We start from the raw sequence: 72,089 nt of genomic DNA on the forward strand, positions 1-72,089 counted from the left end.
TCATGTCTCACGTGTGACGTGACTTGATGCGCTCGTTCGCCTCCACTGCACGCTCGAAGCACACTGACGCAGTGCCTCTGGAATACCATTCGCCAATTTCCTTGCACAGAACATCAAATAAATGTTTTGTTCACTCTCTCCACACGCAACACTATCGTCTTTCGACAACATTTGCAGATTACATGCAGAGATGGGGCAATTTTCTTCTTTAGGCTTTTACAATATTCTCACGGGCTGAGTAGATACATGAGATTGACGACGACGAAGCACTGAGGGGAACGTGCACAGACTGCAGCGGTGTTGTACGCTTTTCTCAGCAATATATTTATCGCGTATACTTTATTCCCCGTATCATCATTGGTGGAAGATGCGCGGTACAACTCGCTATACAGCACCAGGAGTTGGACCTTCGCCGAGGAAGGATCATTGCAGCTACCATGACCAGGCTACTCAATGTCAACAAGATCCGTCAGCACCGCAGCCAATCATTTTGGTGTGACCTCGTGACCCAGGCCCATTCAACGGCACAAGTGGCATAGACGTCGATGACTGGCTGGCTCTGTACGAGCGTGTCAGCAGCAGCAACTATTGGGATCCGACGCTTATGTTGGCAAACATCATAATCTACTTGCATGGCACGACAATACTCTGGTATAGGACGCATCAAGAAGACTTGACCAGCTGGGGCGTCTGTAAGCAGACATTACGCTATCTATTTCGGAAACCAATCGGACGGAAAGTGGCCGCAAAGAAATAGCTTGTGACTCGTGCCCAGACATTCAAAGAGCCGTACATCACGTACATCCAGAACGTGTTGGCTTTGTTGCAAAGTCGAAAAGGACATGCTTGAGGAGGACAAAGTCGGACACTTCCTGAAAGGAATTGCGGATGATGACTTCAATTTCCTGCTGGGCAAGGACTGCTCGGAATCGGTCATTGAAGCATGTCATCGTTTCAAACAGGCGAAAAGTAGGCGCATCGTTCACCGGTTTGACCACCTTCCCACATGGCGGCTACGTCCTCCTGCGAAGATTTGCCCACAATACTTCAACCACCAGCGCCAGAAAGCGTCACCAGCATAGTCCGCCGGGAACTAGAGGCTTTAGCAACCACTATGTCTAGCGTCAGTGCTCCAGGACACAACCTCGCTGCTGTTTCAGTGATACAGGCCGTGGTTCACCAAGGGATCGCGAATATGGGCATTTCGCCACCTCACCAAAATTCCCCTGCTACTTCGATCTCGCCTCCTCCAGACGTTGCGGCTGCTACTCCGAAACGCACCTTCGCGCCACGATGAAACCCAGCCGAATGGTGCACTCATGATGGTCGGCCAATATGTTTAACGTGTCATCGGATAGGACACATCGCTCGCCATTGCCGCAGCCATTGGACCTTATCACCTCGACCAAGCTTCTATGATTGGGGACCTCGCTCCAAACGCGTGCCCTATGCCCCGTCCTATCGTGCTGAGACAAGTGTCGAGCATATTCCAGAACGTCGGACCAGCCTCTCACCATCGTCCGTGCGTCGTCAGTCCCGCTTGCTCCAACCTCGCCGCTCTTGGTCTCTCTACGACCATCGCTCGGAAAACTAGCCGGCGCAGCCCCCAGAGGTGTCGCTGCATACACGGCTCGGACTGAAAATCCTCTGATCACTCCCGACCAGTGGTGCAACCTTCTTACGATTCTAGTTCATGATTTACCTGTAAGTGCACTTATTGATACCAGTGCAGAAATATTTGTGATGAGCTCAGACCTCCACCGCCGCCTTCAAAAAGTTCTGACGCCTGCGATTGCGCCTATCGTTCCTACAGTGGATGGGAGTACTCCTGCTGTGCTTGGAATGTGCACTGCGCCATTAACGATTTCTGAGCATCAAACTTCCGTTCTCTTTGCTGTACTGAAAAATTGCCCTCACGACCTCCTCTTTGCACTCTACTTTCTCACTTCGCAGGCTGCGCCCATTGACTGTTTTGAAGATCTTCTTCGGCTCGAACACCCATCCTTCTTAGAGACCATCTCTACCAGCCCACCTCGTCTACGCTCGGCCGATTTATTTCGGCTTCCACAGCAAGCCGCAGTCCAACTCTCGCCATTCCCTCCAGTACCCGATGGTGATTATGTTGCTGTCCGAGTTTCCGACATGGCCATGACACGTAATTTCGCGCTTCCAAACGCGGTGGTTACCGTTAAGGACAACCTAACTGAATTTTCCATCATCGATTTCGGCTTCTCGGCGCGAGTTGTTCCTCAGGCCATGCCACTTGCGCATTTGACACTACTGGTCGACCACACAGTTTCCGCCCTAACGACTAATTCGCCACCCAATTTTTCGTGTACGTCGCTCTCGTTACATTCCTGTTCCAACCTTTTCACGCCAATGATATCCGACAAGCTCACCTGTGCACGAGTCTACTTTCTGCCGCATCCTCGCTTCTTATTGGGACATCTTTGATTTCTGTGACCATAATTTGAGCCAGACATCCGTGGTAACCCATCACATCGATACCGGGGACGCTCGACACATTCACCGACAGCCTGTGTGTTTAGAAAAAGTTGTCAATGGTTTAGAGTACGAGGCACTTTACTATGGGAGAGCATAAGCCGTCCCGTGGGCAGTTAGGAGGTCGCAGGCACAGAAAGACAAATGTTTACATATTTTGGTTGCGCGAGCCAGTTCACTAAAATTCTGACTGAAATAAAACACCGACGGCCTTACCGTGTTTTAGCCCCGGAGCCTGCTATTATACAGCGAGAAGTGGATAAATGCTTCATAAGGGCGTAATCAAACCCTCATCTAGTATGGTATAACGGTCAGTTCAAGCGCACGAATAAACACAAAAGGAAGAGAGGACAAGCGCTGCGTTGAAAACACGCATGCGTTGTTTTTTAATTGCCTGTATATATATTCTGCCCTTTCTAATAAACCGTTTAGTTGCGAGAAAGCGCTTGTCCTCTCTTCCATTCGGTTTATTCGTGCGCTTGAACTGAGAGTTATACTATGCATATCCAACTAGCCCAACTTGGATTCTGTTGCAATTAGTACCCAGGGCACTAATTCTTTTCCACACCTCAATGTATCGGACCCGGCCAAGCTGGCTTCAATGATTGCCGTATGCGTTTGCAAGGCAAGAGTGGCATCTTAGCCCATTCGCTATGGAACCTGTCCTCCCGATTTTCAAGCCATGTTTGGATGGTTTCGACCCTCCGTCAGGCATTCAAGAAGAATGTGCCGAATTGTGCGGTTCGAATTGCTCTGGCAAGTAAGGCGCTACAAGGACTGGTTGAAGGTGTCCGCAAGCTTGATTCATGGTACTAGCTGGCAGCCGTTCTACAGGGACCGGTGCCGCACTGGCAACGACACGGTCGAGTACCTCTGGTGAGAAGTTCTTCCACTACTTCAAAAGAGAAAGAAGTCGCATGCGCAAGCTGGAAAAGTGTTGAACCTTAGCGCCACAACACTTCCTGACAAGCACCTTGATGTTCTTGGTCTTGGTCCCAAGTTTTGTTTCGAGCCACCACTCAAGCGGGTGGACAAGTTGATGTTAGCACGGTCCATTTCCAGGCAAGTGGTGGAAGAGCAGCGACCGAGGTGAATTTCGGAGTGTGTGGATACGATTGTTAAGACTGAGACGAACGCACAGGGTAGGGACAGTGTTCGCGCAATTAGTAAGTTTTTGGCAGATAACCAACTACAACTTCTTGTAGCTGACAAGGAAGGTTTCTTTGTTGTTATGGATGAGCGAACCTTTTCGGAGAGGGCCGTGAAAGCACTCGACAAGAACTTTGTACCTGCGAATTGCAAGAGTTCAAAAGTAAAGAAAAAGGCTTGTTCTTTGCTTTCTGACATGAATTTTTAGCGGTTAGTTTCTGCGGTCAAATCTGCTAAGCGATCTGAACTTGATATATTTTTTCAGTCAAAACACGCAAGCCAGAAATGCCTTTCAGAGTGATTGTGTCCGAAAGATACACGTGGCAAAATGTTGTTTTGAGATACCTGCCAAGCTGTTTAGAAACTCTTGCTATCCCGGATCCTTTTCGTGTCAGTGATTCCGAAGAGGTTGTACAGTTTCTTAGCACTGATAGTTCTAGCAAATTTAGCGCTTTCAGTAAAGACATTGGGGACTTGTACTATTCTATACCTCAAGATGAGCTGATGGCAAGCCTTCAAAGCTATCGCGCAGGATAGTGATGAATTGTCTTTCAGCCTGAAGTGTGGAACTTCTGTATCCAGTTTTCAAGAATTACTTAGCTTCTACCTGAAGTCAACTTTTGTGGCTTTGAGCAGCAATCTTTTTGTCCAGAGATCAGGGATATGCATAGGCTCTTCAGTAGCTCCGATTTTAAGCGAAAATTGTCTCGTAAATATTGATGTAGCACTTCAAAATCATTGTCTGGACTCCCGGTTCACGTATTCAGATACGTCGACGATTTCTTGTGTTCACTACGTCCTCAGACTTTACGCGAGATGTTGTGAATATTTTCAAGAATTTTAAAGAAACTGGCAAGAAACTAAACTTTTCTTTTGAATTACCGCGTCTAAAGCAACTGAAATTTCTAGATCTTAACTTGGTCTTCGAACCCCAGCATGTTTGCTGGTATTATTGTCCTAGATCCGTAAAGCCTATACTCAATAAGAGGTCGAGCCACTCTAAGCTGGTGAAGAGAGGTATCGTTACTACGAGTTTGAGTTTTTCTCTAAAAAAGTCCTGTCAACACAGAATGAAAATGAGCTTTCATAGTCAAGTAAAGAAACTAGTACAAGCAGGGTATCCCAATGATGTCATCATGTCTGTTTGTAACAACATGACTAAGAAACTGAAATTTGAAGGGACCCACTTGGGGCGTCGTGATGAGAGTAGAAAAGGTAGGAGGATAGCAGTGACTCCTTACCTTCATAAGACATCGCATGAACTTAAGCAACTCGCTAGTAGATATAAAGTCGATGTGCTTTTCTCAGCCAAAAGCAAACAGGAGTCTCTTTGTTCACGCATGCGCAGAGAGGTTCCGCAATGTCGCATGAAACACAGTAAAAAGTTCGTGGACTGCGCAATGGGCGTTGTTTACATGACTCCTTTTAGCTATGGTAAAGTGTACATCGGTCAGTCGGGAAGGTGCGTCAATGTTCGTCTCACAGAGCACGATTCTTTGAAATCTTTGGGTGCATCGCACCTCGCGGCTCATTGCAGAGAGTGCGCTTGTTATCCTTTTTTTCAGGATACTGAAGTGGTTTTTTAATCTAAAAATAAGTTAACTCTTGAGTTGACAGAAGATTTTCACATAATAAAAAGGTGGGAACAATGCGTCAGCCAGCCTTCGGTTTTGCTGCACGATAAAGAGTTTGCTTTTCTAGATTATGTTCCGAGATAATCTTTCTTCTTTTACCCTGTGTTCTCGATGTGCCACGGGTGTACTTTTTTGCCTGCAAACGCATGCGTTGTTTTTTACTTGCCTGTATATATATTCTGCCCTTTCTAATAAACAGTTTAGTTGCGAGAAAGCGCTTGTCCTCTCTTGCTTCATGTATATTCGTGCGCTTAAACTGAGAGTTATACCATGCATATCCAACTAGCCCAACTTTCAATCCTGTTCCTCATCTAGTCTCTGGTGCTCACTTGTTGTACTTGTTAAAAAAGACAATAGCTGAAGATTCTGTGTTGACTACCACCATCTCAACCATATTACCAGGAAAGACGTCTATCTTCTACCACGCACAGATGATGCACTCGATTGCTTACACGGTGCCAAATATTTCTCTTCAATACACCAATGCTCAGGCTCCTGGCAGATCACTGTGGACGACAAAGACAGAGAGAAGGCGGCCTTCGTGACACCTAATGGACTTCATCAGTACAAAATGATGCCTCTTGGATTATGTAACGCCCCCGCGACTTTTGAGTGCATGATGAACTCCCTCCTTCGAGGCATCTAGTGGAATATCTTCTTCTGCTTTTTGGCGATATTATTTTTTCGACTACTTTCGCAAACCTACTTACCCGTCTGCCCACAGTGTTTGAAGTTTTTTGACGTGCCAACCTGCAACTTAGCTCGTCCAAATTTAACTAAGGATCACGCCAAATCTGCGTACTCGGCCATTTTGTTGACGCTGCGGGTGTACAACCAGTCCCTGCAAAAGTCCGAGCAGTTTGGGACTTCCCCATACCCCGTTACACTAAGTAAGTCTGAAGTTTTCGGGGACTGTGCTCCTACTTTCGTTGTTTTGTCGAGAATTTCACTGAAGTAGCCCGTCCTCTAACCTGACTCCTCAAAACGAATGTTGCATTCACCTGGGGCCAACAGCAAGCAAATGCCCTCTTGTCGCCCGTTCACATTCTCAACAATCCACCAGTCCTAGCACATTTCGACCCATCTCCCACCACGGAGCTTCGTACAGATGCCATTGGGCGCGGAAGGCGCAGTGCTGGCGCAGCGGCAACAAGGAATGCACCGCATCGTCGTGTACGCAAGCCGACTGTTGTCATGCTCGGAACAAAATCATTCGATCACAAAACGCGATTGCTTAGCTCTCATCTGGGTCATTGCGAAATTGCGGCCATACCTGTATGGCAGACAATTCTCAGTTACTACGGACCACCATGAGCTTTGCTGGCTGTCCTCGCTCAAGGACCCTGCGGGGCGCCTCGGTCGCTGTACATTGCGCTTACAAGAACACGCTTTTTTCATGTCCTATATATCCTGACAACTTCACGAGGATGCTGACTGCTTTCCCGTTACCCAGTCTATCCCCCTGAAATGATGGAAGGTGGACAAGAAGCCCTCGCTCTCTCAATTAGGTGGTGGTGGTAGTGGTTAGATGATGAGAAAAGGCACCTAATTTCTGCAACCTGGCGGGGAGTATGGCGCAGGGCCTCTCAATTACAGCATTCACCAGCATAGCTGCTGAACAACGCCGCAACCCCTTCTTGCGTCCTGTTATCAATGGTCTGCAATTTCCTCACCCTGACAATTCCTTACAAATGTTCGTTTTTTACAACGACATCTTGCACCGCTACAATGCCCGTCCAGATGGTGCTGAGTTTTTGCTCGTTGTTCCTGCGCATCTTCGCTCAGTCGTTTTCACCAAGCTTCATGATACACCTACCACTGGGCACCTATGTGTGTCACGCACATATGACCACGTTCGCCGACGATTCTTTTGGCCTGGCCTCTACCATTCGGTTCGACAGTACGTTGCGCCGTGCGACCTGTGCCAGCGCCGCAAGACACCTGCGCTGTGGCCTGCTGGTACCCTCCAGCCCATTGAAATACCAGAAGAGAAGAAGGAAATGCCATTTCCTGCAGGACCTTTTCCAGCATTGATCACCCGTAATAAGTGTATTCCATCACTACCGACTACGCAACTTGGTATGCCGTTACACGATCCCTCCCCACCAGCTGTGGTACTGATGCAGCCGATGTCATTCTTCATGACATCATTCTGCGTCATGGTGATCTTCGTCAGTTAATTATTGATCGCGGCCGCTCTTTTCTATCTAAAGTAGTCGACGAGCTTCTGCAATCCTGCTCTACCCACCACAAGCTAACTACAGCGTACCATCCACAAACTAACGGCCTCACCAAATGCCTCAGCAATGCTTGTAACTATACGCAGTTTCCATTATCTATCTTTGTCTTGTATGTGCTTGAATTCTTATACATTTTTTAGTTGACTTATGTTGCCTTCCTGATTTGCGCATCTGATACTTGTTTCTTTATTTTGTCTTTTTTTCTTGTGTGTTATATATGTTGTACCCACCCCCTCTGTAATGCCCTACGGGCCCTGAGGGTATTCTAATAAATAAATAATTAAATAAATAAATCGTACATTCACAAATATGTTACCAATGTAGGTCTCCAAGGAGCACAAAGATTGGGACATCAACTTGCCTTTCGTTACTTTCGCATACAACTCTTCACGTCATGATACAGCTGTATTTTTACCTTTTTTACCTACTGTTTGGTTATGACCCGTCTTTACCAATGGACACTCTGCTCCACTATGAGGCCACCTCATCGACTGTCTATGCGCGTGACGCCCTGGTCCGCGCTGACATCGCCCGCCAAGTCACCCGGGATCATTTATGTGCCTCGCAGCTTAACCAAAAAAGTTCTTACGATCGCCGGCATCGCGACGTACAGTACTCCCCTGGGTTGCTAGTCTTGATGCGGTTACCATCACGACGTGTCGGTCTCTGCGAAAAACTCATGTCCCGTTACGTTGGCCCCTACCGCGTCATACGCAAGGTCACCAGCGGGATTCATGAGATTGCTCCACTCCACACCACGTCAGCAACAGCTTCAGTCTTAACCGATACAGTGGACGTCTCGCGATTTAAACCATGCTACTTTCACCCCGAGAATCGATCGCATGGGGCGGTGTTTCTGCCGCCGGCGGGTAATGTCATATCTGAGTAGATATCTGAGAATGACGACGACGAAGTGCTGAGGGGAACGTGCATAGAATGCAGCAGCGTTGTATGCATTTGCTCACCAGTATATTCATCGCGTATACTTTATTCCCTGTGACATCATAGCATTACAGTTTGCAGTTCTTGCCTGGCAAGGATCTGGTCGATGGACATGCTGTCACGTGCACCCGTGCCGTAACAGTCATCGAGTACCCTGAAAGACATCGAAAATATGCGGCCGAGGTGATCAGCACCTTCGTAAGCATGACCATGAAAGCACGGCTGCAAAAAAAACCGTATTTAAGTGAGGTGAAGGAACGAATCTCGCGGGGTGACCCAGTCAAAAGTGAACTGAAGCCCTTTGCCGGAGAACTGTCTGAGAACTGGTCACATTTATGACTTGGTGATACGTGTCCGTATTGTCCCACTCCAGTGATGCAAGCAGATACATACCACCTTTTATGAACGTGTGAGGGGCTGCAGCCAGAACGCTCCCGTCACCTTGCTCAAGCCAGCCTTCACTACAGCGACACAGACAGTTACAACCACTGGATACATGAAAACAAATTCCACAAGACGCCATTTCATACACAACACCGGCCTATCAGCACATATTCAACAAAAATACTATGCCTTAAAGGCAAATCTTTGTCGCAATAAAAAAAAGTAGTACTACTCAAGGGCTGCAAAGTGGTCATACCGAAAGCATTGAGAGAATGAATTCTTCGATGATTTCACGACGGACACTTTGGGCTAAATAACTGCACGGCGAGAGCACGCACATTAGTATTTTGGCCTGGACTCCTCAGCAATTTTAATTCCTTCATTTGGGAGTGCAGAACTTACCAGGGGCATGCATACAAGCAGCAGAGTGAGCCCGTGCTCATGCAGCCAGTTCCAGACACGCCATGGCACCGAGTGGGAATCGACCTTTTTTAGTTCGGTGGAGCCTCCTATTTCATCGTATACGATGCCCACTCCGATTCCCCTGACGTTGAAAAGCTATGTTGCACAACATCCAAAGAAGTTGCCGATAAAATATCTGCCATTTTCTCACGGTATGGCATCCCGATTCAAGTATGTATTGACAATGGGCCCCAGTTCGGATCACAAGAGTTCCGGCTGTCTGCCATAAAATATGAACTTCAGTATATCACATCGGGTCCAGAGTTCCCGCGGTCAACGGGACTGGCAGAAGAGGCGGTCCAGATTGAAAGCGCATCCTAGAGAATAATAATGACTCTTTCGGTGACTTTTGGATGGGTCTTTTAGCCTATAGGTCATCCTCTCTTGAAGATGGTCGCTCTCCGGGCAAGATATTGCAAGGTCGACGCTTTTGCACGACTCTGCCCAAATACCAAGGCGATCCCGAAATTCCAGCAAAACAAAACATCGCCAGTCTTCGAGGGGCAAGGCACTACCACCGCTCGAGAGGACAACGTCGGTGTGCATTCATAATGAAGAATGGTCACGCACAGCCACAGTAACTGGGCAAGGCGCACCAAGATCGTGTATGAAAACCGAGAACCAGCTGACGCTGAGGCGAAACAGGTCACACCTGCTGCGCATACCAGGAAACAGTGCGAGCGAGGATCAACATGATGCCGTAACCACGGATAACAAGCTCAATCCGCATGAAAGGCCGGACTGCAATAAAACAGGAGAACAAATGCACAGTGGCCAACAAAGCATGGCAAGCTCCACAACTACAATGCAACCGACTGATCACGGATGTGTTAACTCTACAAGTGATCAAAGGTCAACCAGGCAACGCACGGAGCCCTGACGAATGCATTACGGCGCTAACTTCCGCCAAGTTTTATAAACTCGTTTCTTTAATATTGGATCAGGAAGAACAGATGCATCAGATTGCCGATTATTCCGTCACACTGATTTTCTCCTTCATGTGTTCATTTTCTCTCCTTTCATATCGCGCACTTTCAAAAGGCTGGAATTAAACCACCGGCAGCTGATTTTGTTCGAGTTGGTGCAGCTCTAGCCAACATGACTGTCTGCTTTTTTAAAAGACACGATACAGTAGGTATGATCCGCCGGACTCTTGGCCAATCGCCCCAGAGTAAGTTGGTGGTAATATTCCAAAGATCCCCATCAACTTCAACTTCTCCTTGTCATTTTATTCACTAACCTTGGGCTGACCTTCACCACTGACGGAACTCTCGCCTTATATGCATCGGTTCTACGATAAGAAGAACGTGTTTAATGAGAAGAAAGAGGAAAGGACGGCCTTGAGAGCAGGTTTCTGGCCTGCTATTCCTCACGGGGGTAAGAGGAAAAGGGAAAAAAGGGGAGGGTATGATGAGGGGTGATTATGGCATAGCACAATGAGTCGCTGCATACAATGTCTTATAATTGAAAATTTTTTTGAAGTGCACTAAAAACGGATGGACGGAAAAGGCTCACAAAGACAGCGCTCGCTGTCCTTGTCAGCTTTTTTGTTCGTCTGACAAAATGACATTGTAAAAAACCCGTGTCAACATAGAGTCATTGCTGGAGCTGCTGTCGTTTTATTTAGGGTCTACTTTTGTTTCATGGTAAAATAAGTCTTTCATTCAGCGATCTGGAATATCTATAGGCTTATCAGTAGCACTTATATTTAGATAAATATGTTTGAGTAAATTTGACGGAGGAATCAAGCAGCACTTTTCTGGTATTGTTAAACATGTCTTCAGGTATGTGGATGACTTCCTGATATTCACACGTGGCATTGATTTTTCCCGAAAGGTAGTGAACGCGTTAAATGTGTTCAAGAAAAGTAGCATGGGCCTTGATTTCACTACCGAGCAGCCTAAAACTAACGAGGTTCCATTCTTGGATTTAAAATTGGAACTTGGTAGGGAACACATTTGCTGGTGTCACCAACCAAGAAGCGCCATGCCAGTGCTAGATTACGCGTCTGGGCACTTCAAGTTGGTAAAGAGGAGGATAGGGAAGTCTTGTATTGTGTCAGCTTTGCAGAAATCGTAAGGGCATCTAAGCAATGAAAGTTTCAGGAGTCAGGTGGAAAAATTCCAGAAGGTGGGTTACCTGAAACAGTTAATTTTCTCAGTGTGCACGTTCCTAGCTGGAGAAATAAAGCGTAAAAAACAGATCTGGTTCAGAGACAGAGAAGCGAGAAAAAAAGCTGTCATTCCATACGTGCACAAGTTGGCACGCAACTTAAAGCACGTTGGAAATAGATTCAGCGTAAACGTGAAGCTTTCAGCAAAAACCAAACTAGCAAGCTTGTGTCCACGCGTCATTAAGCCCATAGTTTCGAAAGCTTGCTCCGTAAAACACAGAAACATGTTCGTGAAGTGCGTAAAAGGAGTAGCCTACATGACGCCCTTTTCTTGTGGAAAAGTCTGCATAAGCCAGTCAGGAAGATGCGTGGACAACCACGTTAGAGAACATCGCGCATCTGTTAAGGCATCGGGCGAAAGTCATCTTGCAGATCACTGTGGAAACTGCAGATGTTATCCTGTGTTGGAGAAAACAGAAATAATATTTCGACACAAGAATCAGCTAAAACGTGAGATAGTGGAATCTCACCAGATCCGAAAGAGGGGACATGACTGTGTTAGCCAAGCTACGATTGTGCTGCATGATAGAGTACGCAAACCTCTACACCTAGAACTTATAAAATATAACAAATGACACTTAATATGTACAATTTTTGTAATCCTGACAAGAGTGGTTTCTGTTGCAGCCTGTTCCGATGCACGTGCGCGAACGACCATGTTACTTTTTCTGATTAACAAACCTTCAGTGGTGAGAGCAAGTGCTGTCCTTCTCAGCCTCTTCTGTCTGTCCGTTTCTCGTGCGCCTCAACTAAATTTTCAATTATGAACTAAGAAGACCTTTACATCTATGCGGGGGCGTCACTCCATGTGCGCATCTTTGGCTCAACCAATGAAATTTGGACAGCGTCGGCTCTGTGAGCCCAAGATGGCGACGGCCCCGTGTTCTGTCGACGTGTTCGAGCAGCTGAATGACGCCGCCCGGGTGGAAGCCAACCGGTCAGTTGTGTCCGAAGCCGATGTCCTACGGACCGAGGTGGGTCAGCTCAAGAGCGAATTGGAGGAACTAAAACTGATGATTCTCAAGGACCACGACGCCGCCAAAGACCACGACGCACCAAAACCGCCTCTTGACCCGCAGATGAAGGCAATTCACGACCTCTTGTGTAACTTACTTGCTCAACTAGTAGAGCACATTGAGATTCTGGAGTCAACAACGCATGAAAATTTTGATGTCAAATCAACAACGAGTGCAGATGAGAGCATCGCATCGATGAATCTCAAACGCGGCTTGAGAAAGCAACAAAGATTAAAAACGCATGAAAATTCTGATGCCGAATTGAGCCCAAGTGTAGAAGAGAGCAGTGCGTGGATGATTCTCAAACGCGGCTCGAGAAAGCAACAAAGACAAGACAGAAGCGAAGCTCCCATGTGCACGTCTAAAAGTGAAGACACTCGCGACCGACTTTCGAGTTTCGCGGTGAGCTCCTCACCACATCTCCGGAAAGATCTGTGCGCCTGGTTTCACCAAGTTGATTATTGGTTTAGAACCTCCAGCGTTACCGATGAGGCCACCATACCCTTCATCACTTCAAGGCTCCCAGCTAAAGATTTTACATGGATGCGTCACCAAACGAAGTTGGCTAGTATAGGTACTTGGGCGGGCATGAAGGCAGCGTTCCGCCGACGTAATAACATGGACTACCATGTAACATCTAAGCAGCGAATGTTCGGCGGTACGCAACACGCAGGCGAGCCATGTACAGATTTCGCCTACCGAAAGCTGGACCTGATGGAGCAGTACAATTATCCTGTACTACAACAGGAAAAGCGCCAAGTTATTATCACTACTCTGTCACCCAAGGCAAAGAAGCACTTCTTTGATAAAACATTTAGGCGGCTATACGATATTATTAGCTCTTTTCTGCGCTTTGACCAGACAAGAGATTCGGAAGACAGCATTTACATTTTGGCTGCGGAAGAACGCAATACGCCATCCACAATGCCGTCCGCCGAATGCCGTGGTATGACAATGTGTTCACCTCGGAAGCCTATACGCCATTCTAAACGCGCGGACAGCATAGAGTCTAACTGTTCCTCAGCTGATCAAGTGGCTCAGGGTAAGGTGATAAAAGGAGGGGATACGAAAACGAAGCCATCACTGTTGTCGCAATCGACTCATTTTGTAACGCGTGTTTTTGAAAGGTCGCAAGAAAACGCCGAGTGTGTTCGTAAACTGTGCTTGAACTGCTCGAGAAGTGGTCATTTTGTCACACAGTGTCGTCTACCGCTAACAGCAGAATTTTCGAAGTGGCCGGACGATATCAAATCTTCCAACTCAGAACAGCGAGAAAACGAACTGCTGGTGACGCCAACGCCCGTGAGCAGTCACCAGTAATTGAGCAGGTGTCTTGTGTCTCTGAAGCGGGTGCTTTTTTCTGTTCCTGTCGCCATCAACGAACAAACGATTAAAGGCATCTTGGACTCGGGAGCTGTCAAAAGCTTGATTATGGCAACAATAGTTGACACACTCAAATGCATAAGGCCTTCGTCCCTACGTTCAGTAGAAGCAAGCGGCCATCAGCTAGAAAATTTTGGTCAAGTCGGTGCTGTGGTGACAGTGCACGACCAAACACTGCAGCATGGCTTTGTTGTTGTTCCCCAGTTACCTCACGAAGGAATACTGCTCGGCGATGACATCTTGCGGGCTTAAAGAGCCGTCATCGACTGCAGCTTGGAGAGCTTCGCGGTATCGGTCCTCCAAAGGCTCGCGGTATTGGTCCTCCAAAGGCCAAAGGTCACCGATTCGCAGCACTGTTCTGTCTCAATAGGAGACGTCAGCTTTAACATTGGAACAACGTTATTATCCAATGAGCTGCAGGTCGTGAAGGATTTGTTGACGCAACATTCGGTTTAGTTTGCACAGTCAAGTACTGATCCTGCACAGTTGAACGACATTGCACTTCAACTGGTAATGCAAAGCCAATATCGCAACGACCTTGATGATTGTCACCAGCACAGTGTGATCGCATCAAAAGTATAATCAAGGACCTCATTGCTGCCAATAGAGTGCGACCTTCTCGGAGTCCTTTAGCGTCACCCCTTGTCCTTGTAGCAAAGAAAGACATGACGACGCGCATGTGGGTTGATTATCAACGTCTCAACACCGTCACTGAGGGCATTGTGTACCCTTCGTTAAGAGTTGAAGACGCGCTGCAGGCACTCACCTGAAGCAAGTACTTTTCTGTTATGGACTTGGTGCCTGGATTTTATCAGATCACCATGCATCCAGATGACATAAAGAAAACTACCTCCGTCATGCCGTGGGGTCTTTACGAATTTCTCCGGGTGCCATTCGGCCTAAAAGGTGGCCCCATTCACATGTCAGCGAGCCGTGAGTACGATCATTGACGGTATTAAATACGACAATGCCCTTGTGTATATGGAAAACTGCGTAGTCTTCAGCCGAACATTTGAAAAACACGATCCATTCATTACCTTGTGCACGTTGTCACAAAAGGCGGTGTATCTCCCGACCCATCCAAACAGGCAGCGGTTCAGGCTTTCCAGCCTCCTCGAAGTGTACAGGAACTACAATCATTGATCGGGCTCACATCCTACTTCAGGAAGTTTATCCTGAATTACAGCGTTATCGCAGCACCTGTGCGATCATTCCTAAGAAAAAACGCTACTTTTTCTTGGGAAGAAAATCAGCAAGTGGTATTTAAGACATTAAATCTGGCGTTGTGCCAGCCGCCTCTCCTTAAGCTATTTTCTGAAAACAGGAATTCGGTGTCCAAGTACACACAGATGCATCTTGGCTTGGCTTGGGAGTTTCATTGCTGCGAGAATGTGAAGAGCGACGATATTGTCCAGTACTATATTTAATCCCATCTCCCAAAGGCGCAGAGTTTAATAATGTTTCGTCAGAATCGGAAGCCCTTGCAGTAAAATGGGCATTAGAAGAAATACGACCATACCTGATTGGCCGAAAATTTCAAGTTGCCAGCGACCACCATGCACTGTGCTGGATCTTCCGCTACAAGGAAGGAAACCAGCGCCTTCTTCGTTGGTCACTGATTCCGCAAGAATTTGACTTTGATATCATCTATATAAAAAGAAATTCTGCACAGCCCACCAGATTACCCTTCAAGGATTCCCCCCATTGTTCATGTTGCTGAACCAATTCTTGCAGTATCATATCTATCACTGCGATTCTGTGACAACATCGGTGGGAAGCAACGTCAGGATGCATTTTGCGCTAAAGTCCTGGATATACTAAGGGGTGCGCTGGGCACGAAAAAGTAACAGAAGTGGGTGCAAAAGAAGTTTAACACGCAAAACAACGTGTTGTACAAAAGAGACCAAGGCCCAGTCAGCAGTCGATTTCTCCTCTGCCTTCCTGCACAACTACAAGCGGAGGCACTCCGCGAAATGCATGAAGGACGATACGGTGGCCACATCGGCATCAGGCGAACACTCAATGCCCTTAGGTCTAAGTACTACTGGTCGAAGCTCTATGCAGATGTCAGACGGTACGTGCGTCACTGGGACCATTGGCAGAGGATGAAGATGTCGACATCGGTGCCTTACGGTCTATTACAGACAATAGAAGTCCACGGCCCATTTCACACACTTCGAATGGACATAATAGGGCCATTCGAAATTTCAAGAGGTTACAAGTACGTCATTGTAGCCATTGATTACCTCACAAAGTTCATGGAGGCAAAACCACTCCGGAACATGTAGGTCGCAACCGTCCAGAATTTCGTCGAACGACAGATAATCTTGAAGCACGGATGCCCAGCCACAATTATCACAGACCGCGGTACTTGAATGATGGCGCGCTCTACTGAAGCATATTTCTAACGTCGAAGCGTCAAACATCCTGCCGCTATCACATATCACCCCTTAGCAAATGGCTTGTGCGAAGGAGCCAATAAGACAATCAAACAGATGATTGCCATGACTACTGCCAGGAAAAAAATGGGCCGATGTCCTTCCTCTTATTGTGTTCTGTTACACGCCGGATACCAAAACACGCTTCGACCAACTCTGTTCTTCCTGGTCCACGGTAGAGATCCGGGGCTACCATTAGATTTTGTATACAGCCGCCGAGAGCTTAAAAAGCTCCAAGACGAAACAACTTCACGATAGTGCGTGAACGACTACAAAAAGCCGGGGAGCTCGCAGCTACACACATCTGACTGGCCCAAAAAGCAGAAGCGGCACTTTGACAAGCACCACAAGGACGTTGTGTTAGAAATAAGACGAGTGGTGCTCTTTAAGGCTCCAACGTCTGGTGTGAAAACAACTACTATATGCACTGGACCTCACAAGATAGTGAACAAACTGTCGCCCGTGAACTACGAGATAGAACTCCCGGACAACATGGAAAATGACATTATATATGTTGAAAAATTAGAACAATATCTGAGCCCCATCACTCACATGAAGCAACCCAATGCTTCGGACTAAAGTGTATATGGGTGCCGTGCAGTGTTAATAGTTGTTGGTGCTTGTATATAGTTTTGTGTGCCTGAAAGTGGATAGACAATATTTTGTTGACTTTTGTAAATAGTTACAGATAGGGCTATTTAAATTAGTTTAGTTATGCCTGTCTTAGTGTTTTGTGTATGTTTTGTGCATGTTAGTGTTTTGTGTATGTAGTTTCCAAACCCGGACATGTCACGAGTGAAAGCAGACGACGCTCGGTGCGTGTCTCGCGCCTTCGTGCGAGAAAAACGAAGTCCATCGGCGCCGAGCTCGTGGGCACTCGAGAAACGTGAAATAAAAAAAATGGTCTGGCAGTGCCTTTCTGATCTTGAATAAGTGTGGTTTGTTCTTATGCCACCTTGGTACCCAGTATATCTGACGTCCACAACGGCACGTCACAACGTTTATCAAGGTACCTCCGGAAATGTTGCCCTCCCGAACGTTGACGTCCGCCCAGGTCAACGCGTCTTCTTCACTCGAGCTTCTGGCTTCGTATGGTCGACCAACGTGGCCGGTTCTTTTCTTCTTTTTCCCGTGCTACGCGGGCATGTGCAGCGAGGCAACGCTGAAGGTGAATGCACTTGCTTGTGCGTTTTGCTGCAACTTCATTGTTTCCTTACAGGCACCAGGGGACCCCATCACACCATCATCATGGGGCCTGACAAGGGCTCCCTGACTTACCAGAATACTTGTTTTGCTACACGCACCGCTCATTTACACTCATAAATGATACACACGTTATACAATGGAACGTTATAGGACCGCTTAGAAACTTCGATGATATCCGAGAACTCTTACACAAACATTCAACGAAAGCGCTGTGTACAAGAGACACACTTAAATTCCAGGAATGCCAATTCTCTCCGTCATTATGTAATACTCAGAAAGGACACGATGACACTGTAGCGCAGTCTGGTAGGGTGGCCATTATAATTTATCAGAGCATAGCATGTACACACCTACCACTACAACATCCCTTGAGGCATTGACTGTTTGAGCAATTTTTTTTTGAAAAACTCGTCACAATCTTCTATCTTTACATACCTCCACAGTACCGCCTTGAAAACATGAAGTAAAGTCCCCGATAGATAAACTACCAGAAATTTGCCTCATTCTTGGTGAATGAAATATGCATAACAATCTACGGGGTGATTCTCACTGCAATGCACGAGGTCGCCTAGTTGAACAGTTCCTGTTCCCAACAGGTGCTTGTCTCTTCAATCATAAAAGCCCACATATTACAGCATAGCCGACCATACCTACTAATCTATAGATCTTAGCATTACATCCCCATAGCTGCCGCCTTCACTGAAATAGAATGTCTCTAATATTCTTTGTAGAAGCGGCCATTTTCCCGCAATTCTGAGTACAACAGTCAATATTAAAGGTCCTGCACAGATTCCCAGATTACACATTGACAAGGCTGACTGGGAACAGTTTCGGAAACTACTGATATAAGTTAGTCTTACATGCGTGACTTAGGCATTCATGCAGCTGCAGTGATGTTCCGTACTACGCCGAAAAATTCCTATTCAGAGACATGGAAATTATTTATTTCGGATATTTGTTCCTGCAAACGTTCACGAAATTTTTAGCATTTTTTTCTGCTGAACATTATTGATATTTCCGCCACCATCCATGAACGCGCATACTATATGTACACGTGTCTGACGTATTAGCGACTTTTAAAATCATAAGCGACCCCTTCATTGCCGCACAACAAAAGCATGACTTTATTACTTTATATACAGTTAGTACACTGCACATTGTGGGCTTCAAATCCAACACCAATGTGAACTAGAAATTGCTGCACGTAAATATGAGAGACAAATTTCAAGGGCTATGCTTACATGGTGCATGGAACAGAACCGATTACAGCAGATGAAGGTGCACTGTGACCGCTAAATATCAGTAGAATTCAAGCATTCCTGAAATTCCCTACAATATCACAAAGACTCCCTTTTTCTAGTTGGCTCAGTATAAGAGGCAGAAATTCCCCAAAAAAGATAAAATTGTCTGCGTGGAACAACACAATTCAGCTGTGGAGCATTTAACAGCTCTTCTTATTGACGCTGACTCGAAGTGTATCGCACAAACTGGACTGTCCACCAAATGACTTGTTCCTTGGGAAAACAGTGATTGTTGGAAGGCTCGAAAGGGACAAAATAACGCATTTAGGTTGCTCCGGAACTCACCAACAGCCCAGAACCTTGCCAACTTTAGGAACGCGAAGTCTTAAGGCTGAAGAACGCGCAGACAACCAAGAAGAAAACGTTGGCATAACTTGATGTACAATTCTAGCCTCCGGTGTATATATATTCATATACACAGGAGGCGAGAGTCTGAAACATGGTAGGTAAGCAAGTAGGATAGCGATCTCAACCACTTCCTCCTATGAACACACAACATGATAGCTTTTAGAACCATGCAAATTCTCTTGGGGCCCACTTCGATCAGGTCTCTAGTCGTCAAACCATACCTCATCGTTCCAGCGATACACAACAATAATAAAAAATGAGCTAGAGCGCAAACCCACAAAACATAAATCATACAATGAACCTTCCGTCTTAGCTACGTTACAGGCATCGCTAAACTGCTGCAATAAATCCGCCCCAGACTCCAACCCGAGTAGTTTATGAAATGCTGAAACACAAGACACCTGCCCTCTAAACCATATACAGGCCTTCTGTCTGTGTAAATGCCATTTGTTCTTCCGGCGATGTCTCCTCTGCCTGGAAAGAAGCCATTATTTGTCCGATTCTAAAGCAACACAAGGATCCATCCTCTGTTACTAGCTACAGGCCAATCGGACTTACAAGCTCCATAAACTTTTCGTAAACATTTCGAAAGGTTGATGAACCGCTGGCTTTTACGTTTCTTCGAAACAGTCTGCTAGGCCCACACCAGTGCGGATTTCGTGAGGGTCGATCCACCACTGACCACCTGCTACGCATCTAGGCACGAATTCGCGATGCTTTCGTTCATAGACATTTTTTTTTCTGTCCATAATCCCAGATACGGAAAATACGTACGACACGACATGGTAGTTTGGCATCCTACGAGACCTTCCACATTTACGTGTCCGGGGTAACATGCTGATCATTATTGAAAGTTATTTATCAAATCACACTTCTCGTGTCCGAGTGGCGAATGTCTTGTCTCGAACATTTGTCCAAGAAACTGGAGTGCCGCAAGATGGTGCACTAAGTTGCACACCTTTTATTACAAAAATCAATAGCATGCATTCTTATATTGCACGCAATATGTTTTACTACGCATATATCGACAACGCACAGATAGGTTTCAAAGCATGCCACCTTGCAATACGTGACCGGCACGTTCAACTTTGCCTGAATAACGGGTGAATAAGAAGATGCGCCTGCAGCGAGCAGCATCGCCAACGCCCTGCTCTCTCGGCTCGTGCCTCGGTTCGTTGCTGCGCCGATCGCTAGACGGTTCTTCACGCTGTCTCGTCGCTGTCCTTAACGGCTAATAAATCTTTTTACATTTGGTGGAGAGTGCTGTGTATCCCCGTCGCTACACCCTGGAGCTGCGAAGCCGCATGCTACCACCCGTCATGACTGACAACGGGACTCCATCGGCGCCTTCTCCCCAGTTCAACTGACCTGGCCATCCTAGGCTAGGAGACCCGAAGGTCTTCAGAGGTGCAGATGGGACCGACGTCGAAGACTGGCTCGAGCACTACAAACTGGTGAGCGCCAATAATAAGTGGGATGAAGCCGACAAACTGGGCCACGTCATACTTCATCTCACCGGCGTCGTCGAATTGTGGTTTAACAACCACAAACACACCCACAAACATGTGCTAAAGTGTTGATGATGATGATGTTTGATGTTTTGGGGCGCAAGGGTCATTTCACGGCCAAAGAGCGCCAGTTCATCTTACTAAAAGTATGGACAATGATTATGATAAGTGGCTGTATAAGGGTCATAAAATTCCTCGCGGTAAGGCGGGTAAGAACATAAAAGTAGTAAAATCATGGCCATGCCGTGAAAGGTGTGTGTGGTGTGAATAGATGACAAAAGTTAGTGATAATAAAAAACGATGGCGGATATGTATGGCATTAGCACAAGTGCCTCACTCGTTCATACCCTTGCGTCCAAGAGCCGTGAGGCAAGTGCTTTCTTGTGTAGCCACCGCAGCAAGAACCCCACTGGAGAGGTCGTGCTACGGAATGCCCGGGTATATGATATCAAAACTGGGAATTTCTTTTAAAAACGCTAACAATAATTTATGACTAAAAAACGGTTCCCTACCGACGAACATTGCAGGGTGTAAAGGTATATGTTGTTGGTAGGGTAATGGAAAATGTTGTTTTTTTAGAGTTTCTAAGTGTTTGCACTGGATCAACATGTGAAGGACTGTTAATGCTTCACCACATCTGTCACACAATGGTAGATCGCCACCGGACAAAAAATATGTGTGTGTCGTGTATGTGTGCCCAATCCCGAGTCTCGTTAGTATTACCTCTGTATGACGCAATTTCGACACGGGCAGCCAATGACCAAGGTGTGGCTTGATAATGCGTAGTATGTTTTGTGTGTGTGTATCCCACTTGCTCTGCCAGTCGTCCCTGAGGTTTCGTTTGAGAGACGGCTTAAGATCGAGGGCCGGGATTGATATGGGTGTAGGGGCAGTACTTTTGTGGACGGATGCAGCGAGCTGATCCGCCCTCACGTTGCCTTGAATCTCACGGTGTCCTGGCACCCAGCACACTACAACATGTTGTTTGAGTGTGTAGAGTATGCACAAATTGAATTAAAGTGAGACAACGACTGCGTTTTTGTGTTTTTTAAGAGTGTACAGAGCCGTTACCACACTGAAGGAGTCCGTATAAATTACTGCTTTTTGTATTTGTAATTGCTTGATGTGTTTAGCTGCCACAAGTATCGCATAAGCTTCCGCTGTGAAGATACTTGTGCCTGGATGTAGAGGGCCAGCATCCGAAAAGGATGGGCCGACAGCAGCGTGGGACACAGAGGAGTTAGACTTGGAGGCATCTGTAAAAAACTCAGGACGTGTGTATTTGTGTTGAAGTTCCAAGAAGTATGTTCGGATATGGGCAATAGGCGCATGTTTTGTAACTTCTAGAAAAAACACATCGCAGTCTTTAGTCTGCCATTGCCACGGTGGCGGGTATGCTACAGGAGCCATTAAACTGTGTTCGAGTGAGACTCCAGTTTCCTCAGCTAGACTCTTCAGGCGAACTGAGAAGGGCTGCCTCATCGAAGGCCTGTTTTGAAACAGAATTGAGCTCAACAAATCATTAATAGTAGAGTATGAGGGGTGCTTCTTGTCTGCTTTCACCTTAAGAAAATGAAGCGACCACTCATTTGACTCAACATAAAGGCTTTCTACGGGGCTGGTGCGAAAAGCACCCGTAGAAAGGTGGATGCCCAAATGGTGCACGGGGTCCAGCATCTTCAAAGCACTTTGAGTCGCAGACTGATAAACAACGGCCCCATAATCTAAGCGGGTGCGAATGAGGCTTCTATACAGGTTCATGAGACATTGCCTGTCACTACCCCATGTAGTACATGACAACACTTTTAAAACATTCATGGCTTTTAAACATTTTGTTTTTAGATACTTGATGTGCGGTACGAAGGTCAACTTGTTGTCCAAGATTAATCCTAAGAATTTATGCTCCGCATTAACAGACAGACGTTGACCGTTCAGTTCAATGTCGGGTTCTGAGTGCATGCGTCTTTTTCGGGAGAACAAGACACACGTGCTTTTTGTGGGTTAAGTCATAATACGTTTTTTTCTGCCCATTTGGAGACCTTGTTTAAACCTAACTGAACCTGCCGCTCACACATTGCCAGATTGCAAGATCTAAAGCCAAGCTGGATGTCATCGACATATGTACAATAAAACATATTGCAAGGAATGGACAAGCGCAAGAAATTCATTTTGATGAGAAAAAGTGTGCAGCTAAGTACACCACCTTGTGGCACGCCTGTTTCTTTGACAAATGTTTGGGAGAGAACCGTGTCCACTCGGACACGGAATGTCCGGTTTGACAGGTAACTTTCGATTATGTGAAACATTCTTCCGCGCACGCTGAGGTGGGACAGGTCTCTTAAAATTCCAAAACGCCATAATTTATCATAAGCCTTTTCTATATCAAGGAATACACAGAGAAAATATTGTTTATTGACGAAGCCGTCCCTGATCTGTGCCTCGATACAAACAAGGTGGTCTGAGGTGGATCTACTTTCTCGAAACCCTCACTGAATTGGGTCAAGCAAATTGGTTGTTTCAAGGAAATGTACAAGTCGGCAGTTTATCATTTTTTCGAACACTGCACAAGCAGCTTGTAAGTGCCATAGGCCTATAACTCGAAGGTAAAGCAGAATCCTTGCCCTCTTTCAAAACGGGAATAATAATAGCCTTTTTCCAGGAGGTAGAGATAGTGCCAGAAAACCAGATAGCATTGTACATCAAAGTAAGGTTTTTCGTGTCTCTATTGGTAGGTTTTTTAACATTTCATACACCACACGGTCAGAACCTGGGGCAGAAGTACTGCAGGAGTTTAGAGACGTTCGCCGCTCAGCTAGACTGAAAGCTTGGTTATACGCCTCGTATCTAGTGCATTTGTGTTCGAGTTTCTGCTTTTCTATTCTTCTTCTGTATTGTTGGAAAGTGTCAGTATAGTGGGATGAGCTGGACACCTTTTCGAAGTGTGCACCGAGGAAATTTGCCTGATCTTCCAAGGTATCACCCTGAGTGTTTACGAGTGGAAGTGTGTGTACTTGTTTTCCTGCTATCCTACCGACCATGTTCCAAACTTTAGCCTCCTGTGTGTATGAATTGATCCCTGATGTAATGGTTAACGGACGTTCGTCACTATGTTTGTTGATAGCGGACGAGAAAATATCAACATGAACTTTTTATTTCATGGCATGGGTGGAACGGCTGACGGCGCACGGATACGCTACCGTGTGCAGCGCCATTGAGTCGGACGTCGCGGCCAACCCAGCAGTCAGGGTCGCAACTCCGGAGGTCCAGGATCAGGCCACGGCTCACGAGGACCACACCCGGTAGGCCTCGCCCACGAACCAGCTCCGGGCCACTGCACCCAGACAGGAGCCGTTCGGCAGGTCTCGGCCTTGGACCTTGAACAGACACACCGGAGCTCGACCTGGCCGACACGTACGGGTCTCACGTCCCGCTCAGGAACGCTGCCAGGAACTCGTCCTCTCGAGCGGCGCACCGCTTCCTCTGCCTTCGTGGCCTCAACTCTCGAGCTCTCTTTTCCGCACGTTCCTTCTTCTTGGCCAGGGCACCGCCAGGTACCCTCGGGTGCACACTGCAGCTCATGAGCTCGTGGCCCACGTGCGAGTCTGGCGCATCACTCGGCACCGCTCGGTGATCCTAGATTCAGCCAGCAACTTCCTTGGCACCTGGATCATCGGCCACCCTGGACCTTGCACGGCTCCGTGGTCCGTGCACACACCCGCGTCTCGCCCGGCAGAACGTCTCGCTCGTCCCTTGCCGATGTGCGTTGCTCTGGTGACACCGGCTCTTGATGGCATGGGTGCGGCCACGGAGCAGTCAACCCGCATCGGAGACGCGATGCTCCATGCGGGGCATGGCCAGCCCGTCCAGCGAAGAGCGTGCGCCGAGACGCGATGCTCGACGCAACCATGACCATTAGCCAGGCCACGTTCATCACTGTGTTGAACGGCTGACCGTGGAGACGCCTCGCCGAGATCCGCGATGCCCTCGGCAAGGAAGAGAACAGCAGGCCAGGCCGCGCCCCGAGATGCAGTACTCGTGCCGGCAATGCCGCCCCAGCTGGTGGTTGGACGGCAGCAGCGTGGACGGCCGCGTTCCCTGGCCGGAACATGGCTCGCCTGCGTCCGACGCTTCGGCCCGCTGTCTACCGTCTGCCACTGCTCCGGCTCGTCCCCAGCCACAAAGCCCACTGCCACGTGATGGTCGCCCGTGGCCCAATCGTGGCACGCCACCTCTATGGGCCACCACAGGTCATCAGCTGATTCGCTGACACTCACGCGCACATTACACGCGCCTTCCCCGCACTTTCGTCGTTATCGTTTTCTTCACTCATCACAATAACCCCCCACACAAGAAAGTTGTTTCAGTCAAACAACTTTTCTCACAATACCCAGTGATGAGGAAGAACAGTCCCGTGGACTCACGACTCTCGAGCAGTGGTGGCGGAGATGCCTGGACCAGCGCGGCCTCGGGCCTCGTTTCCGAGCTCTCTGGTCCCTCATTTCTTTTTCCTCAGCGCTCACCCATGCCAGCAAAGCCTCTCCACTCAGCCCCATCTCCTTCCCTAGCTCAACTAGCTTTCTCTTGTCGTTCATCCTCGTCCGCCACACACAAAAAACGTGAGGCTCTCAGATGTGAGGCGAGAGCTTAGTCCTGTCTCGCGGACGCCAGTAATTGTGATGGTTAAGGACGTTCGTCACTGTGTTTGTTGATAGCGGACGAAAAAGGACTAGCATCAACAATGGATGCGAACAAAAGAAGCGTTATATTGTACACTAGAGAACGAAGTGGCAGGTGAAAATAAAACTATATGTCCAACCCTACACGCCAAGCGTCACGCAACATGTACGAGAGTCAGACCTCTATTATACGGAGAGGTCGCGGCTACGCTTACTCCGAGTCCAGCGCGTAGAGTTCTCAGTTCGCAAGAGGAAAACGCTGCCTCACAGTTTGGGTCCCCGTCGTCCCGACATGATGCGATCGTCGACGTGCGCGAGCGCAAAGGTGGCACGGCTGGAGCGGCTGGAACGGCTGACGGCACACGGATGCGCTACCGTGTGCAGCGCCGTTTAGTCAGACGTCGCGGCCAGCAGTCAGGGTCGCAACTCCGGAGGTTCAGGGTCAGACCCCGGCTCACGAGGACCACGCCCGGTAGGCCTCGCCCACGAACCTGCTCCCGGCCACTGCACCCAGGCAGGAGCCGTTCGGCAGGTCTCGGCCTTGGACCTTGAACAGACACACCGGAGCTCGACCTGGCCGACACGTACGGGTCTCACGTCCGGCTCAGGAACACTGCCAGGAACTCGTCCTCTCGAGCGGCGCACCGCTTCCTCTGCCTTCGTGGCCTCAACTCTCGAGCTCTCTTTTCCGCACGTTCCTTCTTCTTGGCCAGGGCACCGCCAGGTACCTTCGGGTGCACACTGCAGCTCATGAGCTCGTGGCCCACGTCCGAGTCTGGCACATCACTCGGCACCGCTCGGCGATCCTAGATTCAGCCAGCAACTTCCTTGGCACCTGCATAATCGGCCACCCTGGACCTTGCACGGCTCCGTGGTCCGTGCACACACCCGCGTCTCGCCTGGCAGAACGTCTCGCTCGTCCCTTGCCGATGTGCGACGCTATGGTGACACCGGCACTTGATGGCATGGGTGCGGCCACGGAGCAGTCAACCCGCATCGGAGACGCGATGCTCCATGCTGGGCATGGCCAGCCCGTCCAGCGAAGAGCGTTCGCCGAGACGCGATGCTCGACGCAACCGTGACCATTAGCCAAGCCACGTCCATCGCTGTGTTGAACGGCTGACCGTGGAGACGCCTCGCCGAGATCCGCGATGCCCTCGGCAAGGAAGAGAACAGCAGGCCAGGCCGCGCCCCGAGATGCAGTACTCGTGCCGGCAATGCCGCCCCAGCTGGTGGTTGGACGGCAGCAGCGGGGACGGCCGCGTTCCCTGGCCGGAACATGGCTCGCCTGCGTCCGACGCTTCGGCCCGCTGTCTCCCGTCTGCCACTGCTCCGGCTCGTCCCCAGCCACAAAGCCCACTACCACGTGATGGTCGCCCGTGGCCCAATCGTGGCACGCCACCTCTATGGGCCACCACAGGTCATCAGCTGATTCGCTGACACTCACGCGCACATTACACGCGCCTTGCCCCGCACTTTCGTCGTTATCGTTTTCTTCACTCATCACACCCATAGAGAAAGAAGAAGACAAGAGCGGACACTCCGCGAAACCTGGCCTTAGGAAGTGCGTCACGTCTACGTAACGAACTAGTGCTCTCACCAAACGTCAGAGAACGCAAGCGCAAAAAAAAACAGTTATAATCAATGCAACAGAATTGTTTTTACAAAATAATAATTATACGCCCAAATTTGGTATGTTCTTTATACATAAAAACAATTTATTCAACACACCTTACGCGATTATTTTTCTTCAGCCGTACTGTCATAAACACCATCTACCCAGCGACAAGCCCATGCATGACTGACAGCGAAAAGCTTTCGTCGCTTTCGTCAACGTCGGCTGCGTCGGCGTTTTCGTGCGTGAGATAACAGGTGAGGCACGTTTTCAAGCGAAGCTTGTTGAATGACATGTTGTTGGTGTTGTTGGGTCATTTTTTCAGAAAACGGTTACACTTGCGCGAATAAGACACCATGCAACAAACATAGAAAGATGCACACACACACGTTGCGCTTCGAGTGTGCGAGTTTGTTTCTTACGTGGCGTCTCATTCACGCAGTTGTAACCTTTTTCTGAAGCTTGTAAGCACTGGGAGGTTCGCTAAAAAGACAGTTTGTGGCTCTATGCGGCGGCTAGACGGGAACATTGTGCAACGTATGCAGTATAGCAAAGGTGGCATGGCGTCAAGCCGAGGCGACGCGTGCTGCGTCTGCCACGGACGCGAGCGTCTGTGCGCTGAGCATAGCTGGGCAGCTAAGTCATAGGCTCGGTGCAAAATATTGAGAACCATTCGCTGGGCCTCGCATGCTTCACGGCGCGTTTCCCGAAGGCTGGGAACACGAATAATTCTTGGTGTGCCGGAGGCAAATCTGGACTAGCCAAGTGGCCGTCATCTTCGTTTTTTCGCTAGCCTTGTGCCACTAGTGCAAGCTGCTCACTAATTTTTTTGACGTTTCCAATATAATTTTACCGCATAAATTTCAACTACAATTTTTCTTCCCAAGGTACTGCTGATACTGCGTACGTACGAAGGTGTTCTAAAGTTCCCAGGCCGCGATACCATTGCATTACAAGGGATAGCGGCCTGGAAACTTCTGAAGATCTTTGTACGTGGTCTTGACGTATATCTTTGCAAGTCAGAGTTTTATGAGTCAGAGATGTATGACTGGTTTTGTATTGTGCATCGATTAGCTAATCATTCAAAAAGGTTTGTTGGTACACTTATGACGTGCACATATCTTTTTCGTAATTCGACAGCGAAGCATCCACTTACATTTTCAGACCGCGCTGACGCCATGCCGTCCGGCGGCCCAAGCTACGGCAGCTACTGCTGTGTATCGTGGTGCTTCAACAATGGCAGAACCCACAAGAAGCCTGGGACGAGTTTCTTCCGCATACCACGGGACGGCAGGTGTGTTAAAGCTTTTGTGTGATTTGCATGTCTTAAGGCTTACTGTTCGTACTTGCTCAGTGAGGGTAACAATCAAAAATCACTATTCAAGCACTTCCCCTTTCAGCTGATAGTTCATTGCCAATGCAGGATGAAAGCATGGATGCAGTATGCTGGACGCGATGATCTCCTTAGTAAGCCGGCCAGCCTATTGTATGCAACGTACAGGGTTTGTAGCGACCATTTTACTGCTCAAAGTTTCATGGACCCTGGGCACACAAGGCTTACAAGAATGGCTGTTCCCAGTGTGCAACCAGCTGCACCATGTAAGTGATTGACTGAAACTCAAATATGTGCAATAGCAGCCACTTTAATTGAATCAGTGGCGACAGTTAACCGTGAAGATCTCAGTAGCCGATGGAGAAGCCTCACTATAGAAGTAACACTTGGAAAGTCTTAAATTTTGTGAATTGTGGGCTATTACCTTCCTAACAGCAGCTTTACATTTCTGTCGTTTTTTGATGCTCTTGACCTGCGCAACTTGTTTTAAAAGACTTTAAAGGGCTATTTCACGTTATCTTCAAGCCTGAGTGCACATGTACGTATACCTTTCATCAGTGAAAGCTGCCACTGTTGATAATTCAAAAAATCACAAATTACTTGTTTCCTAGTTGGTGCCTTCTCTTTTCTTCCACGTTCGACCAATTTATGCGTTTGAAAGAGCTGTTTAAGTTTCCCCATGCTACAAGCTTTGTAACTTGTACCAACTGCACATATATGCAGGTTCTCTGAGCGTCGCTTCAAGTAGTGACTGTGACATGGCTGCAGAAGCTGCACTGCAAGGTGCGGATGAGCTTCAGTTTGTGTTATTTTAAGCCTCTTACTGATACGTTGTCGTAATTTCATTTCTTCAGGACCTGCCGTAGGGGCTTCAAAAAGCGGCTCCCACACATTGAGGTGCCCCGATGAACAGGGTGCGTTCAGTGTCGCGATTTCTTTTTTTTTTACCGAAATTGACTGTTGACCAAACCTCTGCAGGTGGTAGCTCCCTTGTAGCTGGTGAAAGAATTTCCGCTGATTTCGTCTTGCCGGAGAAAACATTAACCAGTCATTCAGCTGTCACAAAAGGAACTTGTGTGACCGGTAAGTTGTATGTTCACTTCAACACCAGAGTGGATTGATATAGAGACTTCCGCAGGCCGCTCGCAAGATTGTTCTGACAGCACTGTCCGAGGCACTGAACAAGCTTCACAAAACCCTCCAGAAGACGTCCCCGCCAACAGCTCCACGCCTGAGTGCCCTAGAGAAAATGGTGACTATGCTTTTATTGCAGCTGTTTTTAATGTGCTATTTTATGTTTAGGACATTCTGAGGAAACTATCCTCAAAAGGACACTACGTGTGCACTTACAAAATGTAAGGGTGGGCTCTCAGTGATTTTTATTTTTTTTTTGTGCATTGTCAACATTGTGAATGGTTTGTTTTTAGGTAGTGGAATCGAAAACTTTCACCACAGAAAGTTGTGCACCTTGGGTCTGAAAGAGTGAGGAAAGTGCTCGTATGGGATTAGTTGTTCTTCGCTTTTACATCCATTTTTTTTGTTTATTGCAGTGCGTTCCTGTGTGCCAGCGACAATGTCTTCATCAATGAAGTACAAGCAAACCATTAAACATCTGCAAGCCAAAGTAGCAGCACCACGGAAAACTATCAAAAGACTGCGGAGACAACCTCACCAAGCACCGTCATCGACTTCAAAGGCCCTTGAAGTTATCCGAACGCACGTCGCCGAGGAGGTTTTTAAACTTTTTTTTTTTTTTTTTATTCAAGTACCCTAAAGGCCTGGGTAGGCATTACATAGGGGAGTTGTAGCACAATAAAGCTGTTACAATTACAGTGTATAATTTGAATAACAAATACAAACGATTGATATAAATATGCACATACATATGTAGAGATATTATTACTAAACAGTACAGAGATGCTACGTGGAAAAATAAAGAAAGTACTAAAAAAAAAAAAAAAAAAAAAAGGACAACAAAACTCTAAGGAAAATTTTCGCAGTGTTCAAAACAACAAAAGGATGCAAAGAAAGGATAATTCACGTTCATTGAAATACCGCGTACAAGAACAACGACAACAATTACAACAAAACAGATATGCACAGGAACAATATTAACTTTCATTAAAATAACTTTTAAGTTTATTCATGAAATCTTCATGATTTTGGGAAGAAACGACGTCGGTTTGGCTGAAATCTGAGTAGCCTCTACTGAATTTCTTCTTGGATAGGCGTATCTAAAGCCTTAGCATTGATTAGCTAGTACCCTTCTGGCTAGTCAATCCAGACAGATGCCGCTTTCTTCGCCTGGACCAGGGACTTATCTCTGGTCTGCTTCTCTTTCACCGCAGGAGCTACCAGTGGACCAGTTCCTACGCAATGGCGTCGCTTCCGTTCCTGTGGCCCTAGTCCCAAGCAACGACGGAGTCATTAAGATGAAAAACCCTAAAGTGATCCAGTCGGAACTCAAAGCAGCGACAACTCACTATCACACCATCACAGAGGTCCGGCAGTTTGGCAAGGGAGGCATTGTCTGCTTTTCTCCTGACCAGCTCTGTGTCAAAGACTTACTTAAATGCTCGATGTTCGCTACCAATCCGGTGAGCGCCTTCATTCCTCCTCACCTAGCATGCGTCAGAGGTATTGTCCGAGGCGTAGACATCAACATGACTCCAGCTGAGGTCCTAGAGATGTTCTCTGAGGCAGGTGCTATTGCAGTTTATAGATGCTCACGAGTTGTAGAACAGACAAAGATCCCTACTGAGTCTGTAATTGTCACATTTGCCGGGTCGATTCGCCCCACTGAAATCAAGGCGTGGCCTTTAATATTCAGAGTCGAACAACTGTCACCTCGTCCCCTCCAGTGTCAGAAATGTTGGCGCTATGGACACACTTTAAAAGGATGTAGGTCAGCTCCCAGATGCCGAAAATGTGGTGAGGCACATACTGCAAATGAATGCAATTGTACTGAAGAAAAGTGTTGTCTTTGTCATGAGCAGCACTGCGCAGATAACGCTAATTGCTCAGCCAAAGCGCGGGAGACTCAAATTATGGAAATTGTTGATCGCAGACGCTGTTCACGAAAAGACGCCATCGCTGAAATTCAGGCAAGAACCCAGGGATATGCTGGTGTTGCAGCCCGACATAATGCAACTTTAGAAGCTTCTCTTTCAGTGTCCATTGCAGACATGATTGAAAAAGCGATGGAGAAAGCTATAGATCGCCTGGCCACCACCCTTTGTGACTCCTTAACTCATATTGTAGCCACTCAGTTGACGCAAATATATGGGACACCAAGAGATATGAAGGATACTTCCCAAGACAACGTAACTCTCCCACCAAGTGAAGCAGACGCAGAGTCATCTCCTTCAGGGGTACAGGCTGCAGGGCCCTCTTGTACAGACAACCAGAGGATAGGTGAAGACATACTAGAGGATGATCAGGATTATGATGATATGGACATGGACATCAAATCCCTAAAGCGCACTCGATCCCCTGTCTCCAAAAATACTGGCTCTTCAAAACATTCAAAAAACAAAAAATTCCAGAAGGAGAACCTATCGAAGAGCGATTTTCTTAAAGACAGCATTTTAGATAAGGTAGTTGCCGAAACAATTCTGTCAAAATGATAGGTTCTATCAAAATTCTTCATTGGAACTGCCGATCTATTCATTCAGCTAGTACAGATTTATTGTATTTATCTTGTAAATTCAATCCAGACATTATTGCACTGCAAGAAACGTGGCTGTCAGCACATAATTCGTTTTACCTACCTAATTTCCGGTCTTTTCGCCTGGATCGCCCATCCAAAGGTGGAGGTTTAGCGTTCTTTGTCAATAATAAAATTAGTTCAAAGATCAAAACTTCGTACAAAAGTATATCCCCCGAATGTGAAATTTTCGCTTTAGACATCACCTTGCCTGGATGCTCTCCCTTCTCTCTGGTAAATCTTTACTTTCCTCTGGGTGTACAAGACACGCGATGTTTAGACATGGCTGTTAGTTCGTGGTGCACAGAAAAAATTATGGTTGGAGATTTTAATTCTCACCACACTAGTTGGGGTTTTAGGACTGATCAATGTGGACAACGCTTGTGGGACTGGTCTATAGACCATAATTTATCATGCCTCAACGCTAGAACTCCCACATTTATCCGAGACCGATCCCGCTCTGCCTTAGATTTGAGTTTTATCAGCTCGGGTATTTCTAGCGTATCTTGGACTACTCTAGACTGCGCCACCAACAGTGACCACTTACCAGTACTGTTTGAAATTTCTTGCCCCATTATTCCATCTTACTCCCAAGCTCGAACCTTTATCAATTATTCCAAATTTAAAAATGACCTAGAAGTTGCTTTGACTACCCCCACTGAAGACAACGATGAAAATAAAGCCATGAAATTAAGTGCGGTAATTAAAAGAACGTTCAAAAAAGCAGAATTTTCTATTGAGTCTGATACGAGAAAGCCTTGTAGTCAGTGGTGGAATTCTGAGTGCTCTCGTGATCATAGACGACGACAAGCGGCTTGGAAGCAGCTAATTCATAATCAGTCCCCCAAAAATTGGGCAGATTACAAGTTTATTGCTGCTACATTTAAGCGCACCGTGGCTAAAGCTAAAGAAGACTATGACAAAAAACATTTCGACTTTCTTTCCAAACCTAGAAATAAGAAAGCGTTATTCCGATATATGAGATCGCGCAAAATTCTGCCGTCTCTAGCTAACTCTGATTATGACAGGTTATCGACGGAAGAAATGACTAATTCGTTAGAGGCAATCGGAAGAGGTTTAGCTAACAGATTTTCGTCGACTTTGACAATCAACTGGCAAAAGTCCTCTATAAAGACTGACTACGAAAAAGTGACATTGCCCGAAATGTCAAGCGTAATTAGAAACTTACCCTCTTCGGCTCCTGGTCCTGACGGTATAACAGTTCCTATGATTAAAATTTTATTCCAGATATCACCCGGCGACGTCCTCAACCTTATAAACTATTCCTTAAGCAATGCCTGGATACCACATGACTGGAAAATAGCTAGAGTGATTCCCATATTAAAAAAACAAGGGTCAGGTTTTAACATTGACAACATCAGACCAATCTCTCTAACATCTCACCTGATCAAAATTATAGAGAGAGTTCTCAATAATAGAATAAAAGTTTGGATGGCTGACAAGCTAATATTGAAACCATTTCAAATAGGTTTTCGTAGCGAATGCTCAATTTGGTGTGCTCATGCCGACTTAGAGAGCCGAATACAGCTTGCCCGAAAAAGACGACAATACGCGGTACTAGTAACACTAGACATAGCTAAAGCTTATGATAGCGTTGAGCACTCAATTTTATTGAATTCTTTACACGAATGTGACTTTCCGCGATATATTGTTGATTGGGTAGCAGAGTTTCTAAAATCGAGAGAATTTTATTGTGCAAAGGATGGATGTCACTCATCTAAATTCAAACAGCAACGTGGAGTACCTCAAGGGGCGGTCCTATCTCCGCTGTTATTCAATGTGTTGATGAGCTCAATTCCCATTGAACGAGATATCACTGTCTACATTTATGCAGACGACATTGCATTTTTCGTTGCAGACAGTGACATTTATTCTTTGCATCAAAAATTGCAAAAGTACATGTATTCTCTTGAAATTTGGCTGCATTCAATTTCATTGTCTCTAAACATCAGTAAAAGTGCGCTCCTGGTGTTCCCTATAGCAGATTCTATTCAAATTTCAGTACTTTATAATCAGGAACCGATTCCACAAGTAGAGTCTATCAAATATTTGGGCATTATTTTTAACGAGAAACTTAACTGGAGCCCTCACATAGACTATAACGTGGCAAAGGCACAACGAGCTTCAGGCTTATTGCGAAGGTTGAGCAACAGAAAATATGGGTTACGTAGACACACCTTATTAATGATATATAAAATGTACATGAGCCCAATACTCGAATTTGGGTGTATATTATTTTCGGGTGGCCCTACGTACAAAATTAAACCGTTAGTTCTATTAGAGCGAGAAGCGTTACGGTTGTGTTTGCGACTCCCCAGGTATGTCGCTATTAATGTACTATATCAGGAAGCTCGCATACCAACTATTCTTTGCCGATTCCGTATCTTAACAGTACAAACATACTTGAAATTTTACGGCTTATCAGCGAGACGGTCTGCATATGCCTTTATTAGTGACCCCGACGCCTTCTTCCTCGCTCACTGGCCACGCTTTCGTACTCCCCAGATTATTTTTGTACAAAAGAAACTTGAAAGCATAAAGGTGGATATCAGATCGGTAATTGGAACCAAAGCATTAAATCACAATATTACGATAGAATGTGATGAAATTTTTCCCCCACTATCTAAGTTTCAATCTTCGAGTTACTTAAATGACAGGTTAGAAGACTACATAGCTCATGCGGAAATAAAGAACATAATAGCCACAGACGCTTCTGTGAATAAAGAAAAGGCAGCAGTAGGAATCGTCTCAGATTACCTCGGTTGGTCATTCTCGGTAAGAATACCAGACTTCACTCCGGTTTTCGAAGCTGAGCTCCTGGCTATTATTTTAGCGCTACGAAAACTTCCTTCAAACGAAGAGAGTGCAATGATAATTACTGATTCTCTTTCGCTGTGTACTACTCTCACAGCTTCAGAACAATCAAGAGCTCTAGCGACATTACAAACATTAGTTCCACCTCATGTGAGGTTCCTGAAGTTAGTCTGGGTCCCGGGACACTGTGGCATACGGTTGAATGAAATAGCCGATTCACTATCTCGAGCCACACTTGATGGCCCTGTGATCTCGGTACTACCAGAATCGGAACACATAGTGTCGATCAGATATAGAAAATGGGCTATTTATACGGATATTATGGAAAATATTACTAAATATACGGACTATCAGCACCTAACATACCCCTGGAAACCTCAGTGGAGTCAATCTAAAAAGTTAGAAGTTATTTTAACCAAATTTCGATGTCGTGTCCCTCCATTAAACTTTTACTTGCACAGAGCTGGTCTGGCGATATCCCCCCTGTGTCCATTCTGTGAAGAAACGGAAACAATAGAGCATTACTTTATAACATGTAAAAACTATTCATTAATTAGGAAAAGACTTTTAATTGTTCCGTTTCAAGCAGTAGGTTTAAATTTAACTGCAGATAATGTTCTAAGTTTCGGTGCCTTTAGCTTGGGACATTGCCACAGGAGCGTATTCGATGCTGTATGCAATTTCATTCGAGAATCAAAGCGCATGTCATAATAATGCCTGCTTAAATATATTTCTGAAGACACTTGTCTAATTTTGAATGAAATTTGCATATTCATTTGATTGTGACCGGGTGAGATAAGCTCGATTGTCTGGTCTACTCAAAATTTCTGTCTTCCACTGTAGTATTACCTCACCTTTTCTCTTCTTGATTCAATCTTCAATTATTTGTTTAGTTTAATATTCCTTTTTAGTTAATTATTATTTTCTATTACATCATTAGTTTTTTCATTAAGGATAAACCTTTTAATATATCTCATATAGGACACTTCTAGATTTCATGGCCAATCCCCCATAGTGGGTATGTGCCAGTGCGAAGGGGCAACAACAACAACAACACTCCGCGAAACCTGGCCTTAGGAAGTGCGTCACGTCTACGTAACGAACTAGTGCTCTCACCAAACGTCAGAGAACGCAAGCGCAAAAAAAAACAGTTATAATCAATGCAACAGAATTGTTTTTACAAAATAATAATTATACGCCCAAATTTGGTATGTTCTTTATACATAAAAACAATTTATTCAACACACCTTACGCGATTATTTTTCTTCAGCCGTACTGTCATAAACACCATCTACCCAGCGACAAGCCCATGCATGACTGACAGCGAAAAGCTTTCGTCGCTTTCGTCAACGTCGGCTGCGTCGGCGTTTTCGTGCGTGAGATAACAGGTGAGGCACGTTTTCAAGCGAAGCTTGTTGAATGACATGTTGTTGGTGTTGTTGGGTCATTTTTTCAGAAAACGGTTACACTTGCGCGAATAAGACACCATGCAACAAACATAGAAAGATGCACACACACACGTTGCGCTTCGAGTGTGCGAGTTTGTTTCTTACGTGGCGTCTCATTCACGCAGTTGTAACCTTTTTCTGAAGCTTGTAAGCACTGGGAGGTTCGCTAAAAAGACAGTTTGTGGCTCTATGCGGCGGCTAGACGGGAACATTGTGCAACGTATGCAGTATAGCAAAGGTGGCATGGCGTCAAGCCGAGGCGACGCGTGCTGCGTCTGCCACGGACGCGAGCGTCTGTGCGCTGAGCATAGCTGGGCAGCTAAGTCATAGGCTCGGTGCAAAATATTGAGAACCATTCGCTGGGCCTCGCATGCTTCACGGCGCGTTTCCCGAAGGCTCGGAACACGAATAATTCTTGGTGTGCCGGAGGCAAATCTGGACTAGCCAAGTGGCCGTCATCTTCGTTTTTTCGCTAGCCTTGTGCCACTAGTGCAAGCTGCTCACTAATTTTTTTGACGTTTCCAATATAATTTTACCGCATAAATTTCAACTACAATTTTTCTTCCCAAGGTACTGCTGATACTGCGTACGTACGAAGGTGTTCTAAAGTTCCCAGGCCGCGATACCATTGCATTACAAGGGATAGCGGCCTGGAAACTTCTGAAGATCTTTGTACGTGGTCTTGACGTATATCTTTGCAAGTCAGAGTTTTATGAGTCAGAGATGTATGACTGGTTTTGTATTGTGCATCGATTAGCTAATCATTCAAAAAGGTTTGTTGGTACACTTATGACGTGCACATATCTTTTTCGTAATTCGACAGCGAAGCATCCACTTACATTTTCAGACCGCGCTGACGCCATGCCGTCCGGCGGCCCAAGCTACGGCAGCTACTGCTGTGTATCGTGGTGCTTCAACAATGGCAGAACCCACAAGAAGCCTGGGACGAGTTTCTTCCGCATACCACGGGACGGCAGGTGTGTTAAAGCTTTTGTGTGATTTGCATGTCTTAAGGCTTACTGTTCGTACTTGCTCAGTGAGGGTAACAATCAAAAATCACTATTCAAGCACTTCCCCTTTCAGCTGATAGTTCATTGCCAATGCAGGATGAAAGCATGGATGCAGTATGCTGGACGCGATGATCTCCTTAGTAAGCCGGCCAGCCTATTGTATGCAACGTACAGGGTTTGTAGCGACCATTTTACTGCTCAAAGTTTCATGGACCCTGGGCACACAAGGCTTACAAGAATGGCTGTTCCCAGTGTGCAACCAGCTGCACCATGTAAGTGATTGACTGAAACTCAAATATGTGCAATAGCAGCCACTTTAATTGAATCAGTGGCGACAGTTAACCGTGAAGATCTCAGTAGCCGATGGAGAAGCCTCACTATAGAAGTAACACTTGGAAAGTCTTAAATTTTGTGAATTGTGGGCTATTACCTTCCTAACAGCAGCTTTACATTTCTGTCGTTTTTTGATGCTCTTGACCTGCGCAACTTGTTTTAAAAGACTTTAAAGGGCTATTTCACGTTATCTTCAAGCCTGAGTGCACATGTACGTATACCTTTCATCAGTGAAAGCTGCCACTGTTGATAATTCAAAAAATCACAAATTACTTGTTTCCTAGTTGGTGCCTTCTCTTTTCTTCCACGTTCGACCAATTTATGCGTTTGAAAGAGCTGTTTAAGTTTCCCCATGCTACAAGCTTTGTAACTTGTACCAACTGCACATATATGCAGGTTCTCTGAGCGTCGCTTCAAGTAGTGACTGTGACATGGCTGCAGAAGCTGCACTGCAAGGTGCGGATGAGCTTCAGTTTGTGTTATTTTAAGCCTCTTACTGATACGTTGTCGTAATTTCATTTCTTCAGGACCTGCCGTAGGGGCTTCAAAAAGCGGCTCCCACACATTGAGGTGCCCCGATGAACAGGGTGCGTTCAGTGTCGCGATTTCTTTTTTTTTTACCGAAATTGACTGTTGACCAAACCTCTGCAGGTGGTAGCTCCCTTGTAGCTGGTGAAAGAATTTCCGCTGATTTCGTCTTGCCGGAGAAAACATTAACCAGTCATTCAGCTGTCACAAAAGGAACTTGTGTGACCGGTAAGTTGTATGTTCACTTCAACACCAGAGTGGATTGATATAGAGACTTCCGCAGGCCGCTCGCAAGATTGTTCCGACAGCACTGTCCGAGGCACTGAACAAGCTTCACAAAACCCTCCAGAAGACGTCCCCGCCAACAGCTCCACGCCTGAGTGCCCTAGAGAAAATGGTGACTATGCTTTTATTGCAGCTGTTTTTAATGTGCTATTTTATGTTTAGGACATTCTGAGGAAACTATCCTCAAAAGGACACTACGTGTGCACTTACAAAATGTAAGGGTGGGCTCTCAGTGATTTTTATTTTTTTTTTGTGCATTGTCAACATTGTGAATGGTTTGTTTTTAGGTAGTGGAATCGAAAACTTTCACCACAGAAAGTTGTGCACCTTGGGTCTGAAAGAGTGAGGAAAGTGCTCGTATGGGATTAGTTGTTCTTCGCTTTTACATCCATTTTTTTTGTTTATTGCAGTGCGTTCCTGTGTGCCAGCGACAATGTCTTCATCAATGAAGTACAAGCAAACCATTAAACATCTGCAAGCCAAAGTAGCAGCACCACGGAAAACTATCAAAAGACTGCGGAGACAATCTCACCAAGCACCGTCATCGACTTCAAAGGCCCTTGAAGTTATCCGAACGCACGTCGCCGAGAAGGTTTTTAAACTTTTTTTTTTTTTTTTTATTCAAGTACCCTAAAGGCCTGGGTAGGCATTACATAGGGGAGTTGTAGCACAATAAAGCTGTTACAATTACAGTGTATAATTTGAATAACAAATACAAACGATTGATATAAATATGCACATACATATGTAGAGATATTATTACTAAACAGTACAGAGATGCTACGTGGAAAAATAAAGAAAGTACTAAAAAAAAAAAAAAAAAGGACAACAAAACTCTAAGGAAAATTTTCGCAGTGTTCAAAACAACAAAAGGATGCAAAGAAAGGATAATTCACGTTCATTGAAATACCGCGTACAAGAACAACGACAACAATTACAACAAAACAGATATGCACAGGAACAATATTAACTTTCATTAAAATAACTTTTAAGTTTATTCATGAAATCTTCATGATTTTGGGAAGAAACGACGTCGGCAGGTAGCTTGTTCCAGTGATATATTGCGAGAAAGAGGGGGGATTTACTTAAGAAGTTTGTTCGAGCAAAAACGGGTTGTACTTTAAAGGGGTGATCCAGGCGCGGAAAGATACGATGGGCGGCCGTGATGTGGCGTACGCAGAACGATGATGATGAGTGATAAAGTTTGTGGAAATGAGATAGAAGTGCTATGATTCTTCTATTCTCTAGGGTGCTTAGATTCAGAGATTTTTTTAGGTTAGTTATGCTTGATGTTCGTGAATAATCTTTGGTAATGAAGCGGGTTGCTTTATTTTGAATTGCTTCGAGTTTGTTGATGAGATAAGACTGGTGCGGGTTCCAAATAAAAGATGCATATTCTAGTTTTGCGCGAACCAACGTCGCATAGGCCAATAATTTAGTAGACTTGTTTGCCAAATAAAGGTTACGCCTGATAAAACCAAGAGTTTTGCATGCACTGCTACAGATTGCTTCGATGTGGTCACTCCATGAAATGTTAGAAGATAAATGAACTCCCAAGTATTTTATTGTATGCGCACGCGCGATGACTGAGTCATTTATCAAATAATGAGTAAGCTTAGGATTAGACACTCTAGTGAAGGCTACAGCCTTAGTTTTCGAAGTATTTATCTCCATTTGCCACTGTTCACACCAATCTGCAATTTTCGCAAGGTCAGATTGCAAAGCGTCACTATCAGAGGTGGTAGTTATTCGTCTATAAATTACGCAGTCATCTGCGAATAATCGAACTGTAGATGAAATGCTATTGCTGATGTCATTTACATACAACAGGAATAAAATAGGCCCCAATACAGAGCCCTGAGGCACCCCTGACTTGACCAGTGATCGTGAGGAAGAAAATTTATTGGCAGTTACAAATTGGTACCTGTCGGTTAAGAAATTCCTTATCCAATTCACAACCTGACTATGTATATTAAAATAGCGAAGTTTTTGTAATAAACGGTTATGAGCAACCTTATCGAACGCCTTGGCGAAGTCGATAAATATGGCATCTATTTGCGATGAGTCATTTACAGCTTCGTAAATGTCAGAGACCAGCTCGAATAACTGCGTCTCGCAGGAGCGACCCTGTTGAAAGCCGTGCTGGTTGCTGAAAAGATGGTTGTGCTTTGTTAGGTACTTCATGATTGCCGATGATATGATATGCTCTAATAATTTACATGGTATACTGGTCAGCGAGATTGGTCTGTAGTTGGTGACAGATGACGGGTCTCCGGATTTAAAAATTGGCACTATTTTAGAAACTTTCCATCCGTCAGGAACGCATCCTGACTGAATCGATTGCTGGAAAAGGCATGCAAAAATGGGAGAAATAACAGGTTTAGTTAACTTTAGCAGTTTAGGACAAATACCATCTGGACCAGGAGCAGAGCTGCTAGAAAGACGATCAATAGCAGCTTCGATTCCCTTTTCAGTGATCACGATGTCCTCCATGATGGAGGTAACGGAGCCATGATGGAGGTAACGGTAACTTCTTTCTGCACATGTTCGCTTGAGGCCCAAACGCAAGGGCAAGCGGTTTCCCGTGTGGTTCAAGAAATTTGCTCTTCACTTAAACTTCCGAGGTCCGCGAGCATACTGATTTCTGGCTCCATATTTTTCTTTGCCCTCCCGGCGTTCATTAAGGAGGTGGCTAGCTAATGTAAAGATGACTCCAGGCATAATTCCAGGAATCCTTTCTTCCATTGCAACAAATACTCAAGCTTGGAATGAACGGGACCGAGTGTGCGCTTTAGTTTTCGACGAAATAGCACTCAAAAAGAATTTGTACTATGATGCTGCAAGAGACGTTGTCCAGGGTTTTACAGATGATGGCACTCATCGCACTTCAACCATCGCTGATCGAGCACTGGTTTTTCTTCTTGTTGGCGTTTCGAGAAAGTGGGTTCAACCGGTTGCTTTTACTATAGGGCACACATCAACACCATCATCTGTTATGCATAACTTGCTGGTGTCACTCATTTTGGAGCTTAGGAGCATTAATATTGCAGTGAAAGCAGTCATTTGTGACCAGGACAGTTCAAATGTAAGTCTCGCTAACCAACTAAGAGTGACTGTAGCAAAGCCTTTTTTTTTTTTGAAGTTAATGGTGAGCGGGTATATTACATTTTTGATGTTCCGCATTTAATTAAAACAACGCGCAATAATGTCCAAGCACACAAGTTATACATTGGGGATGACATCGTTAACTGGTCGCACATTGTAAGCCTTTACCAATCCTCACATGAGTTGCGGTTGCGATTGGCTCCAAAGTTGACTGAACGGCACGTTCATCAGAAACGTTTTTCTAATATGAAGGTCAGCAGAGCAACTCAGGTCCTCAGTGCATCAGTTTCGATTGCTATCACGGCATTGGTGTATGCGAAGGTGCTGCCTGCCTCGGCCATCACTACAGCTCAATTTTGTGATCGTATGGACAGGATTTTTGATGCCTTGAACAGCTCGAGTAGAAAAAGAACTTCGCAAAAGCTGCGGCATGCAATCATGAAAAATGATTCAGAGCTGATTGACTTCCTCCAAGGCCAGCTTCCCTGGATTGCATCATGGCAGTTTGTTGGCAGACGTCAACCACAAACCATCGTAGGTTGGCAAATTACAATTCAGGCAATGTGTCAACTATGCGACGACCTCTCCAAAAATTACAATTTTGAATACCTGTTAACACGCAGGCTTCAACAGGATCCTCTGGAGAACATATTTGGCCACATTAGGCAAAAACAGGGTTGCAACACCAATCCCAATGTAGCACAATTTATTTGTGGCCTGAAGCACATCTGCATAAGAAAACTCTTCAAGCTGTCAGAATACGGAAATGTCGAGGATGATGAATGTGACCTCCTCCAGAGCAGCTCTCGCCATTCTCCCTCACCAGTGCGTCTCTTGTGGATAATGAAGAGTGTGCACAGCCACAGCCTGACGACTTTCCCGCTCTAGACGATCTCTCTGAACTTGCGACAAACGTTCACTCCCATATTATCGATGACTCCGCTGCATATTATGTAGCTGGTTTTCTCATCAAACACTTCCTTCGGAATGCATGTGACGGTTGCAGTTGCCCACAGTTACTGAAAGACGACAGTGAGACGCTTAAGGGTACCCACCAGTATTTCACAATGCTCAAAGCATACCACGTCCCCAGCAAACTTTTTGGGAATCACACTGTGCCATCAGAAGCAGCTTTTGCATACGTACAACTTGAATCTCACTTTCTTGCCATAATTGAAACCACTGCACATCACCTGAAAGTGTGCGATGTTTTGTATCACCATCTGTCAAGTGTTGGCCATTTTCATTTCTGCTGTGCTGGGTGTCGCGCGAAGTTTCTGAAAATGTTTTGCCGGGTATCGTTTATGTTGGCATGTGCGTTTTGTGAACCGAAACTTAGATAGGGTTAGGTTCCAGTCTTCGATCTCAGGCATACAGCTTGACAAGTTCAAAGGTTAGCAATTAGCGGCGGGTTTACACTAAAGTATTCGAGTTGAGCCGAATCCTGCAATAGCTTTGTTATGTTATTACTTCGTTACAGCAGACTTCATTATGGTCTTATATGCTTATATTCAGCTCAACTGGACTAGCCACTCCTTCGTTGCATACATTGTTTAGGTTACCCGCTATGAGGAGTAGGGACACTGTGTATTCGCTCGATGTGATTTGCATAACCTTGAAAAGAATGTTGGGTATCCTGTCTGTATTTTTGTAGCAAATGCGGGCGAACTGTACACTTTACTGTGGGTCGCTTGGTCACTGTGTATGCTTTATCTCTCCAGCTCAAGTAATATATCGATAACAAAACCGCTTGTTGAAATGTCTTCGAGCGGGTAAGGAACACAGTATGAAGTGGGCACGGCTCACGTTATCACGCTTTTCGTATTTTAGCTTCTCATCAACCTCCTCATCTCGCCCATCAAAATTTTCAAAAGAATACTCAAACTTGTAGCGTTTGATGGGGCTGCGGACACTGCCATTTTATTTTTATATAGCTTTTGAGTGATAACGTACGATGTAGAGCCTTTGTGAAAAATAATGAGCCAAAGTGGTTTCCTTCTGCTATTTATTAGCCCTGTAATACCGCTCTCGTAGCACCAATTAAGGTCCACAATTCTGGATAAGTGATGACTACAATCTATTTTAGCTCGCAAGCGTCACAGCAACACTCAGACGCAAATCACTTGGGATCTTAAGCTTTTGATGAAGGCGACGCATAACAAAAGCCACAAAACCTGCCAGTGTTGTAGCATAAAGTTTGTCTTTCACGTAGTGAGCAAGCTGCAAAGCCCTACCTTTCTGAGGACAAGCAGGCATCAAGACTGCTTTTTTTCATTTTGAACTAGCTGTTCTTAAGCACAGCCAGCACACTGCACCTTTGCCGTTCTGCTATATTGTGTCGTGTGGTTTCTGTGTGCTCTTTTTTTATATGCATTATTTCGGTTAACCCCAGGCGTGATTCGCGACTTCATTGCTGTGTATATGTCACTTCTTCCTTCTTCATCAGCATTGTGCGCTGTGTTTTTGCCATAGATCCTTACTTACCCACTGGCCCGGTGTGTAATACTTCACCAACTTCTCGGCTTCTGCCAACTTTAGCGATGTGTGCGTTGTCTGTGTTCTCTCTTTATTTGTTACAATTTATTTGTAAGGCGAGATGCATTTGTTGTCTACCTTTGTCATATTGTGCTTTTTATATTCTCAGACTCTACCTTGCCTTTGAATAAAACATTACGGATACTCTGTCTCTTTGACTGATATATACATTGATCACTCGTTCCAAAAGAAAAACACAAGCGCGATGAATAAAACCGTAGTGAATTATCATTACCTGCATCTCTTTTTATTATAACTTAATCGAAATAAAAATTACGTCACGACCGATTCGCACGAACCACTGAACAAAACAAAACAGGGAATCGCTAAATAAAAACGACCTACAAAAACTATTTATTTGGGCAATGAATAGTGGTCTGAAATCATGAACTTTCGTCATAGCCAAACGTCGGTTATGCAAAGTAATTCAAAATTTGCGCCAGTGAAACCGAAACAGGAAGCGCACGCCACTTGCTCTCACCAACCACTAGGTGTGCTAGGGTCGATTGGGCCGCTGGGGTCTACGGGAGTGTCCACTCTTAACCTTTATTTCTCTATGTCACACCTGACAAAAACTTCTGCCAGCTTTCTCTTCTGGCCTGCCGACGCGTTCTCCTGCCTTGAGACTTTATTTTCTTGAAGGTGTCAAGATTTTCGGCTGTTGGTGAGTTCCGAAGCAGCCTCCAAGCTCTGTTTTGCTGTTTGCGCGCGTTTCGGCATTCAGAGTTCCACCATGGCACACGCCGTTTTCCAGGATGTCAATTTGTTTGTGAGATGCATTTTGTTGCAGCATCAATCAAAAACGCTGTGAAGTAGTTGACAGCAACATCAATGTTCAAAGTACATATGTCATTCCAACCTAGACGAGCGATAGTATAAAACTGTTCCCAGTTGGCTCTGTTTATGAGCCACTTGGGAACACGTGGTAGACACTCAGTTACTGTAGTTGTGCTCAAAACTACGGGGAAGTGGTCACTTAAATTCCGTACAGATTACTGAAGACTTTCCACTGGAGTAGAGGCACAAGAGATGAAGATACTATGCTTAGGTCTATGGAGGAGTAGGTGTTATTAGCGAGATTATAATAGGTTGGTTCTTTTCAATTTAGGAGACACGCGCTCGACGAGAGGAGGAACTGTTCAATCAGTCGCCCTCGCGCGTCATACCGAGAGTCACCCCATAGCCTGCTATGCGCAATAAAGTCTCCAAGGAGAACATAAGGCTCCGGAAGTTCATCAATTAAAGAGTGCAAATCACGTTTTTGCAGCTGATAGCTAGGAGAAATGTAAATAGTGCAGATTGTGATCAGTTTATCAAAAAGAACCGCTCGAACACACACTGCCTCAAGGGATGTTTGGAGTTGTAAGTGTGTGCATGCAATTCCTTGATTCACTATGATGGCAACACCTCCGGATGATGTCATGGCATCAACACGGTCGTTTTGGAAAATAACGTATTTATGAAGAACATTTGTGTGTTTTTTTTAATTCATGTGTGTTTCTTGTACACACAGCACTTTTGGTGACTGTTCGTGTAAGAGTTCTTGGATGTCGTCAAGGTTTCTGAGAAGGCCCCTGACGTTCCATTGTATGATTTGAGTGTTCATGGTGAATGTAAAACAGTGCTGTGTGTACGAAAAGCGAGTGGCTGTTTAGACAGGGAGTTTGAGTTCACTTAACAGGGCCGTCACCAGGCCCTGTTATCTGCTTTTTGTTTTCTTGGCGCGCTCCAAGGAGCCACGCCGCTCTTTCAGCACCAAGGGTACCGACGTATCCATTGCCTCCTCGGAGGCACTGAATGCCCGCACGTGCGGGCTGTTAGTTCGAATTTCGGGCCTCGCCTGGTGAGGTGAGGCTTTGAGACCCGAGTACTCTGGAGTCTCCGGTCTCTGTTTAGGAGTCGGTGGTGTAGCCTGGGCTACAGCCGCCTTGGGGACAGGTGCCACAACCACCGGCTCGGTATGCGCGGGCCGATGGAGTGGCGAGGGCTGGTGCGGTGGTGCCCCCTGACGCGCCGCATCAGCGTATGTAGGTCCATAGAATGGAGCGACTCTTCGCCGTGCTTCCTTGAATGAAATGTTCTCCTTCACCTTCAACGTAATTATTTCTTTTTCTTATATCCAGTATGTGCAGGAGCGTGAATATGCGGCATGGTTTCCTTCGCAGTTTACACAGTGTGGCGGTTGTTTGCAATTCTCAGACACGTGGCCTAAGACTCCACATTGTGCACAAGTCTGGCGACCACGACAGGTTTTAGAGCCATGGCCATACCTCTGGCATTGGAAGCAACGACGAGGGTTTGGTGTGTACGGCCTGATAGATGTCTTCGTGTACCCTGTTTGAAGAAATTCCGGTAGTTTACTGGATCCAAACGTGAGTATTAGGTGTTTTGTCGGTGTTTCCTTATTATCTGTTCTGATGATGATTCTCTGTACATTAGTGACATTTTGGCTCTTCCACCCCTCCAAAAGTTCAGTCTCAGTCAGGTCAAGTAAGTCCATGTCAGATACCACTCCGCGAGTTGTGTTCATTGATCTATGTGGTGTTACGGTTATTAGCATGCCATCGAAATCTGAAAGACGGTCTAGCTTTTCAAATTGTTCTTTGTCACGAATTTCGAGGAGAAGGTCTCCGATAGCCATTTTGGTTATCTTGGATCCTGTGCCAAGAGTTTCGGTAAGACATCTAGCAACTAGGAAAGGAAAGACGGTCCTGGCTTGCTTTTCAGTTTTTTCACAGTGGATAACATGAAAGTGAGGATATGTTTTTTTTTGGCTGGTTGAAAACATTTATATCATCGGTGCGTACCCGCTTTAAGCCGGTACAATCAGACAGTAGGGGGAATGCTCTATGCATGCCTGTCTTATTTTTGTTTAGCAGCGTTGGCGGCCACCCACCACGGAGCCTAACGAGGGGACGCAACAAGTTTTCGGATGCTGAAACCTGCAGACGCCAGCCGTACAACGCCACTATAACACAATGCGCCTAGACCAAGGTAGGCTATTTGCACAGGGTTAACCCTAGCCACCAGTAAGTTTGGAAGTAAACGGAAGAGAGTAGAGGACAGGACAGATAAATAGTAAGAGATAAAGACGAAGATGTAGGGAGAGAGAGATAGGAAAAGGCGACTGCCGATTTCCCCTGGGTGGGTCAGCCCAGGGGTGCCGTCTGCGTGAAGCTGGTGCCAAAGGGGTGTGTTGCCTCTGCCGGGGGGGGGCCTTAAAGGTCCAATCACCCAGCGTCGGCTCAACCCCCAGGATCTCATTTTCCCCGGACACGGCAAAGCCACGCACGGCTAGGCGTGGGAGGGTGTAGAAACTCCCCCGTTAGATCGGGTCCGTGGTGTCGCTACACACCAAACGTCTACTTGCGCAGGCGCCCCTGCGGGCGTGCTGAAGTGTTCGGTCGGCCGGCTGTCCGCAAGCAGCGGGCAGAATAGCGCTTGCGCATCTGCTTTCAGCAGACTGGCGAAAGCTTTACCAGCAACATTGAGGACGTCGTCGACATATGTCGACGTGTGAATGACACCATGCCCGAATCTGACAAGGTCAAACACATCTTGAAGGGCATCGACGACGGCGCATTTCAAATGCTCTTGGCTAGGAATCCGAGCACAGTTTCCGAAGTTGTCAGCTTGTGTCAGAGCTACGACGAGTTGAAGAAGCAACGAACTCGGACTTGGCAGCCTCAGCGTGGTGTTGAGTCACTGTCCAGTTTCGACACCTTGCCCCACAATTCACTGTTTCTTCAGCAATTCCGAGCCTTCTTCCGTGAGGAATTCGCCCGCCAACTTTCCCTAGTGCCCTTTACTCACGAGACCACCACCCATTTACCTGCCCCGCTTCGCACTGCTATTTCGGAAGAGGTTGCCCAAACCATTCCTCTTGCGCACCACGAGCCACCTCTATCTAGCCGTGTTCACTACCAGCGTGTCGCGCAGCCGGTAGGCGCTCCTTTCGCCTATCCGCCAGCCATGCAGCCTGTTATCGTACCCCTAACGTATGCAGCGCAGCCTGTGGTTCTTCCTGTCGCCTGTTCGCAAGAGATGCAGTTTGTAGCAGCACCGTTCACATATGCAGACGCTGTGTGTAGCCTTCCGCAACCACCCTACACCACGCGCTCACAGCCCGCACACCCGGCTGCTTATACTGCACCTTGGGCGGCACCACCAGTCGCCAATCCTTGGAGTACGCCCGATAACCGACCGATATGCTACGCCTGCTTCACTCCCAGACAGGTTGCGCACTACTGCCGCCATCGACCTCTGAAGTTCGGCGACTATGTTCGATCGTCGCAACCCGGCAGCCAATCCTTCGCCCAATACGGGCCAGTCTCGTCACCTCGCTATGCCCCTTCTAACGACCCCGACTTCGTGACGCCGTGCGTACCCTCTCTTTGTCAGCGATAGCCCTCCCCCATGCGTCGCCGGCCCGGACCCTCTGACCAGGAAAACTGAGCACCGCAGTTCAAGAGGCAAGAACGGCGCCATTTTCGAACTGTCTAAGCCCTCGCCCATCCCCTGCTAACGTGGTCGCAGTAACTGTTGATGGTTATTGTACTTTCGTCCTTGTGGACACCAGCGCCGCTGTTTCTGTTATTGCCGCTAATCTCTGCCGTTTTACGCAAAGTCAACACGCCACTTTCGGGACTGTCCCTTCACACCGCAAGCGCACAGCAGGTAACGCCTCTCACAGCCTGCACTGCAAGAGTGTCCATCGAAGGCATTTTCTACATCGTGGAGTTTATTGTCCTGGCTGTCTGTTCGCATGACGTCATCCTCGGGTAAGACTTCCTATCCCGCCAAAATGCCGTCATCGACTGCGCGCGCGCTGAAGTTGAGTTTTCACCCTATTGTCATGTCCCATTACTTCACGTTCTTCATCAGCCGCCGAAGTTGCTCGCGCATGCAGATACCGATATTGCACCGGAAAATTTCGCACTTGTTCCCGTTTCATGCAACGTCTACACTGATGCTACAGTCTTATTTACACCTTCCGATATCTTCACGAGTCGTCGAGCTCTGCCGCTGCCTTTCGCAACGATTGATCTTGCCGCCGAAAGAAGCATTATGTTCATACTCAATCCACTTTCCACATCTGTCACTTTGCTTGCAGGGGAATGTCCCGGCTGCGTGCAGGATCTCAACCCTTCGTCTTTGGTTGATGTCCCGGATGACTACTGCGACCACTCAAAAGCACTGTCGGCACTCGAGGAGTCGTTCAAAGATACGTTTTTTAGCGCCATCGCCGACACCCTCACATCCTCCGAACATGCCGACTTGTTTCAGTTTAGGTTTCAGCTTATTGAGCATTTCCTTCTCAGAGTTGGGAAAAGAAAATGCAAGAATAAGAGCAAAAAGCTGCTATGTTAGCAGCTTGACGAGGCTCCTACCCCTTTTCACTTGGCATTACAAAAATCCGCAGAGCACAAACATGAAAAAACAATTTGACGTCGATTTTCAAAACTTCAAGAAATTAGGAAATAAAAAGAAAATGCATCAAAATTAGATCAGTTTCAGGTTTACATAAAATAAGCGAACCACAAAGAAAGAAAAACAACAAATAACAAAAGAAAACACCGTACGGTCAATCATGAAACAATGCACACGTTGCTAAACGGCTACCAAAGTATTACAAAATGATTATACAACGTTTACAACACTGGGTATGCAAAAAGCACAAGTTTTGATGCGCAAGGAAAACACTGACGAGTGAAATGTTGCATATTTTACACGTAAAAAAAGCAACGAAAGAAATGTCAAAGAAAGCAAACATCATCGGATGCCATGTTACACACGAGCACTATTATAGGGTGTTTCTTTTACATATAGTATTGTAGCCGGACAACTAGAAGAAGCTAAACTACACGCCGCCATTTTGGATGAGAAGGTTCTTAAGTTGTTTTTTATGTATAATAAAGATGTCGATGTTTTTATTTTCAAACATGTTAAAACAAGCTGGAGTACAGTGTTCAAGTTTTCTCAAACCGTGATTAGTTCGTGAATAAGGAACGAACCAGGAAGGCCTTTTCCGAATGTCATAATAGAATTGTGTATTTTTTCTGAGGTCACACAGTTTAAGAAAACAAGCATTGTTTGATAGCAAGCTTTGTTTGTATTTCATAAAAAGGTGGAAGCTGTGTATGTGATCGAACGGTAAAATCTTATATTCTCTGAATAAATGACTTGTATGTGCGTCGTATGGTATGTTTGCAATATGACGAATCGCTTTTTTCTGCAGTAAAAATATTTTGTTCTGATTTGCTTTAGATGTATCTGCCCACACTAGACTACAATAGTTTATGTAAGATGAAAACAACGTATTATAGAGTAAAAGTTTAATGTTTGCTGGAAGTATCTGTCGAAGTTTAGAGAGAGCACCACACGTCCTAGCTATATTTCTAGTTACTTCATTAACGTGTTCGTCCCAATCAAGACTTTCATTAAAAATTACTCCTAATGATGAAACTTCTTTGACAACCTCAATTTTCTCGGGCCCTAGATATGTATCCAAACAACGACAGACAGCCTTCTGAACCGGTGCGAATACCAGAGCTTCGGATTTTTTTGTGTTGATCATTAAATAATTTGCAGTACTCTATATGAAGATGTCGTTAAGAATGTTGTTGGCTGAGTCTGCAAGCTCACCTAAATCATTACCATGAAAAAATATACTAGTTTCATCTGCATAAATTATAAAGTCCACATATTTGCTGACACTTCCCTATCGGAAAAATTGCCATGGTGGATACTGGAAAACATGGTGGGCGTAGTGGAAATAATAGTGGGCATGGTGGAAATAATAGTTGGCATGGTGGAAATTATGATGGCTATGGTGGGACGTAGTGGAAAATATGGTGGTTATGCCGGGGCTACTGGGTGGTATGGTGTACAGATGATGGGTAAAGTGGAAATGATGGTGGAAAGCAGAGGCTAGATCGTGGGCAATAATGGGACACTCTGCCCACCATTGCGATAATGCTGGGAAGCCCTAAGCAGATGATGGGTGCTGCTTGTTATGGTGGGCCACATGGTGTACCAAGCTGAGAAGCTCTGCCCACCATCGCGATAATGCTGGGAAGCTGTAAGCAGAAGATGGGTGGGCTTATAATGGCGGGCAATTTATATAGTGTACCAAGCTGGGATCTGTACACTACATGTTCTACCACCATGATTTCCACCAAAGGTTAGGCCTACCGACCGAGCCCGTACAATTGTGTTATCCGTGCTTTCGGGTTTGAGAATATACGATTTCGACGATTAAGTATAACAATACAGCGCAGCCATGACATCAATTAACCTAAATGAAGCATTTTTCATTGTGTATGGTGTCCGCTCAAGAAGCAACAAACATCGATGCGACGCGATTAAAGCACTCCCAGAGAACGTAATTAAGTGTCTTCTCACCGACAGCCGCCGGTCGCACTCGCCGGCACTTCTCTAGCTTTTGTACGAGAACTCAGACGTGGCAATTTGTATGCTTGGTGAACCAATATGATAGCGTAATGTTTCCGGCACACTGCATTCGTTTCGGCCAAGCCGTTATGTAGTTGTTGCTTTAGCGAAAGAGCTACAGCATTGCGCTGGCACGACCGCCCTCTACATTGCACGAAAAGCATCCAAGACACAATCAAATAAATTAGGCGGGCGTATCTATGGAATGAGCCTAGAAGCGTCATAAAGCGTGAGCAGATGTCGCCCTTTAGAAAGAGCGCGAAACGGATATTAAACTTGGCAGACCTCGCCGGTAAACTGTTGCTGCTCCCCAGTCCACTTGGTTTTTTTTTTTCTTGAAGTTGTGAATTGTAAAAAAAATAGCGCTAGTGCCATTAACATAGTGGCAATTGTTACAGGCCGCAGTTGCTTGTGTTTATTAAATGTGCAATTTTTAGTAGCAGGTGTAGATCTCGTCTATGGTGTGTAAACGACAAACATAACTCAATTGATTGATTGATAGATGATTGATATGTGGGGTTTAACGTCCCAAAACCATATATGATTATGAGAGACGCCGTAGTGGAGGGCTCCGGAAATTTAGACCACCTGGGGTTCTTTAACGTGCACCCAAATCTGAGCACACGGGCCTACAACATTTCCGCCTCCATCGGAAATGCAGCCGCCGCAGCCGGGATTCGAACCCGCGCCCGGCGGGTCAGCAGCCGAGTACCTTAGCCACTAGACCACCGCGGCGGGGTAACAAACATAACTCAAGTTGAACTGTAAATTTGTATGCCGACTAAGTATTTAACACACAATCAACGTCATGTTGGTGTGGCGCAGTGATTCTTTCGCCGGCACTCGCACGCGTCGGACGCAGGAATCATGGGCTCCCGCGGAGCGGCAAAGGCGGTCCTTGGTGGCCGCGGAAACAGGATTACAGACGAAAGTGACAAGGATTTTGAGATCATCTTGCCGAATCTGCCAACAAGACGTAGTGTTTTGAACACAGTGTTTTTTGCACGGTGATATTCCAGTGAAGCCTTTCAAGGTCGAAGATTTCCGAGACGCCCTGGACAAGGAGTGACTGCTTCCCGACGTAATCGTACTGGGCGCCTACCAGATCAACCATGTGTGGGCCGTCACTTTTAACTGCCAGGAGGTGACGAAGAGGTTGACTGAACTGAAAGAACTTTAGGTCAAGGGACGCCGCTGTCTCGTTATCGACCCCCAGGAGCAGAAGGTGAGGCTGCGGCTTCACTGGCTGTTACACGGCGTTTCGAACGAAAATGTCCGCACGGCGTTGGCAGCGTTCGGGAAAGTTACAGAAGTGACCCGGGAACGCTGGCGTGTGGAAGGAGTAAATGAGAAGAATTCGACGACCCGCACTGTTTTCATTAAGCTGAAAAGCGGTATGAAAGTCGAGGACCTGCCTCACCAAATACGAGTCGCCGGTGAATTAGCCTTAGTGGTAGCCCCAGGTCCGCCTATGCAATGCCAGCGTTGCAGCGGAACAGGACATCTGGGTCGCGAGTGTAAGGTGCCACGGTGTTCTCGCTGCCGGCGTTTCGGGCACGGCGATGCAGAATGCGTCCATTCGTACGCCGCAGTGACCGCGTCAGCGGACGCCGAAGATGCGTCAGAACACATTATGGACGTGACAGAAGCAGAGGACGCGGCGGAAGGTTGCGGAGTTCAAGTCGCAGAAAATTTGAACAGCACATCTGCAACATCAGTAGACGAATCTACACCGGCAACTGTGGACACTCGACCAGGTTCTGCAGATGTATCGACCGAGACAGCTGACAATGCAGTGGCAGACGCAGGCTGTGAAGTAGCCGGAGCGTCTGCCCATGCGTCTGAACAGGGCAGAGTAGTCAATGGTGCCTCCTGTAGCGTTCGTTTCGACATGAAGATAGACGGAAACACATGCAACGCCAGCTGCGTCTCTTGGCCCAGCGCTGCCGTTCCAGCCATTAAAAGACCATAGGAAGAACCTGTGAAGACGGGAGACAAGAACAGTGCAAGTAGCGCGGAAGAACCACCGGCAAAGACGCCGACTCGCAGACGCACCAGCATGAGAGCAAGAGCTGGTGGCACCACGGACAAGAAAGCTGTGAACAATTCAATTCTACTGTGCAGTGAAACCGGGTGGTCGGCCGGTCCTGGAGGCGTCTAGCGTAGCGCTAGACGTGCAAGGTAAGCGCCATGCTCCGGGCCTAACTCCTCCACATGGTTGTAATGGCGCCTCAAGTATCTTTTAGCTCCGCCACGCTGAATGTTAGAGGCTTGGCTTCAAAGAAGAAGCAAAGCCAAGTCTACCGGTTGTCATTAGAAGTCTGGATGTGCTTGCAGTGCAGGAGGCGAAAGTTGAAGGCGAGGAGGAGACCGAGAGCATAGTGCTTAAGTTTACATCACGGTATTTTGCCACTGTGAGCAAGGCCATAGGCACATCAGGGGGATGTGTTCTTTTTGTTAGAGAACTGCCAGGATTAGTCATAGAAAATGTCTTTCCTTGCACTTCAGGCCGAGTAGTATGGTGTGATATTGTTTACTGTGACACTGAATGGCGCATTATATGTGTTTATGCTTCAACCATTGGCCAGGAAAGATCGGTTTTTTTTCCAATTTACGACAGCATATGTGTACCGGTAGAAAACTCTTGTTGGTGGGTGATTTCAACTGTGTCTTGAATGAAATTGATAGATCAAGCAGGCGCAACGTTAAAGGTAGAAGCAGTGATGTCCTGGCACAGGTGATTAGTGAACACGAATTAGTAGATGTAGCGGAGTGTTTGCATAGCTCCCGAGATGTGAAGTATACCCACTTTCAAGGCACAAGTAATGCCCGATCGGATCGACTTTACCTTTCTGCAGATGCGATATCCCAGTGTAGCAGTTATAATGTTGCCCTGTTTCCTTTTCCGATCAATGTCTTGTAAAATGCAATATCGGGTCAAAAAAAGAAAGGGACGCCTTTTCTTGGGAACAGTGGAAAATGAACTCTAACCTCTTAAGGGATGAGTTGTTTAGCGCATCAGTTATTAAAGAAATAAGTAATATTAACATAAAGTGTATGGACAAAATATAAGAAGAATGGGAGCTATTCAAGCAGCGAATCAAAATAAAAGCAATAGAGAGATCTAGCGTTTTATCTTTTGAATCTAAGAAGAATGAGAAAGAGCTTAAACGAACACTTGAGAGGCTAACATCTCTTGAATGTTAAAAACCTGGAGTATATGGTGACAAGTTGCAGAGTATCAAACAGAGGATAGAGGTATATGAGGAGGAACGCTATCGCGGAGCGCTACTGCGAGCCAGAGCAACATCAATGACTGTGGATGATCGCCCGACGAAGCGAGCGCTTGGATTAGAGAAGAGTCATGCCAGATGAAATCATATAGATGCCATTAAAGTAAACGGTATCGAAGTTTCAGACAATGAGATCATAGGACGAGCGTTTGGCAAACACTACGAAGGACTCTTCGATGCCACGCCCATTGATTCAGAGGCATTTAAGAAGAAGTTCCTTAGCAGAATGGCGAAGTAGTCAGATAACACCAAATCAGCTTTAGAGCTATCTATAACGCCAATGGAAGTAGAAAGGGCTATAGATAAAATGATTCCTGGTAAATCTCCGGGGCCGGACGGGCTTTGTGCTTCGTTTTATAAGGAGTTCAAAAATGAATTATCCCAAGTACTTGCAGATGTCTTCAATCAAGCTTATAAACTTAATGGCCTCCCTAGGCCCTTTAGTGTAGCACATACAATTTTGATACCTAAGACAGAACACTCGGAGAAGTTAAAATTGGTTTCTTCGTGTAGACCGATATCGCTAACTAATTGTGATTACAAAATTTTAATGAAAGTACTAGCACGGCGACTTCAAGGGGTAATCAAAGAATTGGTAGGGCCTCACTAAACATGCGGGATTATGGGACGCTTCATTGTGACTTATATACACAAGATGCGCTGCCTGCTCGAGTGTAGCGATGCCAATAAAATAGGGGTAGCCATTCTACAGATTGATCTTGAGAAAGCTTTTGATTGTGTTTTCCACAACCTTCTGCTTGCCATTCTTGACCATGTCAACGTTGGTTTTGTAATCAGAGATGGAGTATCTATGGCATACCGGAACTGCACAACCCGACTGGTAATCATTAAGACGCTAGGAGATACAATTACCATAAAGCGTTCTGTCTGTCAGGGCTGTCCGCTGAGCCCCCTACTTTTCAGTTTATATATAGAATCTTTGTGCTTAGCAATAACTCAAAACAGTTGCATTCGTGGCTTTAGATTACAACAATCTGAAGTTAAAATTTTGGCATATGCCGACGATGTGGCTGTTTGTTGTATCGATCAAGATAGTGTTACCACTACCATCAGTGTGGTTAAAAGGTTCGGCAAGGCAACTGGCAGTCTAGTAAACTGGGGAAAGTGTCTGAGTTTCTGGCATGGAGAGTGGTCGTCAAAACCGGACTATTTTGCCAATGTTAAATGGGTGACCACACCTGTGAAGTACCTTGGGGTGCCACTGGAATTTTATAAAGACAATGAGAACTACTGGCAAGAACAAGCGAAAGAAATCCGGACGAAAGCTAATAGATTCAACGGTAATCATCTGTCAGTGTTTGCTTGGGCGACTGTCTGTAATCTTTCTTTGCCTGAAAACTTTGGTATGTGATGCAAGCATTGCATTGTTCAAGGGCAAACATACAGAAGTTCCATCGCATCTTTACAGTGTTCGTGTGGGCTTCGAACTGGAAGAGATGCAGTCGAACTAATCTGTTTCGAAAAGTGAAACACGGAGGGCTTGGTTTAACACATCTTTTCATACGCCAAGTCGTAAATAGGTTCCTTTTTTTTTTGCTACACAAGGAACCCTTTCTTGCGTACAGTGTGCCAAATGAGACTGATGCGGGCTTTACCTGGATATGTGGTTAGCACGAATGACATGACCGATGACCGGTGCTGTGCGCGGGTATCTTAAAGAGGTTATTCTAAGTATACGGTTTTAATCTGTTAGATTTTCCAATGAATATTTGTTTTCAGTGACTCGAAAGAAGTTGTACAAAGATGTATGCGATGCTGTTTTACCTGAACCGCTGTACCGTGCCATGTACGCTGGAGGTGAAGGGAAAGATGTGCTTAAACGAGTGAAGAGAATGCAAGTGGCTTCTGGCGCAAAGTCTTTCTTTTTCAAGCTGCACACAGGTACATTATCAGTCAGGACATTTCAAGCAGACCATGGTTTTTACTTACCGTAGGGAACAAATTGCCTTATCTGTAAAAGACCGGAAACTATTGACCATGTTTTCTTACATTGTTGGGAGGGATTATATTTTTGGGATGTACTTCAAAGGACGTTACAGAAAGAATTACCTTTAAATTCATATGGTATAAGATTTCTGCCAATAGTGGACGAAGAGGGAATGCCTTTTGATTTGATTATGCTATGTGGACTTCACTGTTTATGGCGGGCCCGTATGGCGAGTTTTTATTGTGATCAAGATGCACGGCCTGCACGAATGCATTTCCGTGAATGTATGGCCAAGTATGTTGAACTGCAGAAAACTCGGGAGATTTTACCTGAGTGGTTGTCGAGGGTGGAGCCCTTGGCAGCACTTAGGGAATTTTAAATTTCTGTCGGACTGTTACTGCTTCTTTTTGTTCTGCTTGTGGTTTGATGTATGCGCCTATAAACAGACAATAAATCAAAAAAAGGTGTGGCGCAGGGGTTAGCGTCTTCGAATGGTAATCCGCAGGTTGCACGTTCGAGCCTCCGTGGCGCCTTGTTTTTTTTTACTGGATGGGTGTTTTTTATACTGTTTTTATAAAATTCTTTTTTATTTTTTTGTGGCAGCTCGTCACGGTCATTCTGACGTCATTTCGCACTCAAGTGTTGCCGGCACTGCAGCACCCACCATACCCACCATGCACCATAGTGGGCGTTTCCCACCATTCACCCCTTACATTAATCCACTATATTGGTGGGTGGTGGTTTACACCATGCCCACCATTCGTTTTTTTCCGATAGGGTCGTTATGTCGTTTATATAAATATTAAACAGTAGGGGCCCTAATATGCTGCCCTGAGGTACACCTGACGTTATGGTTAGTAGGGAGGATTGGCTGTCATTTATAACTACAGATTGCTTTCTTTGTGATAAATAAGATTTCAGAAAGTCAAGTGGGGTTCCCCGAAAACCAGAATGACGCAATTTTGATTGATTGATATGCGGGGTTTAACGTCCCAAAACCACCATATGATTATGAGAGACGCCGTAGTGGAGGGCTCCGGAAATTAGAATGACGCAATTTTGCATAGAGTACTTCGTGGTTGATTCTATCGAATGCTTTGGAATAGTCAATAAAAAACCCAGTGTTAACAGTTTCTTTTCAAATGAGTTAAGTATGAGTGTTTTTTGTGTGAGGAGAGCCAGTTCTGTGGACATGCCCCTCGGAAGCCAAATTGATGCGGTGATAATAAAGAGTACTTTTCACAAAAAGACATGACACGTTAATATATGACTTTCTCTAGCCCTTTAGATATAACAGGAAGTATGGAGATCGGACGATAATAGGAAAAGATATTTCGGTCACCAGATTTTTATAAGACACTAACTCTCGCATGCTTCATTCTCTCTGGGAAAACTCCCGTAGATAAGCAGAGATTAAACAGATGGGTAAGAACAGGTAACAAAAGATCAAGTGCTGCTTTAATAAGCTTAATTTGTAGGTCATCTATGTCCCGAGCAGTAGTGTTTTTAGTGACATAAATACTGACAGTACTTCTTCAGGAGTTGTGTTCAAAAAATATGCAGTGCTCACGTTTGGCACACCTAGAAAGTCTCTGTAATCACTATTACAGGCACGAGAAGGGTTTGATAAATCAAAGGACACCAGCGTTGTGAAGTACACGTTAAATTTATTTGCAAGTTCTTGACCTTTTACTATCTTGTTATCTATGTTTAACTCAAGTGCGTTGTCTCGAGAGCAACTTCTATTTAGAAGCTCATTTATTTCTCGCCAAAGCACGTCGCCACGAGTGCTAACCCTCTTGAAGAGAGCTTTATAGTACGCATCCTTAGTTTTTCTCAGGTGCTTCGTTACAAAATTTCTATACCGCTTGAATTCCGAAAGATCGTTATGGTGTCTTGTTTTCACGAATTTCGCGTACAGTAGATTTTTCTTCTTAATCATTTCCAGACATTCTCGCGTCATCCATTGTTTCCGACCTTGCTTTAGGGTTTCGACAGTTTTATATTCAAAGCACTTCTTGTAAGTTTTTCTTAACAGGCACATGAATATTTCCTACGCCTCATTAGTGTTAACTGATTTATAGACAGGATCCTAACAAATTTGAGCAATTTTATGCCTAAAAGTGTCTAATCTTTCGTTACTAATTTCCTGTATTTTGTATCATTCTGGAGTTGATACTTTTGCACGATTAAGATACTCGTTGCAATTTTGAAACATGTATATAGGGTGTAGTGATCACTAATATCGGCAATAACAGTTCCAGATACAGTTGAATCACTTATGTCATCATAAGTCCAGATACGGTTGAATCACTTATGTTTGATCTTCTGCATGAATTCCGGAATTCTTTCGATGTGTCGCAACTTCAACTAGGCCACACGTTGCAAGTCAAGCATCATGTTGACCCCGGCCTACACCAGCCACTGCGTCAAAGACCGTACCGTGTCTCCACTGAAGAGCGCCGCGTCATCAACGCTCAAGTCGAAGATATGCTTCGTTGAGATGTCATTCGACCATCTTACAGTTCCTGGGCGTCTCTTGTCGTCATGGTGCATAATAAAGACGGATCTTTCTGATTTTACGTCGACTATCGTCGTTTGAATAGGATAACCCGCAAAAACGTATATCCTTTGCCGCGCATTGGTGACGCCATCGACACCCTTCACGAAGCGGAATTCTTCTCTTCACTAGATTTGAAGTCTGGCTACTGGCAAGTTCCAATGGCTGAATCTGATCGCCAAAAAACTGCATTTATTACACCTGACGGACTATACGAGAATAACGTCATGCCCTTCGGGCTTTGTAACGCGGCTGGCACGTTTGAACGACTTATAGATAACACGCTACGTGGCCTCAAGTGGAATATGTGCCTCTGCTACCTCGACGACGTCGTGGTTTTCTCGCATGACTTTCCTACGCACCACCTTCACCTTAGGCACGTTTTGATATGTCAGCAACCCTGGCCTGCAGCTTAACCTGAAAAAATGCCGCTTCGCTGCACGCGAGCTCGTCATCCTAGGTCACATCGTGTCCAAGCATGACGTATTACCTGACCCAGCAAAACTTCAAGCAGTCGCAGAATTTCCCAAGCCGACAAGCATGAAGGAACTTTGCAGTTTTGTAGGCTTATGCTCTTATGTCCGGCACTTTGTTCGCAATTTCGCATCCGTCATGTCACCATTAACCCAGATTCTTCGCGGTGACGTGAACCTCTCCTCCTGGTCCCCTGCGTTTGACGTTGCCTTCACTACTCTGCGCTGTCTGCTCACTTCCCCACCTATTCTTCGCCACTTCGACCCGACGGCTCCTATCAAAGTGCACGCCGACGCCAGCAGCGTCGGGCTAGGCGCTGTCCTAGCTCAACGAAAGCCCGGCTATTCAGAATGCCTTATAGTTTACGCTAGCCGCACTCTGACGAACGCCGAAACTCATTACAGCGCGACAGGAAAAGAGTGTTTGGCTCTCGTGTGGGCGCTTTGAAAGTTCGGGCCGTACTTATACGGCCACCCGTTCGATCTAGTAACTGATCACTAGGCGCTTTGCTGGCTCTCCACGCTGAAAGACCCTGCTGGCCGCCTTGCGCGATGGGCACTCCGCATCCAGGAGTACGACATTCGCGTCGTATATCGCTGCGGACACGAACACTCTGACGCTGACGCCCTGTCCCGCTCACCTTTGCCGTCAGATCCGACTTGCGGAAACACTTGCCTCCAGGCATTGTCATCGCTAAATCTTGACTCGATTGCCACCGAACAACGTCGCGACCCGTGGATCGCATCTCTTCTCGAATATCTATCTAGCGCGCCAAACCTTCCCGTATCTTGATCCCTCCGACGCCAAGCTTTCAATTTTGCCATCCACGATCAACTTCTTCATCGACGCGACTACACTCCCGGTGGCCGCTGGTGGCTAATGGTCATTCCATGCACTTTACGATCGCAATTATGCACCCCTCTTCACGGCGATCTACAATGTGGCCACGCCAGGGTGTTCAAAACATATGAACGCCTTCGCCATTGCTATTACTGGCGCGGCATGTACAATTTAGTACGCAAGTTCATGCTGCCCTGACTGCCAGCGACGCAAATCAACACCGCTACGTGTGACTGGCGAATCGCAGCCACTTCCATGCCCTGCCAAACCATTTGATTGCATTGGCGTTGACCTCTACGGCCCCTTTCCATTGACAACAGATGGCAATCGGTAGATTATAGTGGCGGTCGACCATCTAACACGGTACGCCGAAACTGCCGCTTTGCCGAGCGCTACCGCTCAGGAGGTCGCCTCTTTCATTTTACGTCGCTTTATCTTTCGAGATGGCCCACCTCGAGAGCTCCTTAGTAACAACAGCCGCGCTTTTCTCTCCGAGGTCGTCGAAGCTCTGCTTTCGTAATGCCACGCCATTCATCGGAAAACGACAGCATACCACCCGCAGAATAACGGGCTAACGGAACGGTTTAACCGCACGCTTGGTGATATGCTCTCAATGTACGCGGCATCTGATCATAGCAACTGCGACCGTGTTCTTCCATACGTCACATTCGCATATAATACTGCAATACAAACAACCACGGGATTTTCACCTTTCTTTCTTCTTTACGGGCGCGAGCCTTCCCATGCAATTGATACTCTACTTCCCTACCATCCTGGTGCTTCCAAGTGTCCAGCTATCTCTATGCTGCTCGACAAGCCGAAGAGGGCCGCCAGCTCGCCCGTACGTTCACCTCAAACGAGCAGCAACCCCAGAAAAAAAAACGTAGCACCTCTCTTCCGGATTCCAGCTATGCCCCAGAGTCTCTTGTGTGCCTTGCCATCCCGCACCAAACTCCGGGACTCTTATAGATATTTGTCCCCCGGTACAAGGGGCCTTACACCGTTTTAGAGAGAACCTCTCTGGTTAACTACCTAATTGAGCCAGTTCCAGATCGGACGACATGCGCCGGCATGCACGTGACATCGTCCATGTTTCCCGCCTGAAACCGTATCACGAGCCTCAGCCTCAAACTTCTTAGGTCACCAGGGTGGCTCTTTGGGGCGATTGTTAAGAAGATGTGCCTGCAGCAAGCAGCATCGCCAACGCCCGGCTCTATCGGCTCGTGCCTCGGTTCGTTTCTGTGGCGATCGCTGCAGGGTTCTTCACGCTGTCCTTAACGGCTAATGAATCTCTTCACAAATGTAACAAATTAGGCTGACGAGAACGGGTTGACCCTCATCTCAAGACAGAGAGGTCTCCATTCATATCCAGATATTCACTTGCATGGTCAGTGGCTACCAGTAAAATTACAACAATAATATTTAGGTACGATTTTTGACGCAAAACTGCATATGTGACACACACGAACAAATTTAAAAAAGAATTATTTATGGGCCATGAACATTCTGGAAGTGTTGTCACGCACTTCGTGGGCAAGTGACAGAAAATGTCTGATGAATCTTTACAGAGGCCTCATAAGAACACGTCTAGGTTATGGTGCGATCTTCTATGAGTCTGCAAAGTACACGAACCACTTTGCAAATGTTTGATCCTATCCACAATTTGGGAATTTGTCTCTCTACTTTTGCTTTTCGCAATAGCCCCATAGAGAGCTTCTATGTTGAATATAATTAGTGGTTGCTTCCTCTGCAGAGATCCTACATCTTTTTTATGCATTACCTGAAAACTATCGCAGACAAAGAACACCCCTCGTACTCGACAATCACTGATTTGTCCAGCCCCGCTCTATTTGAAAACCGTCCTACGTAGAGAAAGCCCTACTAGTTTCATTTAAGGAACATAGCCAAGAAAACGGATATTCCACTGTTTGGACACTGTCTAATGGGTCCCGCTGCACGTCTACGGTCGTGGGAGTGACGTATCAAGGAATGTGATGTTTCCTTTGCATGAAGTTATAAAACATGCGCCTATTGCACACATCCAGACATACTTTCTAGAACTTCAGCACAAATATAATTGTCCGCAATTCATTACAGATGCCTCGAAGTCTCACTTATTTGTATCATAAGCAGCGGTGGATCCGTCCTTTTCGGATGCCAGTGCTATGCACCGTGCATAGTGCTATTTACTGTGCACGGTGCTATATATACGAGCATATTTACAGCAGAAGCGTATGCGATATTTGGACCTGGTAAACACAATAATTTTTTTTAAATCACAGCATATTCAAGGACTGAATGATGATGAGTGCGGCGAAGTGTCCGTCCGTCCGTTCGAGCGTCTGTCTGTCTGTTGTCTCTATGTCCGTCCCTCTAGTGAACACTCCAAGTACTACCATCTCTCACCTTTTCATCGTATATTGTTTAAATACAAGTAACACCATCTAACAGACATTCCAAGATCTAAACGCGATGTGCTAACCTACTGCTAACCTACGAGATGTGCTAACCGTGGGTTGATCTGTTCGTCTGTGCTGTCTGTCTGTCTGTCTGTCTGTCTGTCTGTCTGTCTGTCTGTCTGTCTGTCTGTCTGTCTGTCTGTCTGTCTGTCTGTCTAGTGATCACTCCAAGTGCCACCATCTCGTATGTTTTCATCATATACTAAATATATAAAAGTACCACCATCTAGCGGACTTTCCAAGAACTGAACAAGAGGTCGCCACCTGCTACATACATCGAGGACGCACGACTCGCGGCTTGAATAGCTTAGCCCTCAAAAGTGTATTTCCTGTGACACACACCTGCTCTCTCGGGTATGTACCACCGTTGGTTACAAACGATAACGCGAGATGAACGGGTGGCGCCATAGGGAGCTTGGCTCCTAAAATACAAACGGCAGTAATTTACACCGATTTGTTGAGTGTGGTGAAAGCTCTGAGAAGTCTTAAAAAGCACGAAAATCCTGTAGTCACACTTTACTGGCTGTGATGCACAGTGTACAACCTCAAGCAACACATCATTGTGTGCTGGGTGCCAGGGCATCGCGAGATTCAAGATAAACGGGATGGCAGATCAGCTAGCTGGATCAATCCACGTAAACACTGCCAATACATCTATAGCTCCCTGCGCTTGACCTCAAACTTTTTCTCAGAAACAGCTTACAACATATTGGCAAAGCGCATAGGATAGCCACACACAAAATGAACTACACGTTATCAAGTCACAGCTTGGCAATTGGCCGCTAGTATCGAAGTCACGCCTAACACTTACAAGGCTTAGATTAGGACACACACAGCACACATTCATATCTTCTATCCGGGAGTGATCCACCTTTGGGCGTGTGATAAGGTGAACCACTCACCACTCTCTACATTTTAATCCAATGCAACATAATGCACACTTTTAGGAAAAGGCACTTCCCATCACCCTACCGAGAGCAAATACCACTTCATCCATCGATGTTCCTTAGTAGGCATCCACTTTTCAAACATCAGTTTAAAAGATGTTAGTAGATTTATAGTCAACTATCCAAGTAATCTGTAGCACGACCTCTGAAGAAAGGTCCCTGCTGCAGAATATATATAACAAAGCACCTGTCTCACGGCCCTTGGAGACAAGGAAACCTAGAGACATTTGTGCTGTGTCATCTATTTATGTAGTCATTATCAGAACCGTTAGCCACTCATCTTCACTGAACACATTTCATGTCATTCGCACAATTTTATTACCTTTTTTGTTTTACCCGCCATTAGCGCGAAAAATTTTAGGCCTCTCTACAGAGACTCACCACACCCATTGCCCATATTATCTGTATCCTTTAATGGCGCTTTTTGGCCATCATATGGTCCTTGCGCAAATAAACACCATATATTACCATCATGATCATCATCATCAAAATATTATGAAAAACTTTCTTCCTTTCCGTTTCGTCTATACATTATTACGTCATGCTCTACGCACTTCATGAGGAGTAGGAAAGGCAACAGAACTGGTCGCAAGTCTAACGCCTGTTATCATTTATCAATAGTGTATATAAACATTCACAGAAACTTCATGCCGATTTCTGCCGTGCCTTTCACAGTGTGGCATGCACATCGCAGTCGCACTTTTTGCTGACTTTTTTCACAACATGCCATGTATGAAGTGAGACCTACCTTAACAGTTTAATTCAAAACCGCAGACAAACTTTTCGCACTTCAACTAAGCTATTCGGCAGAGTAGAAACTCTGCCCAATAGCTTGGCGAGTTATTTGGCTTAGGTTTGTGAAAATAATGTTAGAACTTTTAGAAATTGAGCTCTCTGTCTCTCTTTTGCTCTTTTGGCAGTGGAACAGCGGTAAGCGTTATCGGGCTTGCTCAAAATTATTACTTCAGTATTTTTAATGGTAGTTCCGCAAAGTTAGCGCGAGCCAGTTTAATACATTTTCAAACTATAGGATAACCTGCCACTGCAATGTGTGTCATTTGAGCAGAGTTACCACCAAGAGTATTCTGACTCCCTAAGCAGTGGTTACATTACCTTTTTTGTTAGGGTCCCTACTTTGTTCAGAATTTATTTATTTATTTATTCAAGATAGCTCACAGACCCAACAGGGCATTGTGTAAGGGAAGCATAAAAGGAATAGATGCACGAATTGGTGCAATTTTTATATAAACGTTAACATAAACTACTTGTCATTTATTAGACAAGTCCTAACAGAAATAACATTGGGAAAGTATTAATAATAATTTTAACAAGAATATAACAGCAATAGAAAACAGTTGAGTGTACATGCGAGATAATGACGTAAAACAAGCAAACGAACAAGCACAAATTGTCAAAGAAATTTTCATTATTTCATTATTCAAAAGAAACATCACTCAAGGATACACAACCGAACTGAATGGCATGTTAGTGTTCAAACCGTCAAAAAAGTTTAAAATAGGAGAAAAAAGCGAGGTACTAGTAGTGAATAAACGCGCAGGTGCTGATTTTGGTATGAATAAAACGAGCAGTTAATCCTGAAAGTGGGTGAGTAGAAGGGGCCGGATTTTTTTTCTCGATTATGTTCAGCTACAATTTCATCTGGAAGGCTGTTCCACATGCGGATGACCCGGGGGAGCGCAGATGAGTTAAAAATGTATGTTTTACCATACATGCCTGTGAATGAAAGATGATTATTCAGTCTCTTTTGATGTGAATGCAGATGTTTGCAATGTCATTGATAATGGTCGTGTTTCTTGTACGTATTTATGAAATATTGAAATGAGGTTTATATCGTGTCAGCTGCTCAAAAGGGAGAGTGATAAGTTTTTTTTTACTTTGTGTTATACTTGCGCTATGATCATAATTTTGTGAGATGAATCTAGTGGCTCTATTCTGGATCGACTCAAGCATGTTAGTTAAATAGCTGTAATGAGGGGACCAAACTGCAGGAGCGAATTCTAGCTGAGGGCGAACAAATGTTACATAAGCTAAAGCACGTATATTTGTGGGCGTCTTACGTATATTGTTGTGTATGTAGCCTATTCGAGTCGATCGCCTTAACCACTCGGCCACGACTGTATGCATGTGTATATAGCCTAATGATCATGAGGTGTCACTGCAGATGTTCGTGATGTGGGTAGTCCAAGAAAAGTTAGATGTGAAGGTTACACCTAAATATTTAAAAGAGTCAACACTGGATACCCGATTGCCATAATAAAGTAAGAAATTCCAGAGTTAGAATGTTTGCGAGAGAAGAATATTACTTTACATTTCCTTGAATTAAGGGACATTAGCCAACTATTACACCAATTGCTGATGAGGTCGAGGTTATTTTGGATTGTTATGTTATCACAAGTACTAGTTATTGCTCGGCAAATTATACAGTCTTCAGCAAAAATGCGCACTTGTGAGGATAAATTACTTGCTAAGTCATTATTATAAATAAGAAAAAGCAGTGGACCGGCAACACTCCCTTGCGGCACACCAGAACAAACGTATGAAAGTGGGGATGAAAAATCATTAACAATGGTGAATCGCTGCCGGTTAGTAAGAAAGTTTCACATCCATGACATAGTTGATGAATCTATACACAAAGAAGAAAGTTCAGAGATTAAGCGGCAGTGAGCAACACAATCTAAAGCTTTGGAAAAGTCCAGAAAAAGACAGTCAATTTGCAGGTTTATATCTAGGTGATGATGATGGTCACTCGTGAATTCAAAAAGCTGTGTTTCGCATGATAGGGTCTTTCTAAATCCATTTTGGTTTGGGAAGAAAAAGTATTTCTCTTCTAAGTGATTGTAAATATGGGAGTCGATCATATGCTCAAGCATCTTACAGCAGATGGATGTCAGAGAAATGGGTCTGCAATTTTGAGGCGAGTTTTTATTGCTGCTTATAAACACAGGGATAACCTTTGCAACTTTCCAGTCATGTGGAAGCTGTCCAGTTGATAGTGATTGCTGAAGATGTGACATAATATTTTACTCGAGCGTGAGGCCGTACTTTTTACTATCTTAGTGTTAATCTCGTCAAAGCCCGCTGACGTGGACAGTTTAAGATTATTCATTATAGATGCGATTTCGCCAACAGTGATTTCAATGGGCTGCAAAAAGGGATAATCAAGATCGGCTACATCGGGGACGTTTGCATGATCTTCAGTGGTGTAAACTAATGTAAAGAAAGTATTGAAAGCGTTAGGACAGTTTTGATCTGGAATGGGAATGTGGTAGTCATTTTGCAACGTGATTTCGTTATCGGGACGTTCTGGGCACACTTGTTTCCAAAACTTCTTAGCGTTAGTGGTGAGCAGTGACGGTAGATTGTGAGAAAAATACTTATCACGGGTGGCGCGTATCGCGGAGCAGTAGCTATTCAAGAAGTCGCTATACCTTTGCCACTACGCAGCAGTTTGCGCGCGTTTATCCGCCGCGTACGATTTTTTTTTATTTCTTAATCGGCTAAGTGATTTATTGAACCGTGGATTTTGTTTATCATTTCTTACTTTGATTGCAGGAATATGTTCACTAACTAATGAAGCTAACTTTTTTTTGAAGAGTGTCCAGTTGTCTTGTACGGATCGATTATGAAAGGATGGTAAAAGTACGCTCTCAAAGAACATACATAACTCATCATTTATAACAATGTAATTACCTCTATTCGCAAATAGTATTTGTTTTAGCTATAGCGAAACGATGTGGGACGTTAAGAAACATTTGCATTAACCGCTGGTCACTGAAGCCATCTATATATGCTATATTTGATATGGTATTTGGTGCCGTTGTTAATACCAAGTCAAGTATATTCGTGTCACGAGTGGGTTAGCTTATGATCTGGACTAGGTTAAAATCCAATGTTACGGCAATGAACGCAGTGGAGACATGGCAATTTGATGAAAGCAGCTTCCAGATTATTCAAGAAAAATTAAAATCGCCAAATAAATAAACGAGCTCAGTTGGACGCGTCTTAACAGCATGAGTTATGGTGCTTCGTAAGTCGCTTAGAAATGATGGATTAGTGTCTAGAGGGCGATAGCAGCAACCAATCAATAATCTCTCAAATCGAGCTCTGCAAACAACCCATACAATTTCTATATTTGTAGCAGATGTCATTAGATAAGAGGTTATTGCCTTTTTAATGCCTATAATTACGCCTCCACCCCTGCTGTTAACACGATCACAACAGTAAATGTTATAAGTATTTTGTGAGAGACTAGTTTCATTGTCAGAAATATCTGCGTGAAGCCATGTCTCAGTGACGATGAATATATCTGAACCTGTGTCAACAAGGAAGGAACAGACCTCGTTGAGCTTTCGCAAAAGGCTACGAATAATAGTAAATGATATGGTGAGTGACGGTAAATTCGGAGGCTCAGGTGCCTGCATGAATTCACAGGTGCGAGTACCATGCCTTAGCTATCTGCCTAGTCGCACTACCGTGCTTGTTGCCTGGTCGTACGCGTATGTTGCATTATCTATGCGCAATCTGTCAATAGATAGCGTAAAGAAATTTTTCTGGCCTTGGCGAATTCGATAAGCTTTCTTCTTGTGTCTCGCATGGCAGGAAAGACGTCTTCCCGAATAGAAACCTCGGACCCCTTAAGCTTTCTTGCAGCGGTCAAGATGCGCTCTTTGTCCTTATAGAAGGTCATTTTCGCAATGATCGGCCTCTTTTTGCTGTCTGCATGTTTGCTTAACCTGTGCACTCTTTCAAAATTTGTGCTGGATAAATTAATGTCAAGCTTTTGTAGTTGTTGTTGTTGTTGTTTTTGTTGTTTCCCTGTGCAAATGGCTCGTACCCAAAGAAGGGGATCAGCCGATTATAAGGTGAGTTTGCCCTAAACTTTCAGCAATGCGTCATTCTTACAAATTTTTTGTAACTTAATTTTGATTTAAAATACCGATATCAAGTTTGCAGAAAAAAAAGAAGAAAAATAGTGAGACAGTAATTTAGCAAGAAAACCGTTTAGTCGCAGTGATGTATTCTTGGACGGCGAATAAAACAATCCTGTGGCTGAAACCCAGTGTAGAGGCTCATAATGAAAGAAGATCAGGTTGTGATAGTTGCGAGCCCAGTCTTTGAAGAGGTGGTGCTAGTATGCTTTGCCTGAATAAAACAAAACGGCGACAATGTAATAAAAAATTACTGATCGTTTCCTCTTGATTACAGTAAATTCACATAGGGGAATTCAATATGCCTGATCTATGCAAGTAAAAATTGAGGGAAGTAACGCAGCAACGAAATTTCGTGATGACAACTTCCATCATCCTTGAATTAGTCAGTTCACTGCGCCAGGGAAATAACAAGTGTTTGTACTCTGGAGAAGCCGTCAGTGCAGGGTCAGATGAATTTCACCTGATTTTAGGTGTGAACAGAATTCCACAATTTTCTCGTCGGACAAAGCCCAGTCTTCTTTTTCGTCATCCGCAATGTTAGATAAAAGCAAGTTCGAGCGTCGCATTCTGTTCTCAGTGTCTTCGCACCGTGAAGAGATAGTGGCCAAGCGATCAGATACACTGGGAAGGGCGTTAGCACTAGCTTTGGCATCACCCGAGCGGCTTCCAGACGTAGAAGCAAGTGACAGTGATGCAATCTTTGCGTTCAGCAACTTAATTTCGCCTTCAATGGCTTCCTGCTTCATTTTCGAAATATTAAGCCCTGCGAGAAGTGTTTCCTGCCTTTCTTCTAGCTTATCAATCCTTTTCTGAGCAGCAGCATGACCAGCTTTTGCACTAGTTAGCTCGGAAAGTAAGCCTGCTTGTGCCTCTTTCAATTTTTTATTATGTCTTGAGCAGCAGAAAATGCCTCTTCTGGAGCTTTACTCATTAGTCCCGGATCGGACTCAACATCGTCAGACAACATAAGTGTTAAGACAGACAAGGCATAACACATTTCCGATGTAGAAACCATAAATCACTTAAACACATCTTTTAGGTCTCGTGGGCACGACACCACAAACAAAAAATAATTATTGGATTTACCACAAGTAGCACCTTTCAGGGAACTAACCTGGAAAGGCAATGGACGTAAGCTTTCCATCCTTGGAGTAGTGTCGAGCCCGGAAGAAGCGGCTGCTGACTAACTATTATGAAGGGTGTCAGCAGCGTCCAATGCAGTTGTGCTGTGTTCATGTTGCCAGATGAGCTGCCCGGCTGGGTTCAGACTTGGCATCTTGTGCAACTATTGCAGCCGTCCTGGAGGGGAAACTTCTGCAGCTACGTTGCACGAACCGGGCAGTCCAGAACAAATGATCCAGGTAGAGACGACCTGGAAAGACAATGGGCGTAAGCTTTCCATTCTGGGGTTGCTGTCGAGCCCGGAAGAAGCGGCTGCTGATTGCGAGATTAGTTTCCGCCAATTCAAGCGTGAGTTCCAATTCTCCAGTGACTCCGCAGTCGCTGAGGCTAAAAGTATGCCTTCATAAATCATTCTTGTTTGTCCTCTATAGTTCAGTATCCACCGAACGTTTTCTGTTGATAAAAGGCGCAAAAATGCACGAGCCCTCACTTCGCGTTTGGCGTCTTTGCGCACTTTGGAGCCGATCCTTTAGAATAGGTTTCAGATACGCTTTTTCCAGCAAATGCACGCAACCGCCTAGTGAAGATAACAACCAAACTTGGTGAACACTTTCTTTAACAAACAAGCAATCAGAAACTACTAGAATTTGAGCGTGCATATTTTTTTCATAAATCACCGTTTTTATTCTCACATTCCCTTCCAATACTTTATCACCAAACGTACATTTTACCGAACAAGAAGGCTGGAATTCCGTCTTGTAATAGGCACGCGCTGTGCGCCAATGAAAGGACAACTGAGCAATCACTTCACGGCTTTTAAGCGCCGCATTGACCGTGCTGAAAACGCCGGACTATATCTGCGCCTTAATATTTTGATTTTTCATAAACAAAAGCCATTAGACTTATTCAGTATATCAGGGCGTTTCTAGCCGTATGAATACTGATTGTTGGTCTAGTTATTAGTAGCTTATTGACATACTTTTGCAGCGAAATATCGCAAACACACGCGTATACTGATTTTTTAACGTTTGCGTGAGTGTACGCATGCTCCAAATGTTATTATAGCTTACATAAAACCGCATTGAAAAGCAAAATATTGCGCCTTAGCAGTGCACACAAAATCTATAATCAGCAAACAATCGCCCTTGATTGATGATTGCATCACTGATATCAAGGGAGCGTGTAAAAAGACACGCAGAGTGGTCTCAACTCGTCCATAGACAGTTGCAGATGGACAAAAGCCTTGCGTACGCAACCTGCCCTTGGATTAACAGGTGCACGTATATGTCATTTTTGGCCGCACGTTGTCTGTGTATGCAGCTTGCTGACCTCAAAGCGTCACTTCAAACAGGAAGCCTCTGCCTACATTACTGCGTGACTGGTACCGAAGACTTATTTGCTTATTTTATTTATTAGCGCAACCTACATCGCCCAAGTGGGCATTATTGTAGGGGGGTGAGGGGCAAAAAGCAGTATTACATTCAAACAAAGCGCACGTTGGCGCCGTAGAAAATGGCATACACTTGCGCAACAGCTAGATCAACAGAACACGCATCCAAATTATTTCATTCGCGAATGGTAAAAATGAAAAAAGAATTTTAAAAGGCCCCAGTACGACAACTGACCTTGCGGATTTTTATTATCATTTTTATGTGACACGTAGTGTGGGCTCATCATGTATAAACTCTCGTTAATGTGGATTTCATCACAGAATATACAATGGAAAAACTTCCATCAAAAGAATTTCTTGCTCTGTTCAAAAGACTTCCATACTAAGTTATTTCCAGTGCACGTAACACTAGAGTTAAAATTGTAATTACTGACCAACTGTGCTGCGCGGTTTCATATGCATTCAAGTTTATATATTAGAATTTTACCATAAGGTTCCCACACTGCACAGGCATATTCTAGAAAAGGTCGGACATCTGCAACATACAAAGCCTCTTT

General features: G+C 45.4%; 2 protein-coding genes across 5 annotated transcripts; both read left to right on the plus strand.

Moving 5' to 3' along the window:
- Window positions 1-26,927: 26,927 nt before the first annotated feature.
- LOC142814102 (uncharacterized) lies at window positions 26,928-29,447 on the plus strand. 2 transcript variants are annotated; one of them, XM_075892040.1, is made up of 6 exons: window positions 26,928-27,234; window positions 28,142-28,271; window positions 28,401-28,576; window positions 29,034-29,093; window positions 29,165-29,224; window positions 29,289-29,447. In XM_075892040.1, the coding sequence occupies exons 2-6, from the start codon at window positions 28,156-28,158 to the stop codon at window positions 29,429-29,431; spliced, it is 555 nt and encodes a 184-aa protein (XP_075748155.1). In that variant the 5' UTR covers window positions 26,928-27,234; window positions 28,142-28,155; the 3' UTR covers window positions 29,432-29,447. The 2 variants fall into 2 exon arrangements, with proteins under 2 accessions (XP_075748155.1, XP_075748156.1); XM_075892041.1 differs by lacking the exon at window positions 26,928-27,234 and having other exon boundaries at window positions 28,095-28,271.
- Window positions 29,448-35,932: 6,485 nt separating this feature from the next.
- On the plus strand, window positions 35,933-44,411 carry LOC142814750 (uncharacterized). Of its 3 annotated transcripts, XM_075893989.1 has the most exons (8): window positions 35,933-36,239; window positions 37,147-37,276; window positions 37,406-37,581; window positions 38,039-38,098; window positions 38,170-38,229; window positions 38,294-38,398; window positions 38,454-38,567; window positions 38,866-44,411. In XM_075893989.1, the coding sequence occupies exons 2-8, from the start codon at window positions 37,161-37,163 to the stop codon at window positions 39,087-39,089; spliced, it is 855 nt and encodes a 284-aa protein (XP_075750104.1). In that variant the 5' UTR covers window positions 35,933-36,239; window positions 37,147-37,160; the 3' UTR covers window positions 39,090-44,411. The 3 variants fall into 3 exon arrangements, with proteins under 3 accessions (XP_075750104.1, XP_075750106.1, XP_075750105.1); XM_075893991.1 differs by lacking the exon at window positions 38,866-44,411 and having other exon boundaries at window positions 38,454-38,724; XM_075893990.1 differs by lacking the exon at window positions 35,933-36,239 and having other exon boundaries at window positions 37,100-37,276.
- The last annotated feature ends 27,678 nt before the right edge of the window (window positions 44,412-72,089 follow it).

The sequence above is a fragment of the Rhipicephalus microplus genome, chromosome 4, assembly GCF_043290135.1.
Source record: "Rhipicephalus microplus isolate Deutch F79 chromosome 4, USDA_Rmic, whole genome shotgun sequence".
Taxonomy (NCBI): domain Eukaryota; kingdom Metazoa; phylum Arthropoda; class Arachnida; order Ixodida; family Ixodidae; genus Rhipicephalus; species Rhipicephalus microplus.

Coding starts and splice junctions, on each gene's coding strand:
- LOC142814750 (XM_075893989.1), top strand. CDS start 37,161: ATGCCGTCCGGCGGCCCAAGCTACGGCAGCTACTGCTGTGTATCGTGG. Junction 37,277..37,405: donor CGCATACCACGGGACGGCAG/GTGTGTTAAAGC, acceptor TTGCCAATGCAG/GATGAAAGCATGGATGCAGT. Junction 38,399..38,453: donor AAAAGGAACTTGTGTGACCG/GTAAGTTGTATG, acceptor AGACTTCCGCAG/GCCGCTCGCAAGATTGTTCC.
- LOC142814102 (XM_075892040.1), top strand. CDS start 28,156: ATGCCGTCCGGCGGCCCAAGCTACGGCAGCTACTGCTGTGTATCGTGG. Junction 28,272..28,400: donor CGCATACCACGGGACGGCAG/GTGTGTTAAAGC, acceptor TTGCCAATGCAG/GATGAAAGCATGGATGCAGT. Junction 28,577..29,033: donor TGTGCAACCAGCTGCACCAT/GTAAGTGATTGA, acceptor ACATATATGCAG/GTTCTCTGAGCGTCGCTTCA.